The following is a 67,971-nucleotide window of genomic DNA, read 5'->3' as shown; positions in this document are numbered from 1 at the left end:
GCTCTATCCATATCCAAATTAGATCCCGGAGGTCTATAGCACACCCCAAGCACTATCGTAGGAGAGGCTTTACTAGTTTTCTTCCCCAATGTAATTTTTGCCCAGACGGACTCTGTCTTATCCATTGCATCGCTTCTTATTTCTTTACATTCTAACTCATCGTTGATATACAATGCTACTCCACCCCCTTTACCTTTGTTTCTGTCTTTCCTAAACAGCACATACCCTTCAATACCTGTAGTCCAGTCATGACTACTATTCCACCATGTTTCTGTTATCCCTATAATATCTGGTTTCACTTCCTTCACCAGTAGCTCTAGTTCCTCCATTTTGTTACCTAGACTCCTCGCATTGGTGTACAAACATCTTAATTTTTGCTGTTTGGCCTCGCTCACATTTTGTACCCTATTAGGCACAGTCATTCTACAGCCAGTATAACCTATTAGACTAGTATCCACACCGCCCTCGCTCCTTATATACATTCTCCTACCCATGGCTGTATCCTTTCTTACTTCATCTTCTTCCCTCTCAATGCTAAAATCTGGCGTGGAGATTTTCTGGACATCTCCCATCCATCTCCCCCCAATTCCTAGTTTAAAGCTCTCTTTATCAGTTGTGTCAGCCTCGATCCTAGAAGTCTATTTCCTTCCCTACTCAGATGAAGTCCATCCCGAGAGAACTGACCTCTGTCCGTGAATGCCTCCCAGTGGCCATACATCCCAAAGCCCTCCTTATAGCACCACTGCCTAAGCCATCTGTTGACAGTCATAATCTTGTCAGACCTCTGTTGCCCTTCTCTAGGAACAGGAAGGATCCCGCTAAAGATCACCTGAGCCTCAATTTCCTTAAGTGTCTTCCCCAGCCTAGCATAGTCTCCCTTGATACTTTCCAGCGAGAATCTGGCTGTATCATTTGTTCCCACATGAAGGATAATTAGGGGATTCTTTCCCGCTCCCTTGAGGATCCTTTTCAACCTCAGGTCTACATCCCGTATCTTAGCACCCGGAAGACAGCACACCCTTCTATTCTCAGGATCAGCTCTAGTTACAGGCCTGTCTATTCTTCTCAATAAAGAGTCCCCGATCACATAGACCTGCCTTTTCCTGGTGACAGTGCTATTCTCCAGTCTCTCCCCTGTTCCCTCTGGCTGCAAGTTCTTTCCATTCCTATTTTCCCTTACAATCCTCTTCAACCCATCCTGTATCCTCCTGGGGCTCATATTTGGTGTAGTCTCCCTTGACTCTTCCCCTTTTTCTATAGGGCTAGCCTCTCTTCTCTTCTTCCTTACCCTTCCACCTTCAGCGACTACCTGCTGAGCCCCTTCTTCATTTTCCAACTCTGCAAACCTGTTCCTAAGCTCTATTTCTCCTTCACTAGCCCGTCTTTTTCTCTGCCTGGTTCTTTGAGTCACATGTTTCCACTGACCACTTTCCTCATCCAGTCTCCCCTCAAAATTCCCCAGCCCTGCTTCCATCTGCGAGTCTGAGCTTTTCCCTTCAGATACCTCATATCTTTGCTCCATCATCTGCTCAAACCCCTTCCTAAACTCAACCAGACTTTCCACCTGCATCTCCAAACCTCGGATCTTTTCCTCCATCAGCTCTATCAGACGGCATTTCATGCAGACAAAACTCTTACCGGTTCCCCCCTCCAGGATCATGTACATACCACAGCTTCCACATCTAGTCATCCTCAATGTGTCTTTCACTGCAGGAGTCACTCCCACAGCTGCCTCTGTATCTGTCATCTCCTTCCCACCTAAGTCCTGTTAATCTGGGAAACACAAGCCACACCAAAAAGACCACCCCCCCAGCAAAAGCAAACCCCAAACAAGCACAATACAAACTCCCTTTGCAAACTCCCCTGTTTAGAGCTCTGTTTGCTAGCTCCTGTGCCGCTGCAGCTGTCTGAACATATAGCTCATGGGTTCTCACACTTGGGGTCAGGACCCCTCAGGGGATCACAAGGTTATTACATGGAGGGTCACGAGCTGTCAACCTTCACCCCAAACCACGCTTTGACTCCAGCATTTATAATGGTGTTAAATATATTAAAAAGTGTTTTTAATTGATAAGGGGGGTTGCACTCAGAGGCTTGCTATGTGAAAGGAGTCACCAGTACAAAAGTTTGAGAGCCACTGCTGATGTGGTGGCCTTTCTGTGGCGTAGGCTAAGTGTATGAGTGCAGGGTAGGGGTAGGTAGCTCCTGCTCTATACGAGGCAAAGCGAGTGAGCGTATGAGTTGGGGCATCGCTCACAAAGAGAAGAGTTAAGTTTGTGTGGGCATTTGCCTTAACTTTGTTTTTCTTGGTTTTCACAAGGGTAAGTGTTGCCGAACTCGACATTCTGGAGGGGCACAAGCTAACTCTGGGTTAATGATGGGCTTTGAGAAATGTCGCTGGTAGAGTTAGCAATCATTTAGGCCAGGGGTGCCAGCCTAATGCCTGTTGGCAATACACAACCCATGCATTTCATAAAGCCCATGGCCTGCTTCAACACAATATATTAACGGCTGATTCACTAGCGTTTTGTTGACAATGTTTACATCATTTTAGTTTAACAAGTGTGTATATAGACAATACCGTACATAGAAACAACTAGGGATGTCAATTAATCGAAGTTAACTCATGTGATTAACTCAAAAAAATTAATCGCAGTTTTAATCGCACTATTAAACAATAGAATGCCAATTGAAATTTATTAAATATTTTGGATGTTTTTCTACATTTTCAAATATATTGATTTCAATTATAACACAGAATACAAAGTATACAATACTCACTTTATATTATTTTTATTACAAATATTTGCACTGTAAAAATGAAAAGCAAAAGAAATAGTATTTTTCTATTCTCCTCATACAAGTACCCTAGTGCAATATCTTTATCGCGAAAGCACAACTTACAAATGTAGATTTTTTTTGGTTATATAACTGCACTCAAAACCAAAACAATGTAAAACTTTGAGCCTACAAGTCCACTCAGTCCTACTTCTTGTTCAGCCAATTGTTAAGAGAAACAAGTTTTTTTACATTTACGGGAGATAATGCTGCCCACTTTTTATTTATAATGTCACCTGAAAGTGAGAACAGATGTTCACATGGCACTGTTGGAGCTGGCATTGCAAGATATTTATGTGCCAGATATTCTAAACATTCATATGCCCCTTCATGCTTTGGCCAACGTTCCAGAGGACATGCTTCCGTGCTGATGATGCTTGTTAAAAAAATAATGCATTAATTAAATTTGTGACTGAACTCCTTGGGGGAGAATTGTATGTCTCCTGCTCTGTGTTTTACCCACATTCTGCCATATATTTCATGTTATAGCAGTCTCAGATGATGGCCCAGCAGGTTGTTCATTTTAAGAACACTTTCACTGCAGATTTGACAAAATGCAAAGAAGGAACCAATGTGAGATTTCTAAAAATAGCTATAGCACTCAACCCAAGATTTAAGAATCTGAAGTGCCTTCCAAAATCTGAGAGGGACGGGGTGTGGAGCATGCTTTCAGAAGTCTTAAAAGAGCAACATTCCAATGCAGAAACTACAGAACCCAAACCACCAAAAAAGAAAGTCAGCCTTTTGCTGGTGGCATCTGATTCAGATGATGAAAATGAACATGCATTGGTCTGCACTGCTTTGGATCATTATCACGCAGAATCCATCATCAGCATGGACACATGTCTTCTGTAATGGTGATTGAAGTATGAAGGGACATATGAATCGTTAGCGCATCTGGCACGTAAATATCTTGCAACACCAGCTACAACAGCGCCATGCAAACACCTGTTGTCACTTTCAGGTGACATTGTAAACAAGAAGCGGGTAGCATTATCTCCTGCAAATGTAAACAAACTTGTTTGTCTGAGTGGTTGGCTGAACAAGAAGTTGGACTGACTGGACTTGTAGGCTCTAAAGTTTTACATTGTTTTATTTTTTGTACGTGATTCTACATTTGTAAGTTCAACTTTCACGATAAAGAGATTGCACTATAGTACTTGTATTAAGTGAATTGAAAAATACTATCTTTATATTTTTATTATAAATATTTGCACTGTAAAAATAAAAGTAAGCACTGTACACTTTGTATTCTGTGTTGTAATTGAAATCAATATATTTGAAAATGTAGAAAACATCCAAAATATTTATATAAATAGTATTCTATTATTGTTTAACAGCGTGATTAATCGCGTGATTAATTGTGATTAATTTTTTTAATCACTTGACAGCCCTAGAAACAACAGATCTAAATGCATACAAAACAAGCTGAACTTAAAATATAAATCAATACAGGTGATTTTAAATCTTATTAAAATATGTAGGGTCTGTTTGGCCTACACTAGGTTATGCTTAGGTTCATGTGGCCCTCCTGTGTAATAAGGGTGGGCACCAAGGATTTAAGCAGTTGCTGTTATGATGTAGATGTTTGGTTCAGACACTGCTGTGAACAGATTATGACAATAATACCTAGCTCCTTCATAGCGCTTTTCATCAGTAGAGCTCAGGAGGGAAACATCATTATTCCCCTTGTATAGATGGGGAAACTGATGCACAAAGAGGTGATGTGAATTGGCCAAAGTCACCCAACATACCAGTGGCAGATCCAGGGATACAGCCCAGGTTTACTGAATCTCAGTTTTCTCCACTAGGCCGCACAGTTGCTATGGGATTCCTAAGTCCCTCCCGCCCCCATACAGTTTGTTATAGTGGAATGAAGATAATGCTTATGCTTGGAAATATTTGGCATGAGTAGTTGCTAACAGGGCCAGTGAAAGAAATCTCAGGTATGGCCTATGTCACAGAACTTGACCATTTTATTACATGACTCTTACAGAAACTTTAAGTGTGTGAGAAAAGTGGTGTGTGTCTCTCTCGCCCCACCTTCTCCACAATCTTCCACAACATGTCGCCTCCCCCCACCACCATTTCCAGCTCACCGTCCCCTACTGAGCATGCTCCCCAAGCCTCTCCCAGCTCTTAGAGTTGACCAGACTGCATGTGTCATTCCCATAGGGCAACTGGGCATGCTGCACCCCACGGCTACAGGACAAAGCTGGGCCTTCCTTCCAACTCCAAACTAGGTTACTCCAAACTAGGACTGGGGTGGGGCAGCAGCACTGAGAGCAGGGAACCCGTCGCTCCTGTGTTCTCACCACTTTCTGCCCCAGGGCACCCAGGCAGTATGAAGGAGGAAGCATAAGAACATAAGAATGGCCATACTGGGTCAGACCAAAGATCCATCTAGCCCAGTATCCTGTTTTCTGACAGTGGTCAATGCCAGGTGCCCCAGAGGGAATGAACTGAACAGGTGATCATCAAGTGATCCATCCCCTGTTGCCCATTCCCAGCTTCTGGAAAACACAGGCTAGGGACACCATCCCTGCCTATCTTGGCTAATGGCCATTGATGGACCTATCCTCCATGAACTTACCTAGTTCTTTTTTTAATCCTGTTATAGTCTTGGCCTTCACAACATCCTCTGGCTAGGAGTTCCACAGGTTGACTATGCGTTGTGTGAAAAAATACTTCCTTTTGTTTGTTTTAAACTTGCTCCATATTAATTTAATTTGGTGACCTCAAGTTCTTGTGTGAAAAGGAGCATTGGCCCTGACTCCGTGGGTGCTGCGGGGCTGGACTACCCATGGGGAAAAATTAGCGGGTGTTCTGCACTCACCAGCAGCCAAGCTCCCACGCCCCCACCTCCACCCCCTCTTCACCTCCTCTTCTCCTGAGTGTGCCGCATCCCCACTCCTCCCCCTCCCTCCCAGCCCTTCCCGACCCCACCCCCGGCCGCCTAACAGCTGTTTGACAGTGTTTAGGACTTTCTGGGAGGAAGGGGAAGAAGTGGGGACGCAATGCGCTCTGGGGAGAAGGCAGAGAAGAGGCAAGGCAGGGGTGGGGACTTGGGGGAGGAATGGGTGTGGGGCGAGGGCGGTGAAGGGGGGAGTTCGAGCACCCACCAGACAGAGGGAAAGTTGGCGCCTATGAGAAGGAGTAAATAACACTTCCTTGTTTACTTTCTCCACGCCAGTTATGATTTTATAGACCTCTATCATATCCCCCCTTGGTCGTCTCTTTTCCAAACTGAAAAGTCCCAATCTTATTAATCTCTCCTCATATGGAAGCCATTCCATACTCCTAATAATTTTTGTTGCCCTTTTCTGTACCTTTTCCAATTCCAGTATATCTTTTTTGAGATGGGGCAACCATATCTGCTTGCAGTATTCAAGATGTGGGCATACCATGGATTTATATAGAGGCGATGTGATATTTTCTGTCTTATTATCTATCCCTTTCTTAATGATTCCCAACATTCTGTTCGCTTTTTTGACTGTTGCTGCACATTGAGCAGATATTTTCAGAGAACTATCCACACTGACTCCAAGATCTCTTTCTTGAGTGATAACAGCTAATTTGGACCCCATCATTCTATATGTAGAGTTGGGATTATGTTTTCCCAAGTGCATTACTTTGCATTTATCAACATTAAATGTCATCTGCCATTTTGTTGCCCTGTCACTCAGTTTTGTGAGATCCTTTTGTAGCTCTTCACAGCCTGCTTGGGACTTAACTATCTTCAGATAAGCAGTGATCTGCATGCAGAACAAAAGCAGGGGGACAGTGTTATACCAATAAAATAAAAACCAGCAGGATCTTATTAAAGGGAAAAAGGCAAAATGCCACATTTATTGTGAATACAGAAAGAATCATAGTAAGCAGTTAGTTATAGCTATAACATTCCATTCAATTTTATATTTATTCACACATTCATTCATACACACACACACACACAGAGGTTCTGCAAGGTTGTTATCATAGTTACCAGCCTTAGAGTTGCTCATGCCAAGCCACTGGCCAGGTGGCCTGGACAAGAGGAGGGAGCAGGGCCTTGTCAGATGCTCATCTGATGCTCCTGGAAGTTGGTTTCCAGAATCAGACCCCAAAGTTCTCACTTTCTAGAGTCCATTTTTACAGGAATTTCTTCCTATGCCAGTCTATGGGAATTGCTTCATCATGCTGTTGCTGAATCAATCAGCAGATGGCACGTTCCTGACAGCTCCGTGCTGCCAGATGTTATCTTGTTCTTTGGTTCTCCCATTCTAGAGGCTGTTGGGTGGATTCCAGTCTGCCCTCTGGTTATTTCCACTTGACGCCTTCTTCAGCCGATGGACACTGGATTCTTAGGCTGGCACCTCCCTGATCATTCAGTTATTATCCACACCAAGCATCCATCCACATACATCTTCTATCTCTATTTTAATCACAATTGTTAACAAAGCGAGATGAATACAACAAAATGGTGGGGAGTCTCTGGGTGCTGTTTCTGTTGTTACAGAGTATTGCTTTGAGTCTCTCTCTGTGTGAGTAGTTGTTGTTACAAAGAATTGCTTTGAGAACAGACTCTGTCTTAGAATGTACTAACACAATTAGCAGCTTGCAAGTTTCACACACAGAGGGAGAGAAACAGTACCAAAAACCAAGAGACCTCTTCATCAGTAATACCCTGGAATTTAAACTATGGGGAATCAAGCTCATTTGTGATTTTAATACAGAACTTCTTTAATATGATCCAACAACAGAAACTGATGAGGGAAAGTGGTGGGGACTGTGAGCCAGTTGGCTGGAGAGAAACACGGAGGTTGGAGGAGGAGCTGGGGAAGGTGGGGAGGCTGGGACTGGCTGGATAAGAAGATAAGCCTGGGTGTGGGGAAAATTTGGACTCCGTTTGTTTTTTATTTTTTAAATCTAGGAAATCACAAACATGAACTGTGTTAAAAGAACATTAAGGTTACAACATCAAGCACCCAGAAGTTAAGAAAATCCAAAAAATAAGTGTGCCTGTGCAATCTTATTTCAGCCCCCTTGTGTTTATGAGTTGTGATCATTTTTAATTATAGCCTATCACATACTATTTTTCCATAGGACCCTTGCCTCATTCAGTGTACAAGATGGACCTAATCTGGAAATGAATCAGGACTGTGTAATGAAGGAGACTTGCTTTGCAGAACTGGAACTTGTGTAATGAATAAGGGATGGGACTGTAGGAAAAGAAAGGATAATCTCATGATTAAGACCGATAACGGCTACCTTATAGAAAAGTACTCTGAACAATCAACTCCTAGTTGTCTCAGATTGGGCACCCCAAATTAGTGTATGGACAAGAGGGCCAAATTAAAGTTGCACAGACAACCTTAATTCTGGCAATGCCTAAATTTGGGTGCTTAACTTTGCAACCTTAATGTTCTTTTGACATAGTTTTTGGTGGGGTAAGCTTACAGTTAGTTCATTCAGCAGTTAAGTCTGGAATGCTTCAAAATCGTTTAATTAACCTCCGCACCAAAAGAATCCTCTGCAGAGCAGCCCACTGAACTTTTTCTACTGCTTTCGATCCAAGAATCTCTTGGACACACATAGCTGGTGGGATGTTGCCAAATATCCCCGAGCTGTATAGGTCGCAGGACGCCAATGGCAGAACTGGGACCAGAACTCAGGTCCCCTGATCTTAGTCTTGTCGAGACCCGGATGAACCCCAACAATTCAGACACGTGGCCAAAACTTCAGGCATGTTGTCGGTGACAATGGAGGCTTCCAAAAGGCCCCAGTGCAGCCACCCCGCTGCTCCAAACCCTTGGCTCCCCCTTCCCAGCTGGCATGTTCCTGGGGTGGGCCGGGTGAGCTGCAGCGTGCTCAGATGTGAGGTAGCCCAAAGCCAGGCCCTAGCAGAGGCTGGAGGAGGAAGGGACATTGCTCTTCACCTCCCTGCTCTTCCATCACTCTCAGCCCCCACCCATGGTCACTTCCTGCTCTCGCATAGGAGACCGCCTCTGCGTGCCTTGCGCGGCTGGCTGCACTGCAGCCGCTGGCCCGCCAGATGGCGCTTAGGAGCTCTCGGCGAGGGAGGGGGCCGTGCTCCTGCCTATAACAAGATGGCGGATACATACATCCCCATCCCCCCCTCCGAGGCCCCGTTTGACCTATGACCCCACGACGCAGTACGTCCCCCCCCCGGCCGGCACACGTGGTACGGGCGACCGGCTGACGGCGTGGAAGCATGGCTGAGCCGCGCGTGGTGCCGAGCGACCTGTTCCCGCTCGTCTTCGCCTTCCTGCGCGACAACCACTTCGAGGGGGCGGCGCGGGCCTTCGGCAGGGCGGCCGGAGTGGTGAGGGGGGCCCTGAAGTGTGGGGACCCGGGGGCTGGCTCTGGGGAGAGCCTGGGGGAGGAGACGGGGGGCTGTACTGGGGGGGCTGAAGTGGGGTGACCCTGGTGGGGAGCTGTGCCGGGGGGAGCTTGGTGGGGTTGTGAGGGAGGGGGGGGGCTGTACTGAGGAGGGGACCCTGCGGGGGAGCTCTCCTGGGGGGACCTTGGGGAGCAGTATGGGAGGGAGGCCTTGAGGGTGGGGGCTGTACTGGGAGGTGACCCTAAAGGCCTGGGGTCCTGGTGGGGAGGGGAGGTTGCATTGGGGGTACCTGTACAAGGAAGGACTGGGAAAGAGGGGTTCTGTGATTGGGGGGGCTGTTCCCTGGGGGGAGGAGGGGGTTGTGTATTCAACTGGAGCGTTTGAGGAGTCAAACAACTGATGTCATGTCGTCATGAATTGGGAGTCCTGGAGCAAGTTGCCTCCATCCATATGCTGTACTTTCACATTTACCTTTCTCTCCAATGCAATATGCAGCTGCCAGGAGAGGGACAGAGTCTCTGTATAATGCATAGAACCTCACTGAAATTCCAACAAAAGTGGTGGAAAGTCATTGCAAAATTGGGAGGACTCCCCCCCCCAAGCTTTCTGCAGATCTCCCTGCTCTCTCCCCACTTTTTTCCTGTCTCTTCATATTTTGATACCAATAGTGATAACTCTTCTGGAATATTTTTTATTATTTAATCTATATGTTAAGTAGATATTTCCCCCTCCCATTAGACTACATTATTGCAAAGGTTTAGCATATGTTTAACTGTACATACTGAGTTGTCACATTAACATTAATGAAACTACTCAGTGTGCAAAGTTAAGAATAAGGCTACGTCTACACTACAAACTTCTGCCAGCACAGCTTTGTTGGTTTGGTCAGGGTCTGAAGAGGAGTAGTCCCTGATTGACAGCTGTGTCTGCAGAAGTTGCTGCTGTAGACGCAGCTATTCTAGCAAAGCTGCACTCTTACAGATGTAGCTTGTTTTGCTTCTGGGGGGTGGATTTACTATGTTTGTACAAAGCACAAGCTTTGTCAGTATAAGCTGTGTCCACTCTAGGAGCACTTTGCTGGGATGGTATATCGGTTAAAGAGCTCCTAGTGCAGATGTAGCTGAAATATCTGCAGAATCTTGACCTTAGATTTTAATAAATCTATAGGCGGTGGAATCTTTTGTCCTAAATTACTCAAGTTGTCTCATTTTTAAGATAGTACAGAGGCTTCTTAACTTTAGCCTCTAACGTTTATGAAGGTGTTTTATGAGCAACATGCTCCACTTTTGAAGTCTGCCAGACCTCTCCACCTGTTATACATCAATGCAGAAGCAGTTGCCTATGGGGCAGAGTTTTCCATTCCACTGACAGTATAGGAGGCACTCCTTAGAGAAGTCTATGTGGTTTGTCAGTGCTAATATTTCTGTATGTTTCTGGTTTACAGACAGACCAGGATCCTAATGCTGCTTCTCTCTTGGATGTCTTCAACTACTGGCTGAAGTAAGTTCCTGGAAAATCTGTTGAGATGGACTTAGCCTGTCCATATCTGGGATGTTTCTTTTGATTACTTTCTATTGCAAACTGACAGAGCTCCCAGTAGAATCTCTGAGACTTCCCAAAGGTGCTCCAGCAAAACCCAGGGGAACCAAGCTTCTGGTATTTCTGCGGTGAAGATGTAAACAATAAGTTCCATCATAATATTTTTAAAATATTTGCAGCGCACTTCTAATCTGCTTTCTGCCTACAAAGTTCCAGGCTGCCATTTCAGCAGCAGCTTATGGCCCTTTCATCCATTTTTAACTCTATTTCAAATGAAAAGCTAAAATGTGAGGTGTTTAGTATTTCATACTTAGGGTATGACTTCACTGGGCAGTTACCCCCAGCTGGATAAGCAACCTTGGGCTTAAAGAACTCCAAATCTGGGTCACAGGTTTTTCTGTGTAGGTAGAGGTGGTAAGGTTCGCACCCAGGTAAGAATCCATGTTAACTGTGCAATGAAGACATATCCTCATTTTTCGTAAAGTAATGTGCATTAAAGTTGGCTGCTGGGCAACCAAACAGCTATTGAAAGGGCAGCTGATCTCAGGATAAGAGGCTAGGGAGTGCGGAAAATAAGCCAAATAGTCCAGGAAGCCTTAAAAGGATTAGAGAAACAGTAAAAATAAGGTATTATAATGTTTTCCCCTCTTTCTTTATTAGGTTTTACTATCTAGTAGATATGCATGAACCCCACAAAACTGTTTTTGTTTTTGGGAATTGTAAAATGAGCCATGCTGCAAACTAATCCAGCTGTGGCCATTAAGAAGCTATTGGTGAACTTCTTAGGTAGTTAGACCCTATATCTTCAGTCTCACGGCATAGCTGAGGCACGTGCCTGCAACCTGCTGATCCACACCCAGCTATGATTGCTGTAAAAGTACTACATAAGTCGGGTTGGTTGGTCTAGAGTCCAAGTCTGGTAATTACGCTATGACCCCAAATCCTCACACCATAGTGCTGCACTGCTCTCTGCCCCTGAGTCTGTTTATTCTACACCAGAGCTCACTGCTGTCTCAGACAAGAATTTATTCAGTAAGCGTACGTTGAGGTTATTAGGGGCTGAACAACTGATGAAAGAGCTAGAAAGAAGCATGGGGGAACCAAGGGCAATCTGAAGCAGAAACGTGTTGCTGCGAGCTGGAAAGGTCTGCAAGGCCATGATCCCAAGGGTGTGTTCAGGAAGGAATTCACAGGGTGGTGGTTATGCTCAAGGCAACTGCCAGTGCTTCAGAGGGCTATGTTTTGTGAGCTTAGGAACCCCTGTCTGGTCTCTCACATGAACCCCAGAATGAGTCTCTTGTTTAAAACAAACTATTCATACCTCAAAGATGCTTGGAGAAACGAGGTCAGGCAGCACTTGAATCTCCTACCTCTCAGTGCATGGAGAGGAAATACTGAGATGAAACTCCTGAGGAGATAAGCATTCTGCTTTTCTCATTTTCTCAGAGGTCCTGTTGTTTTTCTCTACCCGGCTCCCTCATGTGTTTTTAAAACCCAAGACACGTATTTCCAGATTCAGGGAACAAAGAGATCCCTTATTTTGTGTTGAATAAATCTATTTAGTTGGCTGGTTCACCCTCATGTAGAGGAGACTGGTATGCAAATGGCTTGAACCTGGCAGTTCTAGCATTATGTACTTCTCCGTTGTAAGAATCCCCTATTTTTATTATCTAGTCTAGCTAGTGCCTTCAAAAGAGGAACTGAAAAGCAAAGTTGAAAATTAATTGCACAAATAAAACTTAAAATTAAGGTAATTATCAGAAAATAAGGAAATGAAGACTCAGTAAAAGTATGCATAATTCAGTGATTGCATTTATACACTCAAAAATGTGAAGTATAACCTATGCCTTCAATTTCTTAGCTTTTGGTGTAATCATCATCAGCGTCTTCAATTGCATCTTTAATGAGCATTAAAGGTACTACTGTAAAATAATAGACTTGACGACAACAATCTGTAATAAGCCATATAAGTTAATAAAATCCTTTAACATACTGATGTAAAATCTTTGTCTGGTTACTTTAACTGGAGGACCTCTTAATTAGCATCTTATCATAATTTAGTTCTTTTAGAGCTATCTGTTGTATAAAGAGAACTCTTATTACTGCAGACAGACCAGGTCTTGAATCCTCACTGAGTGGCTCAAGCCACTTTGTAGATTGTTGCATGCAGTGGGAATGAAAACAGTCCTTTCCTGTACCTGCAAACACCTGAGTACCACTGAACACACTGCCCACCAAGATATAAAAAAATAAAAACCACGGAACTAACATGACATTGACAAATTGTCAAGTTGTTTGTTTTATTTGTAGTATCCCTTCCTCCTCCCTTGTCTGTCTTTTCTATTCAGACAGTAAGCTCATCAGGACTGTCTCTTCTGCTGTACAGTGCCCAGCACAGGGAGGCCCCAGTTCTGATTGGGGCCTTCAGGTGCTATTGTAATACAAGTAATGGACAGGAATGTGGGAGGGTCCAGTGTTCTCTAGGGATAAGCTGCTTTGCTTGTAGTAGAACAGGTGAAATGCTAGGAAGCTCTGGAGCTGGGAGAACTGTGTAGAACTAAGTCTTTCTCCTTTCCAGGTCCCCTGATGCTAAGAAACGGAAGGCTGTTCCCAATGGACCCCCTGCAAAGAAGTCCAAGAAAGAATCTTCCTCGAGCAGTGATGAGAGCTCCAGTGAAGAAGATGAAAAAACCACAACCAAGAAGCCAGGTGGGGTTTTCAAAAGGCCTTTGGGCTGAGCAAGTGGGCATGATTAACTTGGGAAAAGTTCTGAGGCTGGATTCAGAGCTTTGCAGCTTGTGTTGAGGGTTTTGAACAGCAGTCACGAACTGCATTATCTCGGTTCTGGTAAGATCTGTACCTATCCACAATCACTTGCACTTTTCACTTTACTCATCCTTCATAATGTTTTTTTTTCCAGTTTGATTATAAGTAAAGTACTAAGCTTGCTATGAGTATAAATCTGGCTTTGTAGCAGCTGGAGCCATATTGTATCTGCACATTGGCTGAGGCTGGATGAGTGCTTTGACTGTTGTTGTCCTGTGAGCTGCTGGATACCAGAACTGATTACCTATTTTGGAGCTTTCTCTAGCACTCATCACTGTAGTATTTAGGTTCTTCCTGGTGCTTGGTCATGGTAGAGCGATCTAAATCATGATTTAAATCACTTGATTTTTGAAAATTTGTATAAATCAGGTTGAGACTTTGTAAAACTAATGGGGAAATTTGTGCTATTGCAATTTTAGTCAAAAATGTATAATGAACTAAATCAGGACTTCTCAACCTTTTTCTTTGAGGCCCCTCCAACATGCTATAAATACTCCACGGCCCACAATAACTAGTTTTCTGCATAGAAAAGCCAGGGCCGGCATTAGGGGGTAGCAAACAAGGCAGTTGCCTGGGATCCCATGCCACAGGGGCCCCCCACGAAGCTACATTGCTCAGGCTTCAGCCCCGGGTGGCAGTCTCAGGGTCCCAGGCTTCCTCCCCATGCACTGGGGTTTTGGCTTTCTACCCTAGGCCTCAGCAAGTCTAATGTTGGCCCTGCTTGGCGGCCCCCCGAAACCTGCTCGCAGTCCCCTAGGGGGACCCGGACCCCTGGTTGAGAACCACTGAACTAAATTATAAATGCTTTTAAATGCCTTTTTAAAAAGGTATTTTATATGAACTGCTGTAGGCAAAACACAAAATGCTGAAAATAAAAACTTTGATCTTGCAAACACTTAGGCCGGTACTACCTTTCCCCACATGAAGTGTCCCATTCACTTAACCAGGACTATTTATGCTCTTAAGCCAGAGGTTCTCAAACTTCATTGCACCACGACCCCCTTCTGACAAAAAAAATTACTAAATGACGCGGAGGGGAGGGGGGGGGACCGAAGCCTGTTGAGTGCCCACCTGATCCCTGCCACCCTGAATGAGGGGCCAAAGCCCAAGGGCTTCAGCCCCAGGCACGGGGGCCTGTAATATCAGCCCCACTGCCCAGGACAGAAGACCTCAGGTTTCGGCCCCAGACAGTGGGGCTTTGGCCCCTAACCTTGGCAAGTCTGAGCCAGCCCTGGGGACCCCATTAAAACGGGGTCATGATCCACTTTGGGGTCAGGACAAACAGTTTGAGAACTGCTGCTCAAAGTTAAACATGCATGAATATTTGCAGCATTACAGATTAAAACTGTAACCCTTAGTGTTCTGAAGTCTGTCACTTTAAAACAGAATTGCTTTATTGTTGATGAAAAGTTTAGATTTCCAGTATACTAACAAGTTACTTTGAACTTATCCACAGTCCAGAATTTTCAAAAATAGCTTATTTAGACTCCTGTGCTCATATTTAGGCACCTAAAGGACACGGGAACACAAGTCCTGTTGATTTCAAACCCTGATAGCGGTGAATAGCACAGGATTTCACTTGGGGAAGTTTAATGTGTGGGATGGTGGTGTGGTTTGCACATTTGCTTATTAAAGTTGCATATCAGTTTTGAGTTGGTGTTCTCACAGATATTAATGAGGCCCTGGGCTTGTCTTTTTCAGCATAGATGAACATCCACTGTGAAACTTCTTAGCAGAAAACCTTTGGGTTGGGCAAGTGACACACAAATTAACTTGGGAAAAGTTCTTAGGCTGGATTCTGAGCTGGTGCTTTGCAGTTGGAGTTTGGGTCTCGGTTCTGGTAGGATCTGTGCCATCCACCAACATTTGCACTTTTCACTTTACAGGCTTATGCTCCTAGTGTAAAATCTGAAATATTAACAACAATTAGGAAACTAACTAAAGGAATAAATACAAAATGTCAGCTTCAGAAATAGGATCATAAAATGGGAAGAAAGTGAAGAACTCGTGTTCTATAAGTAAACTCTGATTTAAATTAAAATCATAATTAAGAACTTTTTTTATTTTAAGTTTTGTTATCCAGCTTGCTGGTGCTGAAGTACCAGTTCTTCGCTATCCTGAACCTCATTGTGTTTTGACAAGCTATTTCCTATCAGTCTTCTCCGTCCCTTGCCAGTGCTCCTAGGTGTGCTTCCCTCATAGGGAACTCCCCTAGTGCTTAAAGTATGCTGTCTTGTTCTGCTGCTATATAGCGGGTCCAATTCAGCTCTGGCTTAAGTTGTTGCAGGTTAATTGAAGTGAAGAGAAATCTGCCTGCTTATGCTAGGGCTGAGCTGGATTTAGGCCATGTCTACACTAGCACTTATGTCGGCAAACCTTATGTTGCTCAGGGGTGTGAAAAAACATACCTCTGAGCAACATATGGTTCGCAAGCATGAACGCTTATGTGCACAGCATTATGTTGGCAGGAGATGCTCTCCCACCAACATAGGTACCACTGCTCGTTGAACCAGTTTAATTATGTCAATGGGAGAGCTCTCTCTCATCAGCATAATGTGGCTACACAAGCAATCTTAGTTGTCTCGGTACAGCTGTGTCTCTGTAAGCTTGTAAATGTAGACATGGCCTTAGTGACTGCAGTGAGGGCCCTCGGGAGGGTTTAAATGGTCAGAAAATAGGAAAAAACTCTCAAAAGAGGAGGATTGGGCCACAGAGCTGCCGGTCAGGAAGTGCTTAGTGAAAGTTCCTGCTTTAGCCTCCATTAATCAGACTTCTCTTTGTATTGATCTGCTTCATGATCTCCTGGTGGATGAAGGACAGCTGGGGGTCAATAGGAAAATTGAAAACACTGGTGTCTGATGCGTATTCTGCCAAGGATGTGAGACTTCCCCCTCTCTCGAGGTCCTGTGTCCCCTCCAGTGCCCCCCTGGATTAGGCCCCTCACTTGTAACGTGTAGAGTGCTTCTCTTTTCAGCTTTGGCTAGTGTTGCGCCCATATATTGTCCAGCTCACAGGATGCTCACATTGGTTGCTGCCATGAACAGATTCACAGGAGATGAGGAGCAGACAGCAAACTCATAGGAGTCGGGGAGGAAGGAATGAGGCAACAGGAAACTGAGTTGAAACTTAATTTGGCCCTTCCCAATCCTGAATTTGAACAAGGCTTTGCTCTTGATCTTCTAAAGAATGTTAGGAACATGATCTCTAGCTAGACCATTTACACGCAGGATCCAGCAAAGGAAGAAAGAACTGGTCAGGAAGGAGTGGATTTGGCTACAGCAGGTTAAGTCAATGGGCCAGGCAGCTCCATAGGGTCCAGCAATGCAGTGACACAGTTTTCTTTGGAAACCCATCATCAAAAAGCAGCTCTTTTGGTTTTAAATGATATGATAAAATACCTGGATCTTTTAACAAGCACTCAGTGCAGGGAGTATGTCCTTTTCAGTGGCACAGCTTGTGCATGGCAAGAAAGGAGCGGTTTCTGTGCCTTGGCTAGTCATTATGAAGGCTTCTGCTGCACTCTGTGGGAAGCTGAGGTATACGCCTGAGCCTCTGAACAGGACATGACAGCTACAGGTTGATACATTTCTCTTTTCTTGCACTATACATGGGAGGCTGGGAATAAATTTGTCATCGGTGTCTGCTCTTCCCAACACAACAGCTAAGTCAGCGCCTGTGCCGAAGGTGATAGCAAAGGCAGCGGCTCCTGCCAAAAAAGCAGAGAGCAGCAGCGAGGACTCCAGTGATGATTCGGACTCTGAGGAGGAAGAAAAGAAACCGGCACAGGTCAGCTTTTCCTTTCTGTCCTTTCCAAAGCACGTTCCACAGTAATGGAGAGTATTAAATGTGACCAACACTGTGTGGGGGACTCGAACTACTCTTGGGCAGAGCATGGGTCCTGGATCACTTGTTCTATTTATCAGGCATTAATCCAGACTCAGGACAATTTTACTTACACACTAAACTCTTTGAGGTAGAGGACATGTGTTCTCAGCTCTCTCTCTAAAGCACTCGGCATGCAACTAGAGCTTTACGAATAAGTTAGTCCTGTAACGTGCAGTCTGCCTTTTGGACTAGTTCTAATGACGGCAGAGGCAGATCTCTGGGATGCATTTTCCATCTAGTATTGGAATCTGCTTCTCTCCCATGAGACTGAGACAGGCTGCTGTGGCCTGCTCCTTCTAACCTGAGGGGAAGTCTGCATTTGTTTACACTGCCACCAGAGTAACCAATGTATAAAATGCTCGGGACAAAGGGGTGTTATCCCTGATCACCATCTGTAAATGAAATAGTAGCATGTAACTAGTGTGGGGGAAGAGTAGTAGTATTTCCTCCCTTTTCCCTGTGTGCTGGTGCCACCAAGCTGAGAATTAATATCTGGAGCTGTGTTCATGAACAAGACATGGAGCTGAGGTACCAGTACCCTATTAAGGTTGAGGACAAGGGCCAAGGTGCCCAGCCAGCACTGTTGAGCCCTCAGACTAGTGCTTTCTCATAGGAAAGGGGACCACCAGGCAGCTACCAACCCCAAATCTGTCCCTGTTTCATGGCTGTGGGTTGGGTTCTGAAAATTCATGTGCATGGAAGAGACCCTGGGTGAAATCCAATGGGCCATCTAGGATAATCATCCATGTGTTGGGATTTTCAGACCCCAACTTGGAGCCATCCCTTTCTGGTGTTCTTCTTCCTTCTGGGATAGTCACTAGTCTGAGGGCTTAGTGCCCTGTTTGGGCACCCCGACTTTTTGCTCTCCTCACCCTCAGGTCTCTGTTGGGTACTTCTGCTCCCTTTCCTGTTAAGTGGGAGAGATATCATTCCAGCTTGGAAGTGTCAGGGTGCAGGGAGAAGTGTCTCCTGCTGTCAAAGCTTAGGGAATTTCCTGTACATTTGGGGTTATGTGCCTAAAATAGAGCATCAGCTCTCCAGAATAAGAACCCCCAACTCAAAGTTGTCTAACATTTGACTGGCAGTCTGTACAGATAATCTGTATAGAATGGGTGTGCCAGCTGGACTGTTGTCCTGTCTCTCTCTCCTCAGTCCCTTTAGGCCTTGTTGACTAGAATAGTCTCTAATTATTTTTTTCGCTCTCATTAGAAGGTAACCAAAGCCCAGGCCAAGCCAGCTGCCACCAAAACCCAGCCCCAGAAGAAGGCTAAGAGCTCCTCCAGCTCGGACTCCAGCAGCTCAGAGGATGAAAGACCAAAGAAACAGCCGCTGAAGCCAGTGGTAGCTAAAACAGCAGCTAAATCAGGTACCTGGCTGCACTGCACTGTGAGCAGATGTGTGTGAACAGGAAACCCCGGGGAAGAACCTGGGGTCTAGGTGACCAAATGCCCCGGTAGAGAAGATACCATCCTAGCAAGGCCACTTGGGTGATCCAGTCCAACTTGCTGTTTGGCTAGGATCACTGGTGATGGGGACCTGGGGCTGCACTGGTAGCATATATTAGGCTTTAATTTCTGGAAATCCTGATATAAATCTGATCACAAGTTAATTGAATTTGATCCTAAATGGATAGTTAAATCTCAGGGCCTAACTAGATCCAATGGTTGTCACCAATCCCTGAGTAATTGCATGGGCCATGTGCTTCTTGCTAATGCTTTCCACTATTTGAGCCAGCACTAATTTAAGTTAAACTTAACCCTCAGCCTATAGTTACGGGACTTGAAATCAGTGGTGTCACAATAACTTCCCCCAACTGGTAATAGACTAGTCAGGTTGTCAGAAAAGTTAATAAGAGGCATTTTTTGTTAAAAGTTGGCAGGGAGTCTTTTTAAGATAATTAGGTTGAGCAGAATCCAAATATGGTTGTTCCCAAGCTGTATGTTGTGTATAAAGGCCTCTATAAAGAGAACAAAGTAACATGTGGAAATCACTTAAGTGATCTTTATTTACTTTTAGTTTAGGATCTTACTGAGTTGTAGGATGTAATAAGTGATTAAATATGCACAACCTTTTTATAAAACTATTGAATTTCAGTTTATTTACAAGAGGTACTGGATGTATTTTAATACAGTATACAACCATGAAAAAGCTTGCTTACATGGTTCTTATAACTTGAGCATTCGCACCTTAAAAGAAAAGTGTACAAATACAACACACAATCTCAAAACACCTGTTTTTAAAACAAGTGAAAATATTTTCATGTAAAAACCTTAGAAATAAACACTTTAATTCACACAAACTAAGCACAGATGTTAATGTTGTACAGGCTATCTAGAATGCAAGCAGCTGCATCATCCTTGCTGACACTGAAGTCTTTGTGGCCAGCGTGTGACAAAGCATCTCCCTGAATATTCAGTGCAACATGTACCTGTGACAGAAATATGTCATCTTGGGGGTTGCCATCTCATCATCTTGGCAAGAATCCATCATTTGTGAGATGGGTACATGTTTATACTTGATTGGAACTAAGAGTTTCTCAGCAGCCGATTGATCAGGCAATAAAATGAAATAAATCCGCAATAGGAGCTTGGAGTTTTCCAGTGTATGATGATCTACACAAGATGTAGGAGTGTGGAATTTCCGTGCCAGTTTTCACTGCAATCTTGCAGTAATATTGCCAACCCATGGTCTTGATTGGCTGCATGCTGAAGCTCATTTTGAAGCCAAAGCATTGCTGTGTCAGTAATTTTGATGCCCTCACTCTTTTTCATCAGACTTTTTATAAATGGGATTTAACAAGTCAGGTAGTACTTGCCTTCAGGAGCTATGAGGTCACTTACTTCAGCTAAACAAACACTCATCTGTGGTCAAATACAGCTGTCTTCATTATCTGTTCACTCATCTTGAGTGTAGTAACAGAAATGAGTCTCTGTTTAGACTGCGCTTCTTGACAAAGCATACAGCATCTCCAGTCCGTGAGTTTCACAGCACGGGACTGTCTTGTATTTATTGGGATCACTGCAGTTTGCCACATGTGATCATATCAGTTGCAGATGTTCTTGTTTTCTATAACCTCTCGATTTTGCCTTTGTCAGTGTAATGGCATAGCAATTTCTCTGTCACATGACTGATACTCTGTTCTGAATGAAAGATGCACTCAATTCTGTTAGTGGCCTCTCTGTTTTCTATCTTTTTTTTCTTTGTAATGGCTGTTGCCTCCCTTATTCTGTGCAATTCTTGTTCACCTGCTTCATGCACGTCTTCTTTACTTGATTCTTGGCAAATAATGCAGAGATTGTAGGAAACTGGCATGGAGCATTCCTTCAACTGTAACCAACACAAGTGCCATAAACCACCATCTCCTCTAACTAGTGTTGCTCTCTTTATTTGTTTATAAAAAAAAAAAAAAAATTTATACACACCATCATCTCTGTTAACTCTATTCTAACTTCAGAGCAACAAGTACTAAGCATGCAAGAAAATGAGCGTTATTTCATGTTGCAGGAAGAATAACTTCTGTTGCGATTAACTTATTTCTAATATTAGACAAGATGGGTGAGGTAATATCTTTTATTAGACCAAGATTACCTCGTCCTCCTTGTCTCTCATACCCTGGAACCAACGCATCTACAACTAGACTGCACACAACTTATTTTTAATATGATACAGTGATGACTAAATACTCTACAAAATTGAATATTAGGGAGCAATAGGTGTTAAAAGTATAATGCATGTCTACTCATTTCTGTACTTGGTCAACTGAAAAGGAATTATGCCAAACTGATTTTTTTTTGCTCACAAGTTCATACATATGGTGTTGGTATAGCAAACATTTCTGATGAATTTTGGTGGCGATCAAGTGTGCCGGTCTAAATGTCAAAATTCAGTTGAGTAACCCATTTCTGAAACCAGCAGGTTCAAATTATGTTAGAAAAAGGTGTTGCTAATTTATAACAATGCCTCTAAACCTCTTTAAAGGAGTGAGTCTGAGATTTCCATTTCATCTATAATGAGAAAAGCAGTCTGCAGAGAGACTGTTTAGAGCTGCCCTGATAAACAGGAGGAGAACGAGTGGGTTCCCAGGAGAGGGCTGGAGATTCTTGCCTTGTGCAGTTAGGGGAGCTGATGCTGTCCAGGACATTTTTTTGCATTGAATAGGATTACAATTCCCTACCCCTCATGTTTTCTCATCCCTTTCTTTGCCCTATCTCCAGCAGGAAGTAAAGCTGCCTGCAAAGCGGCCAATGGCAAGGCAGAAAGCAGCAGCAGCAGCAGCAGTAGCAGTAGTGAGGATTCTGACACGGAAAAGGCTGTATCAGCAAAGGTAAACAGTGACACGATCATGGATGACTCCATTGGTGTGAGAGAAATCTAAGAGTGTCTCTGTCCTTGATCTAAGGGTTGTGTAAAGTAACCCAAAACTGCACAGCAGCTGAGTGCGTGCCCATGCAATCATTGTAGCTTTCTGTGACATCTTAGTGAGGCTTTGTGTCTTAGGAACCCCACCAACAGTCTTCTCTGCTGCTGAGTGATCCATTCCTCTTTCCTGAGCCAGGAATCCCTTTATAGCTTCTGCATGTTGCGCCCTCTGTATGGCTTGCTTTCCTGTTGCCAGATGTGCTACTCTACCAGCCTTACATGTTCCTGCACTGCTTCTGCAGGGGAGTGTTAGAGCAACTTCCCTGAAAGAGAGCTGGACCCCAGCGGTGGGAGTGCTTAGAAACCTTTCCCAGAGAGCTCTTACTTCTCCAAGCTAATGTCTCAGCTCCCTTGACAGTAAGTGGTGGTGCTCCATCTCTCCCGCTCTTGAGCTACTAATGTTCTTTCTCACCTCTTCTCAGCCAGAGAGTATCCCATGTAGGAATTTAATGAGAGGTAAGAAATTCTCATGCTCTGATGATAAACCCTGTAATGTGCTTCCTGGCATTTGAGAAATTTCCCTAGTTCCTGGCTCTATCCTGGAAATCTGATATCCAGTGAATAGAGCAGAGAGGGGAAGAGGGGACTCTCCAACACGGAGTAGGGGTGGTTTCTGGGCCGCACCTGTCTCTCAAAGCTCAGCTTCCTTGATGAGGAAAGGTATTTATCTGTCTTCTTTGCAATAAGGCTGTTCCCAAGAAAACACCAATGCCCAAACCTGCAACCACCCAGGTGTCCTCAGGTAAAGCCAGAGCCCCTGCCAAAGAGAGCTCCAGCAGCGAGGAATCTTCTGACAGCTCAGAGGATGAAAAGCCAGCCTCAAAACCAAAGCTGAAGCCCGGTGAGTACCAAAAACCATTGCTGGTACTGAGGAGAGGAGGCTTTCCGCTACTACTGGCCCTAGAGAAGTTTAGCTGCCCATCTCTGCTTGGTGTGGCCCAGAAGGCTGAGTGGTGGTGATGGCAGCAAGCATGGAACTGCAAGGTCTTTGTTCTAGCTATGTCCCATGGCTTAAACCTCAAACCCAGGCCTTTTCTTGAGGTGAAAACTATGCTGGTTGCATCCCTTATGTGGTCATTGTCTCTGAGCATCCTGCTCTTCAGAGAGCTATTAGAGGCTATTCTCATGCATGATTCCCAGCCTGACTGGAGTTGGGAAGAAAATTCCCTGTGGGTAGATCAGTCCATAATTGTGCTTTTACAGGCCTTCGTGCATCTTACTCTGAAGCATATGGTGCTGGCCAGTATTAGGCTGGGTAATGAATTAGGTGGACCCCGTGCCCTGATCTAGTATAACAGTTCCTATGACTCCAATAAACTGAGAGAAGCAAGTGTGAAACATAGATGGGTTTCTTTACCTGGGGGCATAGTTGAGGCGCAGAGTAGTAAATGAACAAGAGCAGCAGTGGAAGTCCCGCAACAAACTTTTTGGAGGTTTCGGAGTGTGGCACCCAACAAGTAATATGCACATATATACATCCAAATCATTGTAATTGATTTATGTAAGGTTTTGGGGTGGCTGGTTTGTTTTTGTTTTGTTTTTTTGCAGGCTCAGTAATAAAAATAATGCATGGTTAACTCTACCCTTTACTGGACCTAACAGAATAGAAACGCAAATAAGGTGTTCTGCACATTCTTGTCTTTTTCATTATGTTTCTGTTGCTTTTTTGGTAAAAGTGGTTATCTGTACAGTAATTCTATTATGTCGGAGCCTTTTAAAATTTACTTCAGAAGTCCAAATAATGAAAAGTGTATCTGGGCAGCTTGGGTCTGGGGAGGGGAGGCATGGCTGTGGCTGCTCAGAGCACTGATCAGCCTGGGGCTCCTCCGGCCAGGGTGGGAGGCTTGTAGCTGCAGCCACAAGAGAGGCGGGGGTATCAGGACTCCGGCTGCTAGGGGCGGACAGGGGCTAGCCTCCCCAAAAGGAGGCTCCACCTGCTACCCATGTACCTGCTGCTCACCTCCTGCATCCCTCCTCAGTCCCCCACCCACTGCTCTCCTCCTCATATTCCTTCCTTCCGTCCTCTTCCTGGCCCCCCCCAGCCGCACGCCTCCACTCCCCTGCCACAGACATCCCCCTGCCCACCATGAGAACCCCCGCTCGCTGAGTGGCTCACCGCTCAGTCCCCACTCTCAGCCAGAGCCCCCTACCCACCTCCTCACCCTGCTGCTGGCTTGCCGCTAGCCTCCTTACTCCCCCACCAGGCCTCCCCTCGCCACTTGCTTCCTTTCACACACCCCCTTCGCCCCCGCTGCTTGCCTCCTCACACATACCCCGCTGGCTTCCTTGCCTCGCCTTGCTCCTTAAGTGGTGTGTGTTCCACCTGTATCTCCAGAGAGCTGGCACATGAAGGAGCAACAGGGAGGAAGGGGAGGGGCTGATGCTTTTCCCTCCCTTCCACTGCCCAGGAAACTGCTGTGGCTGCAGGGAAACGCCCTGGTGGCCACATGTGGCCATGGTGCCTGCATTTGAGAAACTGTGAATTAGGCCATCCAAATCTAAGGGCACGGCTACACTGGAAACTTCAAAGCGCTGTTGCGGGACCGCTCCCACGGCAGTGCTTTGAAGTGCGAGTGTGGTCGCGTCCGAGTACTGGGAGAGAGCTCTCCCAGCGCTCCTGGTACTCCACCTCCACTAGAGGATTAGCTCCGAGCACTGGGAGCATGGCTCCCAGCACTCAGAGCCTGTTTACACTAGCGCTTTAAAGCACTCAGACTTGCTGCGCTCAGGGGGGTCATTTTTCACACCCTTGAACCAGCAAGTTAGAGCGCTATGAAATGTAAGTATAGCCAAGCCCTATAAGGGAGGAGTGCTATGGTGAGACCCCAGCAAAGGGGAGTTGTGCTGCTGGAGGAGTCAGGAGTAGCAATACTGTGGGGATGTCCCCTCCCACCATACTGAGTATAAAGCCCTTGTTGATCACAACTGTGCAAGTGATTAGGAGCAAGTAGCTTAACTGGCTTGTTTTAGATCGTCGCTTAGCTAAAACAGGGAAGTCCAGCATGACGTGTGCCGTATTTGCCAGAGTGCAGGGCTGGTGGGTCTGCGTTGGTGTCCCTGCTGATCCTGTCTCTTTGTAGGTCCATACAGTGCGGTGCCACCCCCCCAGGTCACAGAGCCAGGAAAGGGGAAAGCAAAGCCCATTGTTGCAAAGGCTCCTGGGAAAAAAGCCGAGAGCAGTGACTCCTCAGACAGCAGCTCGGACAGCAGTGATGAAATGGAGCAGGCGCCCAAGAAGGGAACAGGTGGATTGTGGGGAGAGGGAGGCTAGGAAGGGGTCATGTTAGACTGTTCAGGAAGTGCCTGTGTGGGGTGCAGTCAGTTCCTGGCCACATAGTGGCTTCTGAAATTACCTGACAATTGTGGATTATGCTGCTATTTTTGCTTTTTTAAAGGTCTCAAAGCAGCTAGTATCTGTCCCAAAACAGGCCCCAGGAGCTGAGCCTGAGTTCCAGACTGTGCTTGGTCCCATCTCTAAATTGGTCACAAGAGGTCAAATAAACCCTACTGGATTTCCATATACTTCAGTGGAGTTATGCCAGGGATGAATCTGGCCCATTCTTGAAGAGGCCTTGCGTTGGGTTAATGTATTATGTGAATGAAAATCCCTTCTTTATCTGACCCTCTGCGTATTTTGAGTAGGCGAGCATGCGCTCATGCGCAATGCTGCATTCACAGCCCATGACTTGTGCCGTGTGAAGGGACAAGGAGCCCTGACATCTGCCTACTCCAGGTGGTTAGAAATCCCAGGGGCTGAGAATCTGGAGTCCTGAGTTCTTTGCAATGCTGCCTGCCTCTTCTGTCCAAGAGGCTAATAACCTGCCCTCCTTTGTAAAGCTCTTGGAGATCCCTGGTTGAAAAGTGCTGTGTGAGTGTGAGATTCATTGTAATTGTTTCTCTTGCAGCCAAAACAAATCTGGCTAAAAAAAAACCTACCCCAACAGCCACCGTTGTGACTATCAAGAAAGGTGGATCCAGTTCAGACAGTGATTCCGGTGAGTGAGGGAGCAGGGATTTGACCTTTTGATGCAGTGACTCTGCACATGTCCACTTTCAGCCCCCGGTGTCACTCAGCAGGGACCCAACCTCCTCTTTAGCAGGGCCCTTAGAGTGAGCTTGAGCTCCCTGCAGTATCCATGGCAAGGTAAAGGGATGCCTCTTGAAACTGAAGCCTCCTGTATCGATGTGGTGGGAAGCATGAGTGAGTGGCAGAGATAAGAATAGTGACTAGTCTGCAGATAGCAGGGTTGTGAAGGGTATTCCCTAACAAGTACCTATGGTAGGATTAGGAGTTTTTTTTTTTTTTTTTTTTTTTTTGGATGCATTTCTGAGCTCTTCAGATCCTCCATAAGAGTCATGGCTGGCATCGGGTGTAAATTCCCTATGTGAAAAATATCCCCCTTGTGCCAGGTCCAAGGTGGGGAGAAAGGGGAACTTTTTTAAACAAATCTTCAATTCCATTTGGACCACTGCTAAAACAGTCTGGAGTATAGAATAAAAAAGTCAAATGGTGTTCTTTCCTTCTTTCCCAAATCACTCCAGTCTGTTCCTCTTTTCTTTTTTGTCATTGATTTCCTTCTCTGTTTCATTCTGTTCTTTCATCTCCACTACACACTTTCCTTTTCTCTCCATTTCTTTCCTGGCTCTCTTCTCCCTCTTTGCTTTTTCTTTAGTGAGGCTAACACTCCCTCTTCAATCCCCTAGTTTCTACACCGCGCCCTCTCACTACACACACTGTTATGAAGGGTTAGGCCTAGCTCCTACTGCTGTTCCTCATTCTCCCAGCAAAGAAACAACATGGAGATCTTGAGGGCACATTCCCAGCCCTAGGTCCTCCAGCTCCTGTTGCCTCCATTCCCTGGGACAGGGGCAGGAACATAGGCAGGGCTACATGCTGTAGGGCTCTCCACTGGCCATTCAGAGAGTGTTTATCAGACTTCTCTGCCCACCCTGCCCCTTCTCTGACTCTGCTCCTGGCCTCGCCTTGCCTCACCTCACTTGATGATCATAGTCTGGTGAGTTCCAAAAATCCAGTGGCAATGGTGCCTCCCTAAAGTGTGAGGCTCAAGCCACAGCTTTGCCTAAAATGACCACTGACTGGGGTCCCTGGTGGACTCACTTGGGTTGTATGCCCCTGAAAAACTCTGACATTTGCGGATGTGCTTCTCTTGTCTAGATTCCAGCTCTGAGGAAGAGAAGGCAGTGACCAAGCTTACTGCCAAATCGCTTGCAGCAAAGGGTCCTGCCAAACCGGCGAAGGGTCCTGCCAAGTCAGGACAAGCAAAGAAAGGCTCCAGCTCCTCCTCAGACAGCTCAGGTATCAGGACAGGAAGGGGTGGTGATCTCGCCACCACCACTACTGAGCAGGTGTGAGTGCCGTGCCTACCCCCACCCAGTCTGCGTTCCCAGTTGTGGTACCAAGAATACAGGGACACTGTCTAATCAAATTGACCTGATATTTGCTGACCAATTCCTAAGCATGCAGAACCAACCCCATGCAAAGTGCCAGTTCTTTTGGGCATGAAGTGTGGGGAAACAGGTACCCATTAATGTTTCATCACTCAAACTCCTACATCTCTGCCGCATAGCTGAAATACAGGGTACTGGGGACCTGTTTGGCACATTTGTTTATTGGAGGAAAAGCCACTTGGGGGATGAACTTTATTCTCCAATGAGAAGAATACAGGGGAAGGAGGCGGACAGTCCCATCCCAAACCCATTTCCCCAATAGCCACTGTCCATGATAGCGCTTGTAAACCACACTAAAGAGCTGCAGCACCGTTTAAGAGCAGCTAGTGCAGTGTGCTGCCTTGAAACTGTAAACCACCCTTCTGAGCAGGGGAACAGGAATGGCCCCAACTTTTCAGCTCTGATTGTTAGTGCTGTTTGATTCTGTGCTAGCGGCAAGTTCCCAGGGCTCTTCACCCCTGTTGCTAGGGCCCAAAAGTTGTTCTTTGGCAGTATCTGTGGTTCAGTCCAGTTCCTATTGGGCAGTTGTCTGACACAACTGCTGGTCCCCCGTGTAGCAGTCTCAGCAGAGGTAAAGCATCACTTGGAACATGGAGACTGAGCTCCTTGTTGACTTAGAAGAGCCAATTCTGAGGGTCAGAGTTGAGATGTGCTTGTGGGGGGAGGAGATGGCAGCTGCCCATGCTACACCTGCTTTAAGCAGAGCCCATAAATCTCTAAGGCTGTTATTCTGCACCTTTCACCGAGTCCCAAACCAAGCAGGTTTTGCTTAGGTCCTAGTGTGGAAGGGACTCCAGTTACTGCTCCTGCTTGTCTAGTTTGGTCTAGCTGAACAAGTCTGTTCAGTACTTGACTATTCTCACTGGAATCTTCTTGTATTGGAAACTTCCCTCCCAGATTCTGACAGCTCTGAGGATGAGACCCCTGCAAAGCCTGCAGTCAAACCAGCTCCATCTGCAGCCAAGAAGCCTCCTGCTGTGGCAAAGAAAGCCCAGAGCAGCTCTGACTCAGATAGCAGCTCTGAGGAAGAGAAGAAAGTTCCTCCAGCTAAGCCAGCCAGCAAGACAGCTAAGCCAGAGTCCAAACCCTGCACCCTGGGCCCCAAAGCCAGCAGCTCAGATTCTGACAGCTCAAGCAGTGAGGAGGAGCAGAGCAAACCAGCAGTGAAACCAGCTAGCAAATCATCAGGGGGCAGTAAAGTTTGTGCAGTGAAGAAAGCAGCTGCCACTACCAGTAGCAGCAGCTCCTCTGACAGTTCCAGTGATGATGACAAGAAGCCCAGAATGGCAGGGACTCCAGTCGCCGGGTTAAAGCCAGGGAAAGGGGGACAGAAGAACTCCAGCTTGGTGAAAGAGAAACCAAAGACTTCATCCACACCAGCAGCTAAATCACCAGCCACGAAGAAGCCAGAGCCCAAGCCAGTTGGTGGCAGTGAGAGTAGCTCTGAGAGCTCTTGCGATGAGAAGGGAAAAGCAAATGGAGGTAATCTGTGCCAGCCAGGAAGGGCATCTGTCAGGCAATGGGTGTTGCAGGGCAGAGTATATGTGGAGTCGTCTTCCAGAAGCGGTTTCCTTAACAAAACTCTGCATGTAACTAGCAGCCACCTCCACACACTAGAGCAGGGGTGGGCAAACTACGGCCTGGGGGCCGCATTTGGCCCTCCAGACATTTTAATCTGGTGCTCAAGATCCTGCCAGGGAGCAGGGTTGGAGGCTTGCCCTGCTCCACGCAGCTCCTGGAAGCAGCAACATGTCCCCCCTCCAGTTCCTACATGTAGGGGCAGCCAGGAGGCTCTGCACACTGCCCGCACCCCAGATTGTGCCCCCGCAGCTCCCATTGGCTGGGAACCGTGGCCAATGGGAGCTGCAGGGAGGTGCCTGCCGACAGGGCTGTATGCAGGGCCCCCTGGCCGTGACTCCATGTAGGAGCCAGGGGGAGGGACATAAGCTGCTACATCTGGGAGCTGCTTGAGGTAAGCGCTGCCCGGATCCTGCACCCCAATCCCCCTGCCCCAGCCCTGATTCTCCTCCCACCCTCCGGAGCAATATCTTGCATCCCAACCCCTCATTCCCAGCCCCACCCCAGAGCTCTCACCCCCTTGCGCAACCCAACACCCAATTTTGTGAGCCTTCATGGCCCACATACAATTTCCATCCCCAGATGTGACCCTTGGACCAAAAAGTTTCCTCACCTTTGAACTAGAGGATGGCTGCCCAGGAGTTCCTTATCTAGTGCTGCTGCTCTAGACTGGTCATTAATGGAGTGTCTGTTATTGTTCCTGTACCACCCTACTCCAGAGTGCACATGCTCGCGTTCCCAGCATACCTCAGTCTGACTTGTCTCCCAGTGGAGAGAGATGCTTCTCCCCTTCCCCAGGTGGAGGGTGGTCCCATTGAAGTCTAACTACTATTGTTTTAGCAGGCTCGAATAAGAAGAAGCGGAAGAGCGAAGATGACCAGGAATTGGGGACGCCGGACAGCAAGAAGATTAAGACCAAGACCAGAACGCCACACTCATTTCCCAAGGTGAAGCAGGTGAGTGACGGGAAAATGTGCTGAATCGGAGTGGGGCTTTTTCTTGTCTCTCAGTCCCAGCAATCTGCACTGCTTTCCCTGGTGGTCGAGGCTGCAGGAGATAGTCTCCCCCTCCTCAGCCAGCCTAAGTGCCCCTTATGTGGAGCCCAGAGAAGATGCACATTGTGGCCCCAGCATTTTTCTGGCTGAAGATTACTGTATAGACTACCTCTGGAGCTCCTCTGTACTGCCCTTACTGTTGAAGGGGAGGATCACAAGTTCATGTGGCCTGGAAAACTGGACCAGGGAGCAAATAGGATTTACCCCAGTTTAGTGTCCTGCATTGCTGTGTGGGCCAGCCAAGAGAAGGCCATGTGCAGGTATTGACTTAGGGTGACCTATGTTTTTCTCTAACAGCCAGCTGTTCCTTTCCGAAGAGTAAGAGAGGAAGAGATCGAGGTGGATTCCCGTGTAGCTAACAACTCATTTGATGCAAAGGTAGGGACAAGTCCAGCCAGAGTGACAAACTGGCACGTTTTGCCCCTAGAACACAGGTCATCTGGGAAACGGTTTTCATGGTGCATGTGGGGAGCTCTCCAATCTGAGCCTCTCCCACCAGGAGGCTCAGCTGGGAGGTACATGGGCACTTGCTGAGGGGAGCTCCCAGCCCCTCCAACAGAGGAGCTGGGTGAAAACTCCTTTAGCCCTTGGAAGTCATTACTGGGCAGTATACAAAGCAAGGCCTAGTGTTTGCCATGTTGGCTGTTGAGTGCTGACCTGGCCCTCCTCTTCCTTATCTCACAGAAAGGAGCTGCAGGCGACTGGGGAGAAAAGGCCCACAACGTACTGAAATTCACCAAAGGCAAATCCTTCCGCCATGAGAAGACAAAGAAGAAAAGAGGCAGTTACTGCGGAGGTGCTATTTCTACCCAGGTCAATTCCATCAAGTTTGAAAGTGACTGAACTGCAGTTGGCTTGGGAGTCCATACCCCACCCGTCCCCTAAAGCCAGCTGGATGGGCATGTGAACAGAATAGACGTGGTAGACCCCAGTTCTGCCTGGAACTTAATCCTCCCTGCTCTCTTGCCATAGGATATGGGAGAGTGCCTGGATGCTCCCACATTATTTCTGACTAATTCTGGCATCGCACCTGGTAAGAGTCGTCTTAGAGCTGGCGACACCAGAGCCAATGCAGGTGTCCTAATTTTGTACAGTTTTATTTTAAAAGGTTGGTGGTGCCCTGGAGTTCAGGTTCCCGTCCACCTTGTAAAGCAAAGAAAATTTATATTTTCCATGAATCTGTTTCTTTCTTTTCCAGCCAGTTTAACTGTTGAGACCTGTGAAATTTAAAGTACTGTAGCTTGTTTGTGGCTAGGCCTGAGTGACCTGCGGTTACAGCTCCCTCGCTGTGCACCTCCAACTGTACAAAGCACAGCTCCAGAGGGGCAGTTTCTTCTACTTCCCTCTCTCTTTAAGGACTCCTCCTGCAGCAACCTTCTCTTCACCCAGGGCAGGCCCTGCTGCTGCCATTAGGCAGGGAAGCTAGAGAAGCAACCATTAGGCAGGGAAGCTAGAGAAGCAAAGTGCCTTTCAGCCCAGGGCATGTTGCCACCAGCATGGGAAGCTCAGGGTTCAGGTTGGTAGGCTTTCCCTCTCCGTCCTGCAGCTTTGGCACTGATGTCAGAAGCTCAAAGCCCTGCAACTCTGGGGGAATTTCAGATGTGCTGTTCTTTCATAGGGAAGGCACAGGCTATGGGAGAAGTGGAGACACTCCTGGCTGCTTGGACGCTTTGGGGTTTGGAGAATCCTTTAGCCCAATGGAAAGGTTTAAAGAGAGAGAACAGACAAAGCCTTGGCCCCCAACCCCTTCCTCACCTAGCTCTCCGCTCCCTTAACTCTGTTTTATTTGGGATGTTCTGACAGCAATGATTGCCCCAGGTCCTCTATAGGAATCCAACTCACCAACACATGCTTTGTCCTAGCCATGTGCAATGCAGCTGGTGGGAGGTTGAGATGAATGTAACATGATTTGCCTTAAACTTCTCCCCTTAGCTGGATCAGTTGCCCTTTTCCTGTCTGTGGAGTCCCTTTGCAGAGGTAAAATGCCTGTTGCACTCCGTGCTTTGGTGTCTGAAAGATCCAGTGCCAAAATAGAGACAGCAAGCAGAAGCTAGTCTTGGCTTCAAGTACAAGACAGGCAAGTTGCTGCCTGGAGCCCTGCTCTCTATTGCAACGTAGCCTGATCTCCAGCACGGTTGAGAGCCAGAGGGGCAGGTAACCCAGGGCTTTATTTCCATCCTCCCTTTCCCTCCCAGCAGGATGGAGCCCCACAGATCTTAAGGATAGCTCTGCCCCCAGTGAAGGGCCCTGCTGTTACAGGAGTCCAGGTCGGTGTGAGAAGCAGTGCCAGATAATTGAGGGTTGGAGGTGACTAACAAGCTACCCCCGTGCACATTAACCGACTGCAACTTGTTGGAAGGAGCATTTCAGTACCATGCCTTCATGCTTGCAAAATAAGCCTCATCACTGGCTTCTTTCCATGCAGTGATGCACATGCTCAGGAAACCAGGGCTATTATGTAGAGTTGGAGGTTGGGAAGAGAATACCCTCTGCCTTCCTGGACAGGCTTTTGGAGCAGAGTCCCAGCTGTGACCTGTCAAATAACCTCATCTGTCCTCCTCACCTGCCACATGAATGACTGAACTGTCAACATTTTAAAGAGTTTTAAGTTTGGGGGGGTTGATGATGTGTGAGCACACAAGTGTCTCCTACAATAAAGAAGCCTGTGTTTGTAGGTTGTGTGCATTTCACTGATGGGTTTTGACACTTGGAATGGAGGTGGGAAAAGGAGGGGGAAGCTATTTAGCTGGGACAAGGTGCACCACGATGTCTAAGGTGTGGTCAATAGGTCTAACTGCATTTATCTGGATTAGATAGTAGTTAGTCAGCCTCTAATAGCAGTGTTCTTACCTGAAGGTGGCATTGGGCAATGTGAGAAGGGATGGTCCATGCAGCTGGGAGCTAAGAAAAATAGGTGAACAGAGGATAAACACTTGCCTTTATCAAGAACACAAGGATGTGTAGGAGTGTGCTTTGTGAGGAAATATGAACAGGTGTAATGAGAGCGGACAAGAAGCTAGTGAGTGGAGTGTGGAGCCCCTGTACTATTTATCTTCCTGTAGTACAGGGAACCCTATTCGTGTTCCTGGAGCCTATGGTGCTAGGTACTGTACAAAGAACAAAAAGGCAGCCTCTGCCCCCCCAGGGGTTTACAGTCTAACTAATGTAGGTTATGTCAACAGATCTGGTCAGATGCTGGTTCTAGCTAACCTTTTATGCAGCAGTGATGTCTCTCTGCTAGCTAAATCTGGCTTCCTGTGTGCCACAGTGGAGCAAAATCTGTGTGCAAAGAACATAATGGGGGGAAAAAATCCTGAGGTAAATACCCATGTAAAGAAGTTGTCTGTGTGCTTCACCTGCTATCTGAACACACATGCAGGGGAATGAAGTTCTTATGCCTGCATTAACTCAAGGGACTGACCAAAGTCTTGCGTACTGTGGGTTTGTTGCGTTGCTTTTTTGCTGCAGTACAGGAAGTGCTGCCAGGGTGTTGGTGATGGCAACATTCCCCGTAAAGCAGCAATTTTCGATATACTGGGCATGTCACAAACATGCTGTTCGCAACTTAATCTGTTCCCAGGGCGGGGGCGGCAAAGGCTGGGTGGTGACTTAGGCAGAGTGGGGCTCTGTGGCTGCTGGGGGCAGAGGCAAGAGCAGGGGCTGAAGCAGCTCCTGGGGAGCACGTAGGAACTGGGGTGGTCAGGCTGGGGCCAGGAGTAGTGATCCATGGTGAGTCATGAGCCACCAGGACCTACCTTCCCAGCCACCCCCACTGCCAAGTCTCAGTACCTCTCCTTGCTCCCCCTTCTATCCCTGACACCCCAACTGCCCCCTGCTCCCCATTGCAGTGCAGCCACCCCCCTATATCCTCTCTGCTCCAGCCTCCCTGTACTCCCCATTCAGAGCAGCCAGCCTGACTTCACTCCTGCTGCCCTCAACTCTCCCCTTGAGCACAGGCTCAGTCCTGGCGGCATGGTGGCTGCATCACTTAGCAGCTCCCTGTGGTGGAAGTGTTGGGGGGGGGGGCACCTGTCTATGCCTTCCCTCTGGGGCTAAGCTGGCCATACTCAGTCCCATCTGGGGCAGGGGACCTGCCCAGGTGGTGAGAGCAGGGCAGCCAGTGAGCCCCTTCAGTGACCCCCTCCCTCTGTCCACAGTCCAGAAATGGATGTATGGGGACCTGGACAACAGTCTTCCTATGGTACGTGGCCTGGGTCCAAAGTTCCCTGTAAACTGCATACACAACATCGTGTCCACTTTTTGTCTGGTCACCTTTGCACTTGTAGTGCGCTATAGTAGAACTACAGATGTTTTCTTCTCACTTGTAGCCACATCACAGTGGGTGAGTCCCATGTAAGAACACATTGGGTGGTGAGGTTAAGGGAATTGGTAAGCTATTTTGGGGTAACACACTTCTAGAGCCCTTTACCTCTGCAGTTCTACAAGGTTCAGTCCTCACATCTCATATAATTTTGGTGTAAAATTATTAGGGAACTGGTCCAATAATACCAGCTGAAGTGCCAGCAGTACGTGTCATGTACTGCAATGCCTGGAGATCAGTACCAGGCCAAGCTGAACACATGCAAGACAGCCTTGATGCAGAGGGGAAGAGCGTACTGCTTGGAAGGACTTCCCTCTAATGCATCTGTGACAGGTATGGCAATTTCTTGTGATATCTTGAACAAACCTTATTGAACTAAGTTTCAGTATCCTAGGAGTTCATTGCATTAAAATTGCAAATGTATGTTTTGTTTTGTTTTGTTTTTTGTTTTTGAGGTTGTGTGTAACTTGCCTAGGAGCCATGATTAATGTAAACCTTGGGCAGTGCTATGGGTCGCAAAGGATTCTCTTAAACAATGGGCTAAAAAATGAACCATTAGTTGTTAGGAAATACTTGGGAAGAGGGGAACATAAAGGTCCGGAGGAGGGCATGATCTTCTAATGCTTGGCCCTGGGGATGGGACCTTGGTCGAGGAATTATCTACTTCCAGGATCAAGAGGCCCAAACTCTAGAGAGGAGTAACTCTCAGCTTCATGAGGTTTTGTTCTGAGCAAAAAGTTACAAATTTGTAGTGACAGGAAGACGCTGGGTGGGGTTTGCAAGACATTCACTGGCCACAGCACTTGGGGTGATCTCTGGTGAACTTCTTAGCATATGGGTAGGCTTTGATTGTTTTCTCTTATGCTTTTACCTTAAGAAAAAACTCAAATAACTAGAAAGCTGTGTAGTAATTTAACTGTGGCAATGACACCATTTGCTGTCGCTGGGAAGTAAAGCAGGTCTGCTTAGGTAGTGTGACTTTGTTGGGGAGCTCACTATAGAGGCAGGGAGCTGTGCAACCTGAAAATACCCTGATCAGGAGTGGAAGAAACATAGGTCTTCACCCAAGAGCCGTGATGGTTGGAGAGCCAGAAGCCTGAGTGGGTGCCTTGACTGGAGTCGAGAGGCAATGCAGGTGTCGTTGCCGTGAAGTGGTGACAACATCCCTGGCTGGAGATTTTTGCCCATGCCTTTGAGGCACGTTTGGACTCATGGCTTTTTAATCATCAAAAAGCCATCATTGGGGGAAAAACTCCCCCCACTTGGATGTGTGGCTGGCTCGAACACTGCCCTGTTGTAAAGGCTGCAGAATTTAGCCACCCATCTATGCAGGTGGTGATCAGTCTTGTTCAATACACCTAGGAAGGGAGCCGTCCTCCTTTCAGGTTTCAGAGTAGCCGCCGTGTTAGTCTGTATTCGCAAAAAGAAAAGGAGTACGGGTGGCACCAGTCTCTCAGGTGCCACAAGTACTCCTTTTCTTTATACTCCTTTCAGGAATACAAGGGTTTACAGAAGGCAGGAGCCTGTCTCCTAACTTGTGTACAGTGTAGTGCATTGAGGCCCTAGCTTTGCCCTGGCTTCGCGGGGAGCAAACAGTTCCCTTTGAAAATCTTTAGGGGCTGTCTGTAATTCTGGAGCTATGCGGGTGGCTGGCTGGAGGACTGGCCTAAGGGGGGGAGCAGGCATCAACTCGACCGGCGGGGGGCTCCTACTGGTGCCCTACCCCGAAGAGCCGCCCCCTGGCCAGAGCTAGCGCCAAACTCCATCTCCCAGCCCACGATTACCCCCTAAACTCCAGCGCGGCCGTTTCCTCCCCCATGGCGGGCAAAGGGCCGAGCTACACCTGCCGCCTTCTCTTCCAAAGGGTGCAGGCGCTGGGAGACCGTAACGTACCCCCCCGGCCTGCCGAGCCAGTGCCCGCGGCGCTGGGGCAGGGGAAGGCAGGCGCCGCCTCCCAGCCCTGTCCCGGCTCCCCCAGCCGGCGCCGCGTCCCCGGGGGCGTGACCGCCCCCTAGCGAGGCCCGCGGGCGGGAGGCTCCCAGCTGGGGGCCCGCGGCCGGGCGGTGTGCGGGCGAGGGCGAGCCGGGCCGCTCCGCTTGCCAATGGGAGCCGGGCTTGTGGGCTAAGAGGCGGGCTCCGCCTGGGCCGGCCGGCCGGGCGGGAAGGGGCCGGCGTGGGAGGCCAATACCCATAGTAGCCGCCGCATCGCTGCGCGCCTCCCCGCCCCTGCCCCTGCGCCGGCCGGCCGGGCGGAGGGAGGGAGGGAGGCAGGCGGCCGCCTTTGGAGACGCACAGGTGGGTGAGAGGCGCTGCGGGCTGGCGTGGGGCCGGGGGGCTGTTCTCCCTCTGGGCCGGTGGCGGGGGGAAAATCCTCTGTCTCTAGCTCCCTCCCCCCCCCCCCCGACGGGCCCCGATCGCCCTCTGTCTGGCTCTGCGCTAGTCTCCCGGGGGCCCAAACCGGCTAGTGGGCTCCCGCCCGGCCGCAGCAAGGGAGTGCTCGCAGCCCATCGAAGTGGGGGCCCTGATCCGGCCAGTCGCGGCCCCAGGGCTCTGGAGGGGACCTCAAAGCGCTCCAGGTGCTGGAGGAGAGGCCCAGCTCCTGGAGCGGGCTGGAGGGCAGTAGCCAGCTCGGAGCACGTGGGCGAGGTGTGAGCCGGATGAGCTACAGCTTGGTGCTGCCGTCTGCTCTAGCTGAGTCTGCAAACGGCTCGCGCTCCTTAGCGCCTATGTAGAGTAATCCAGTCAGTGGCGTTCCCGGGGTGGCAGGGGTGCCTTTGGCAGCGTTGCCCAGGGAATGACGGGACCTCCACATACGTGCTGCTACCATTAGCTGGCAAGCTGTGCTCTTTTGCTGCTGCAGTGAACCAACCAACCAGGACAGTAGCTGGTTAAGTGAGCTGTAGCTCACGAAAGCTTATGCTCTAATAAATTTGTTAGTCTCTAAGGTGCCACAAGTCCTCCTTTTCTTTTTGCGAATACAGACTAACACGGCTGCTACTCTGAAACAAGCCTTAGCCTGGAACCTTACCTGCTGCTGCAGAGGGGCGGAGGCAGCTCCCTGTCCGCATCTTCCCCACCCCGTCCCCTTCCTGCTCGTGCACAGAAAGGGTATTTGGCCTTTCCTTTCATCTGCAAATGTCTCCTCTCCTGGTGTTGACTGCCTCCTCTGTCTTACTCAAGATGCTAAAATAAATCTGGGCAAATTCCTGCTGAATAATTTGGTAAACTTGATCCCGTTTCCAGTTTGCAAGTTTTTCTGCAGAGGTGTTGGGAAATTCTCTAATGGGCTAATCAAGATTATCACCAATTTCTTCAATGAATACTTCTGGGTGTGAAGTGCCAGGTTTATAATACAATATATGATTAGAAATGTTCTCACCCTTGGCTGGTTACATAAATAGGCACTCAGATACTGTGGAGCAGGGTGTGGTTTAAGATCCTAGATGGATAAACTAGGCAGGGTTGTTTCTCTTTGTAGGGACTCCTTGCCTAACTAGCTGTGTGTAAACTTTAGCTATGAATTTGATTCTAAAATTCACGACTTTTCTTGTGGTGTTTGGCATCACTTATGAATGTCCCAGTGAGACTTTCTTGTGACAAATACCCATGCACTAAATTTAACATCCTGAAAATTAGTAGTAGTAAAAAGTAACCAGAAAAATTAACATTCAGACTGAAACTTGGCTAGACCCTGAGCCTGCAAAGATTTATGCCTGGGAGTAGTCTTGTTAACTTCAGTGGAACTAAACATGTGCATGAGTCTTTGCAGGACCTGGACCATAGAATTTGAACCGATTATTCACCAACATTCTTCTTCTGTAATTGACTCCACTCTACTACATAAAATTAGGTCTTATCATCCGTAGGGTATCCCCTGGACAGTGGCTCCCTATTCAGTCCATTTCTCATTAAGCTTTGTTTATGGTAGTTCAGCCAGTTTTCAAGACTGGTGAGCTAATTTGAATAAGCCATTCTGAGACGCAGTATTAACTGCTTTACTAAAATTCAGCTATATGTACTGCTGCCCGAATGTTGTAATGTTCTGTCAAGAGCAAGCTTGTCTGGCAAGTGGTGTTCTTTATAAATCTTCAGTGCTTCCTACTCATGGTTTCATAACCTTGTAGGATGTTTAATTACTGTTTTAAAAATACACTCTGTTACTACAGAGAGAAGCTGTAATTACAGGGCAGTAATTGATAGGATTGCTTCTTTCCGTTGCTGAAACTGGACACTCCAGTATCTCCTTAGTTCTTTATGGATTCTAAAAAAAATATTGTTAGTGATCCAGTAACTTAAATTCTTGAACCCCTTTACTATTCTAGCATACACTTCATCTGAGCCTGTTGCTTGGATGTGTGAACTTTCCAAGTATTCTATCAAGTGGTGTGTTTTCAAGGCTTTTGTCCTTTCTTGTATTTCTAGACCTTTTTGTCTCCGAGTCCAATGTCTCAGCTGATTGGTCATTTAGTTCCTTTCTTGTTTGTTTGGGACCTACTAGTATCCCAAAGCCAGGTGTAATTTGTAAAGTCGTGTGTTTTTAAAAAAGAAAAAGCCAAAAATATCTGAGCACTTATAACTGGACAGTATCAGACTGCAAATCCCTGTGATGATTAAACCTGGTGATACTCAAAATAAAAAGAAAAGGAGTACTTGTGGCACCTTGGAGACCAACAAATTTATTTGAGCATAAGCTTTCGTGTAGCTTATGCTCAAATAAATTTGTTGGTCTCTAAGGTGCCACAAGTACTCCTTTTCTTTTTGTGAATACAGACTAACACGACTGCTACTCTGAAACCTGTCAAAATAAAAAGTACTCTCAACCATGCTTGTAGCAGTTTCTATTGCCAAACATCGACTCTACAGACGCTCTAGGCTTCGGAGTGATGTGTGGGTGTGTTGTGTTGTGCTGGGAGAGTTGTGGGGATTTGTGCGGGTGGCAAATAAGGGTGTGTGCTACAGTGAAGGGCCTTATGTGTTTGGAGTTGTGTATGCTGGTTGTGTATGCTGACTGGCTGTTGATTTGTATCTAGGGGGTTGTGCTGTGAGACTTGTGTTGATTTGTGCGGATTGCAGTGGGGTGCATGGGTGTGGCACTATCCCTCATACAACCAATGAAACTGTTGCATGCAAATTAGCTGTAGAGAGTAAGAGTGGTGAATGGTTAAGTTACCTCTGATATCTCAATGGTCTAGGTACCTGCATGCTTTACTGTAGCTGTACACTACATGCATGTAATTTGTCAAGTAAAAGCGGCTGAGAACTTAAAAATTGGATGGTAGCAGACTGTGAAACCCAGTGATGATTGAAACTGGTCATATTCTGAATAAAAAGAACTCTTGACCATGCTTGTAGTTGCTTCTATCCCCCTTCATGTTGGTTCTACAGACATTTTAGGCTTTAGAATGACACACAGAGTGACCCTCTGGGATATTACTATATAGATTCTCTCTAGTGCTTCATTTTTTTGATATTTTTTTTTCTGTTCTGCATAAGGAAATGACTATATCCTTGCCAGTTTTGTGTTTAAAACCTCCCCCTGCTGCTAGGGTAAATCTAGCCTGGCTTTGCTATAGACCTTTGCTGGAGTGGTTTGTGCAGAATGCTACAGGACCATGGGTTCGAGTCTCACCTAAGAATCTCATAAAGGTAGTGTCACTGACTGGGTGTCTAAACCAGCGTGGTAAAACGATGGCCTGGACCCAGCGGTGATGAAATCCACCAAATATAAAAATATTTGTTCAGAAAGTGAACATGGGTTAGACTTTCCTGCCTGAGAATGTGCTCTGTACGGCTTTTTGTCCTGGAGGCTTTTTACTAGAGTTTCCTCTTAGTTCTAGAAGTGCCTGTCTGAAGTGAAATATTAGCCTATTACCTGTTTATACAGCAGAATTACCCATATTGCTTCAGTTTCTGCAAACTCGTGATAACCGCACTTGTGACTTTCTTAAGTCACACCACAACCAGCCCAGTAACTGAAGCCTGTTATTAGCAAGCTGCTGAAAGCAGCTGCAGTCACTCTTTCTGGATCAAACTAGGGAGAAGAAGCGAACGCCAATTTCCCACCCAGGTAAGAGCCTCTGGCATCCTTGAGACAAGTCCTCTCTTTCCTTCTGGCTTCAGATGAGCTACAGCTGTGCTGCACCACTGGTCCCATCATTTAAATAAGGAAACCAAAAGGGGAGATATTCCTTCCTGCTCTGGGGAAGAGTTGGAAAGACAGCAGGCTGCAGCAGAGAGAAATGCTTCAATGTCTTTCATCCACACAGAGCACAGAAGGGATTCTTGGTGCTGAGGAGCTAGACATTAAAGTGCATGGGCGGGTGAAATATTTACATCCCAGGCACCCTGGAGAAAGAAAGGAATGAACTCCCACCTTCTGCATTTAGGAATTCTGCTCTTCTGAAGCCTTTATAGGTAAATGCATTGGGGGGGAAAGTTTTTGAAGGAGCAGGAAAGCCTACATCTGGTATGTGAAATATTCTTTTGGGTGTATTTGTTAAACCTCAGACAGATCCGATATATAAAGTCTCTTTTTGCTATAGAGCCCTCTGGAGAACTAGAGTTGGGAGAGGCTCTTTCCCCAGTGGTACTTTTAGAGGGGATGGGCATAGGGAATCTTCTTCTAAGAGCTCTCCTCCCAACCAAGTGTCAGAAACGTGAACTCAGCCAACAGGCTTCAATGCCAACGAAGCAATCTGACTGCCCATGCGCTCCCCCTCACTTAGTGAGAACTGGCATGGCCAAATTCTTCCTCGGAATCTGTGCACTGAAACAGAGAAGCCAAAACCTGATTTGAAACCAGCCGGAAAAACACTTGTTCTGTATCAAAAATCTAAAGGGGCCTTATTTTGTTTTGTAGTTCACTTTTCTGCTTATTCTTGGATAAGCTGTTCCTTTCCTCCATTCTGCAGGTTCAGAGCTGCACTTTAAAAGGTGTAGTAATATCTAGGCTGACCAAAACAGGTTCTCAATTTGATCATCATTCTGGCATATGTCAGCGGGAGTGCTGTGAGAAAGAAAGACATGAGTAGTAATTCTACTAAGCACCGATAAGGCTTCAGCTGCAGTACTGTGTTCAGTTGTGGGCACCACGTTTTGGGAAAGATGGGGACAAATTGGAGACAGTTCAGAGGAGAGCAATAAAAATTATTATAGATCTAGAAAACATGACCTATGAGGGAAGGCTGAAAAAATTGGGTTTGTTTAGTCTGGAGAAGAGAAGACTGAGGGGGGGCAAATACAGAAAAGGTTGTTATAAAGGGGCGGGAGAAAAATTGTTCTTCTCTTCCACTGAGGACCGGACAAGAAGTAATGGACTTAAATTGCAGCAAGGGAGGTTTAGGTTGGACATTAAGAAAAGCTTCCTGTCGGGATAGTTAAACACCGGAACAAATTACTTAGGAAAGTGGTTGAATCTCCATCATTGGAGGTTTTTAAGAACAGTTTAGACAAACACCTGTTACAGATGGTCTAGAATAGATAACACTTAGTCCTGCCTCAGTGCAGGGGACTCGACCAGATGACCTATGGGGTCCCTTCCAGCCTTTAATCCCTGTGATGATTAAACCTGGTGATACTCAAAATAAAAAGAAAAGGAGTACTTGTGGCACCTTGGAGACCAACAAATTTATTTGAGCATAAGCTTTCGTGTAGCTTATGCTCAAATAAATTTGTTGGTCTCTAAGGTGCCACAAGTACTCCTTTTCTTTTTGTGAATACAGACTAACACGACTGCTACTCTGAAACCTGTCAAAATAAAAAGTACTCTCAACCATGCTTGTAGCAGTTTCTATTGCCAAACATCGACTCTACAGACGCTCTAGGCTTCGGAGTGATGTGTGGGTGTGTTGTGTTGTGCTGGGAGAGTTGTGGGGATTTGTGCGGGTGGCAAATAAGGGTGTGTGCTACAGTGAAGGGCCTTATGTGTTTGGAGTTGTGTATGCTGGTTGTGTATGCTGACTGGCTGTTGATTTGTATCTAGGGGGTTGTGCTGTGAGACTTGTGTTGATTTGTGCGGATTGCAGTGGGGTGCATGGGTGTGGCACTATCCCTCATACAACCAATGAAACTGTTGCATGCAAATTAGCTGTAGAGAGTAAGAGTGGTGAATGGTTAAGTTACCTCTGATATCTCAATGGTCTAGGTACCTGCATGCTTTACTGTAGCTGTACACTACATGCATGTAATTTGTCAAGTAAAAGCGGCTGAGAACTTAAAAATTGGATGGTAGCAGACTGTGAAACCCAGTGATGATTGAAACTGGTCATATTCTGAATAAAAAGAACTCTTGACCATGCTTGTAGTTGCTTCTATCCCCCTTCATGTTGGTTCTACAGACATTTTAGGCTTTAGAATGACACACAGAGTGACCCTCTGGGATATTACTATATAGATTCTCTCTAGTGCTTCATTTTTTTGATATTTTTTTTTTCTGTTCTGCATAAGGAAATGACTATATCCTTGCCAGTTTTGTGTTTAAAACCTCCCCCTGCTGCTAGGGTAAATCTAGCCTGGCTTTGCTATAGACCTTTGCTGGAGTGGTTTGTGCAGAATGCTACAGGACCATGGGTTCGAGTCTCACCTAAGAATCTCATAAAGGTAGTGTCACTGACTGGGTGTCTAAACCAGCGTGGTAAAACGATGGCCTGGACCCAGCGGTGATGAAATCCACCAAATATAAAAATATTTGTTCAGAAAGTGAACATGGGTTAGACTTTCCTGCCTGAGAATGTGCTCTGTACGGCTTTTTGTCCTGGAGGCTTTTTACTAGAGTTTCCTCTTAGTTCTAGAAGTGCCTGTCTGAAGTGAAATATTAGCCTATTACCTGTTTATACAGCAGAATTACCCATATTGCTTCAGTTTCTGCAAACTCGTGATAACCGCACTTGTGACTTTCTTAAGTCACACCACAACCAGCCCAGTAACTGAAGCCTGTTATTAGCAAGCTGCTGAAAGCAGCTGCAGTCACTCTTTCTGGATCAAACTAGGGAGAAGAAGCGAACGCCAATTTCCCACCCAGGTAAGAGCCTCTGGCATCCTTGAGACAAGTCCTCTCTTTCCTTCTGGCTTCAGATGAGCTACAGCTGTGCTGCACCACTGGTCCCATCATTTAAATAAGGAAACCAAAAGGGGAGATATTCCTTCCTGCTCTGGGGAAGAGTTGGAAAGACAGCAGGCTGCAGCAGAGAGAAATGCTTCAATGTCTTTCATCCACACAGAGCACAGAAGGGATTCTTGGTGCTGAGGAGCTAGACATTAAAGTGCATGGGCGGGTGAAATATTTACATCCCAGGCACCCTGGAGAAAGAAAGGAATGAACTCCCACCTTCTGCATTTAGGAATTCTGCTCTTCTGAAGCCTTTATAGGTAAATGCATTGGGGGGGAAAGTTTTTGAAGGAGCAGGAAAGCCTACATCTGGTATGTGAAATATTCTTTTGGGTGTATTTGTTAAACCTCAGACAGATCCGATATATAAAGTCTCTTTTTGCTATAGAGCCCTCTGGAGAACTAGAGTTGGGAGAGGCTCTTTCCCCAGTGGTACTTTTAGAGGGGATGGGCATAGGGAATCTTCTTCTAAGAGCTCTCCTCCCAACCAAGTGTCAGAAACGTGAACTCAGCCAACAGGCTTCAATGCCAACGAAGCAATCTGACTGCCCATGCGCTCCCCCTCACTTAGTGAGAACTGGCATGGCCAAATTCTTCCTCGGAATCTGTGCACTGAAACAGAGAAGCCAAAACCTGATTTGAAACCAGCCGGAAAAACACTTGTTCTGTATCAAAAATCTAAAGGGGCCTTATTTTGTTTTGTAGTTCACTTTTCTGCTTATTCTTGGATAAGCTGTTCCTTTCCTCCATTCTGCAGGTTCAGAGCTGCACTTTAAAAGGTGTAGTAATATCTAGGCTGACCAAAACAGGTTCTCAATTTGATCATCATTCTGGCATATGTCAGCGGGAGTGCTGTGAGAAAGAAAGACATGAGTAGTAATTCTACTAAGCACCGATAAGGCTTCAGCTGCAGTACTGTGTTCAGTTGTGGGCACCACGTTTTGGGAAAGATGGGGACAAATTGGAGACAGTTCAGAGGAGAGCAATAAAAATTATTATAGATCTAGAAAACATGACCTATGAGGGAAGGCTGAAAAAATTGGGTTTGTTTAGTCTGGAGAAGAGAAGACTGAGGGGGGGCAAATACAGAAAAGGTTGTTATAAAGGGGCGGGAGAAAAATTGTTCTTCTCTTCCACTGAGGACCGGACAAGAAGTAATGGACTTAAATTGCAGCAAGGGAGGTTTAGGTTGGACATTAAGAAAAGCTTCCTGTCGGGATAGTTAAACACCGGAACAAATTACTTAGGAAAGTGGTTGAATCTCCATCATTGGAGGTTTTTAAGAACAGTTTAGACAAACACCTGTTACAGATGGTCTAGAATAGATAACACTTAGTCCTGCCTCAGTGCAGGGGACTCGACCAGATGACCTATGGGGTCCCTTCCAGCCTTTAATCCCTGTGATGATTAAACCTGGTGATACTCAAAATAAAAAGAAAAGGAGTACTTGTGGCACCTTGGAGACCAACAAATTTATTTGAGCATAAGCTTTCGTGTAGCTTATGCTCAAATAAATTTGTTGGTCTCTAAGGTGCCACAAGTACTCCTTTTCTTTTTGTGAATACAGACTAACACGACTGCTACTCTGAAACCTGTCAAAATAAAAAGTACTCTCAACCATGCTTGTAGCAGTTTCTATTGCCAAACATCGACTCTACAGACGCTCTAGGCTTCGGAGTGATGTGTGGGTGTGTTGTGTTGTGCTGGGAGAGTTGTGGGGATTTGTGCGGGTGGCAAATAAGGGTGTGTGCTACAGTGAAGGGCCTTATGTGTTTGGAGTTGTGTATGCTGGTTGTGTATGCTGACTGGCTGTTGATTTGTATCTAGGGGGTTGTGCTGTGAGACTTGTGTTGATTTGTGCGGATTGCAGTGGGGTGCATGGGTGTGGCACTATCCCTCATACAACCAATGAAACTGTTGCATGCAAATTAGCTGTAGAGAGTAAGAGTGGTGAATGGTTAAGTTACCTCTGATATCTCAATGGTCTAGGTACCTGCATGCTTTACTGTAGCTGTACACTACATGCATGTAATTTGTCAAGTAAAAGCGGCTGAGAACTTAAAAATTGGATGGTAGCAGACTGTGAAACCCAGTGATGATTGAAACTGGTCATATTCTGAATAAAAAGAACTCTTGACCATGCTTGTAGTTGCTTCTATCCCCCTTCATGTTGGTTCTACAGACATTTTAGGCTTTAGAATGACACACAGAGTGACCCTCTGGGATATTACTATATAGATTCTCTCTAGTGCTTCATTTTTTTGATATTTTTTTTTTCTGTTCTGCATAAGGAAATGACTATATCCTTGCCAGTTTTGTGTTTAAAACCTCCCCCTGCTGCTAGGGTAAATCTAGCCTGGCTTTGCTATAGACCTTTGCTGGAGTGGTTTGTGCAGAATGCTACAGGACCATGGGTTCGAGTCTCACCTAAGAATCTCATAAAGGTAGTGTCACTGACTGGGTGTCTAAACCAGCGTGGTAAAACGATGGCCTGGACCCAGCGGTGATGAAATCCACCAAATATAAAAATATTTGTTCAGAAAGTGAACATGGGTTAGACTTTCCTGCCTGAGAATGTGCTCTGTACGGCTTTTTGTCCTGGAGGCTTTTTACTAGAGTTTCCTCTTAGTTCTAGAAGTGCCTGTCTGAAGTGAAATATTAGCCTATTACCTGTTTATACAGCAGAATTACCCATATTGCTTCAGTTTCTGCAAACTCGTGATAACCGCACTTGTGACTTTCTTAAGTCACACCACAACCAGCCCAGTAACTGAAGCCTGTTATTAGCAAGCTGCTGAAAGCAGCTGCAGTCACTCTTTCTGGATCAAACTAGGGAGAAGAAGCGAACGCCAATTTCCCACCCAGGTAAGAGCCTCTGGCATCCTTGAGACAAGTCCTCTCTTTCCTTCTGGCTTCAGATGAGCTACAGCTGTGCTGCACCACTGGTCCCATCATTTAAATAAGGAAACCAAAAGGGGAGATATTCCTTCCTGCTCTGGGGAAGAGTTGGAAAGACAGCAGGCTGCAGCAGAGAGAAATGCTTCAATGTCTTTCATCCACACAGAGCACAGAAGGGATTCTTGGTGCTGAGGAGCTAGACATTAAAGTGCATGGGCGGGTGAAATATTTACATCCCAGGCACCCTGGAGAAAGAAAGGAATGAACTCCCACCTTCTGCATTTAGGAATTCTGCTCTTCTGAAGCCTTTATAGGTAAATGCATTGGGGGGGAAAGTTTTTGAAGGAGCAGGAAAGCCTACATCTGGTATGTGAAATATTCTTTTGGGTGTATTTGTTAAACCTCAGACAGATCCGATATATAAAGTCTCTTTTTGCTATAGAGCCCTCTGGAGAACTAGAGTTGGGAGAGGCTCTTTCCCCAGTGGTACTTTTAGAGGGGATGGGCATAGGGAATCTTCTTCTAAGAGCTCTCCTCCCAACCAAGTGTCAGAAACGTGAACTCAGCCAACAGGCTTCAATGCCAACGAAGCAATCTGACTGCCCATGCGCTCCCCCTCACTTAGTGAGAACTGGCATGGCCAAATTCTTCCTCGGAATCTGTGCACTGAAACAGAGAAGCCAAAACCTGATTTGAAACCAGCCGGAAAAACACTTGTTCTGTATCAAAAATCTAAAGGGGCCTTATTTTGTTTTGTAGTTCACTTTTCTGCTTATTCTTGGATAAGCTGTTCCTTTCCTCCATTCTGCAGGTTCAGAGCTGCACTTTAAAAGGTGTAGTAATATCTAGGCTGACCAAAACAGGTTCTCAATTTGATCATCATTCTGGCATATGTCAGCGGGAGTGCTGTGAGAAAGAAAGACATGAGTAGTAATTCTACTAAGCACCGATAAGGCTTCAGCTGCAGTACTGTGTTCAGTTGTGGGCACCACGTTTTGGGAAAGATGGGGACAAATTGGAGACAGTTCAGAGGAGAGCAATAAAAATTATTATAGATCTAGAAAACATGACCTATGAGGGAAGGCTGAAAAAATTGGGTTTGTTTAGTCTGGAGAAGAGAAGACTGAGGGGGGGCAAATACAGAAAAGGTTGTTATAAAGGGGCGGGAGAAAAATTGTTCTTCTCTTCCACTGAGGACCGGACAAGAAGTAATGGACTTAAATTGCAGCAAGGGAGGTTTAGGTTGGACATTAAGAAAAGCTTCCTGTCGGGATAGTTAAACACCGGAACAAATTACTTAGGAAAGTGGTTGAATCTCCATCATTGGAGGTTTTTAAGAACAGTTTAGACAAACACCTGTTACAGATGGTCTAGAATAGATAACACTTAGTCCTGCCTCAGTGCAGGGGACTCGACCAGATGACCTATGGGGTCCCTTCCAGCCCTATGATTTTTTGGACTTTTTGGCATTGGGAGAGGTGGGGGGAGGAAGTATCTCAAATGTAATAATATCCCCTGGTCTAGATTACCTTGTCCCTTTAATTTTTTTAATTGATTCAAGCTAAACCAATAGTAGGATGAAATAAGAGGATGCAGCCCCCTTTCACGGACACACTGACTGACATCAGTTTCTAAACAAATTAAGATAAATTGCTACAATTTTCCTGTGTCAACAAAGGTTAACGGTCAGAGAAGTAGTGACTATAGGAAATGGAGAGGTAAACAAAACCTCCAGGTAATAGTTTGCTACTCTCGATATAAATCTGACCTCTGGGCAACCTCTCCTGCTGCATTTATCTTTGACACAGCTGAGTTTAATTTTCTACTCTCTGCTGTGGACCCCCGATACCCTGTCTGAGCTGTCTAATATAAACTTGATGGTCAAAACACTTTCAGTGCTTCATACAAGACCGATGCTGTATGCTCCAAGTGACACTTCCAATCAGGACTGTAAAATAACAATGATGAGAGAGATTTTTCTACATGTACCTTGAGCAACCAATTGATCTGGTGTTGGAATGTTGCTGGCATCTCAGGTACGCCACAAGGCTTAGTCCTGAAGTGGTAAAATTCCATGAACAAACAAAGGCAGTTTTACATTGTGACCTGTCACGTATGGGCTCTGTGTCATTTTGGGTGTGGGGGGGGTTGTCAATCTGTGGGGCTCAGATTTCACAGCTTGTCATCTTAAGGTATGGGGTTTTGGTTATTATCCTATACATCGAGAAGGGACTTCCTCTTTCATCTTTAACCTCATATAGAGAGACAGGACAGGCATTGACAGTATTATAGATTCAAAGATTTTACAGCCAGAAGGGACCAAGATGGTTGTCTAGACTGACCTCCTGTGTAACATAGGCCAAAGAATTCATCCCAGTTACCATAAATGGTGAGCCCTTCGTATTACCCATTTTGGCTCCCTCTAACTCTGCTTTTTGTTGCTCTTTTTTTTTCCCGCAAGCCTTAGCAGGGTGTTTTAGGTGGGTTTTTTTCCTGTTTCCTGTATAGATTTGTTTTAATTATCTTATTGAAAGCAATCTCTCATGAAGTCACAGTGATCCCCTCCTTTTTCCTTGCATTCCCTGTTGGAATCTGTTCCTACTGGCCTATGTGCAGTACAGACCTGGACTGATGCATTGGGCCCCCGGCGCTAGCCTCACTATAGACTGAAAGACAAGGAGGGTGAGGTACTATTTTTTTTATTAGAGCAGCTTCCGTTGGTGATAGAGACAAGCTTTCGAGTCACACAGCTCTCCTCCAGGTCTACTGTAATTATCTATGGAGAGAGGAGAATGCAGAACAACAAGCTCTTGCTGCAAAACGAGAGGATTTGGAGAAGAAACAGCAACTTCTTAGAGCAGCAACAGGAAAGGCCATTGTAAATGGTATAGACAGCATAAACAAAGTCTTGGAGCACTTTTGCTGTAATGCTTCTAGTGTGCAGGATGCAGTACCATCTGCTGCCAGTAGGGGACTCCTTGCAGCTCCAATGGCTGCGATACACCTGGCTGCCCCAAGGGGTGGGCAGCTGCTCCATCAGAAGTCCCTCCAGGCAGCAGGCTCGGAATCCAGGCCGGAGTGGGGTTAATCTGGATTAGCAGAACAAGCTCTGGTCTCTCTACTCTTGTATCTCCAGGGCCAGTGGGGTGCTGGAAGGGGGCAGGATGGGACTGAGCTGGTGGGCTGTCTTAGTCTTGTAGAGGGGAGGGGATTGCCTGAGCCGGGTGCGCATGGGATCCAGGGCTGGAGAGGGCTGGGCAGGGAGAGAGGAGTGGAGGGAAAATAATGGGGTGTGTGGGGCGAACACGACTGGACAGGGAGAAGAGACCTGAACTGGGGAGAAAGTGGCACGTGACCCTTTCCTATATCCTCCCCCTGGCCCTTTGCTGGAGAGCATCCCAACTCGTCAGTCAGAAAAGTGGCTGGGCTCCCTTTCCCACCCTCCCCTCTGACACCCCCGTCCCAGGCTCCCAGCACTGAACTTGTCAAATCTTACCATCCAGCCTGCAGAGTGAGGATTGGGGAGTGGGTACCTGAAGCCATGACCCCAGCTGAGGGGACTGGTTGTCAGACACACCGATGCTGCAGTGACGTGCATGGTACAGATAGAAGGGGTTCCATAGATGCAGTTAGTGCGAAGCCTGGCCTAAGACGTGTCTCTTGTTTTGTGCTCTAAGCGTAGTCCCACTCGCACTGTGGGCTGCAGCCAGTTCCAAAGCCAAGGCCCATCCTGAGCACATAGGGAGTGCAGAGTTGAGGCAGTTGTGAGGGGGGCGGAAGAGTATCTGTCAGGTGGGAACATATGGGGCTGACTCAGGGAGGAGGAGAGGATTCTGGTAGATCCCATCATGCCTCGCTGAAGGGCTTGTGGAGAGATGGGAGATTTCTGGGTCTGGATGCTGCTCCCCCCATTGCTAGGGATTGATTCCCCCAAAGAGGGGACACCAACGCCACCAGCAAGGCCCTGGGTCAGCAACAGTCCCCTGCTCTGACATTCGCACCAAAAGCTTATTTATTTGGGTCGCTCCAGAGATCAGGGCTCCCTTGTACTCGGGGCTGTACAAGGCTGTTTGTCCCTGCCTTACAGAGCAATCTCAGGAGACAAGGCAGACAAAGGAATATCAGTGTGCTAAAAAAACATTGCCATTTCCTTGATTTAAATGGCAACTCACGTCGCTCTAGTCCCCTCCTCACGGTATACTCCCCCTCTGACCTGTTATCCCCATACACGCCCTCAGAAAACTCACCTTCTCTCCCAGCCCTCCCTGCATGTTCTCCAAGACACTTGTCCAGCCGAGGCTCTGCAAGCTCACGTTCACACACCCTCTCCTCTAACCAAACCTCCCTCCCCAATCCCAGTCTCTGCAGAGTCTTCTCGGAAAGTATCCCCAGTGCTTTCGCGTGGCAGGCTGGAAGGAGCCTTGCTCTGACTTGGCAAAATTGACATGTCTCCTTCGCTGACCAATCCTCCTTCCCCTGGTGTTCCATAGGGAAATCGGGGCTCTGGATGGGATGCTGTAGCTCAGTGAGCTGAGGATCAGGCTGGCTTCATTTCCTGGGTGAGGGGATGCTACCCTGTCATTTTGCTGACTGTCATTTGTTCTCTCTTCTGCAGCTCTACCACGGAGTCTGCAGTGGGCTCTGCCAGGAGAGAAGAGCCCCTTTCGTTCAGTAAGGCACCGGTAAGCGAGGGAGTAGGACGTGGTGTGGGGATCTGTAACTTCTCTACACGTCTCCTTTCAGTCTCTTGCACAGCTCCGTGGTGCAGCTCCCATCCTCTGGCTTTACTGTGTGCCTGTCCAAGCTCCCCTTTAGTATCTGCACCTTCCTGGCTCTGTGGACCTCATGGGAGCTCCACTCCTGCAATTCCTCCATTCCCAACCTAATCCTCTTCCTTCCCCTTCCTCCAAGCAAACATTTAATTTTCCACCGTGCAGTCACCACAGCTGTCTCCCCTCCCCTCTCAAAGCGCTTTCCAGAGTGGAGTCGTGATAATTCCCCACTACTTGCATCTGTGTGGCATTGTGCCAGGGAAGGGTCCTGGCAAGTAGCTGCTGAGGCTCTCTGAAATGGGCTGTTGTAGTCCTGTGTTGCTTACGGAAGTTGGCCAGGGAACATTGGCGTGAGAATTTCCATCCCCTTCACCTTTCTGGGCTGCATTCCCCTTTCAGCACGCAGCCTTGTTAGGTGGCACCAGAGTTGGATGAAGGTTGCATTTAGCAGGGGCTTGTTTGTTTGCCTCTTTTTTGGGGTGGGGAGGAGAGAGAGGGGGTTGATCAAGTTAGTGTGTGAGACCTGGATAAGATCTTAGGCAAAATTCTGCTCTGTCACGACCCTGCAACTCCACTGATTTCCATGGGGGTTGGTGGGTGTGAATGAGGGCAGGAATCTAAACAATCAAAAATCCCATCTTTTCTATTCTGTTTGCAACATGTCTGAGGGCACATTCCTCACAAGCCTCTGCGCTGGATCTACCTCAGGACAGTCACTTGCTTGTGAACGTTCCCAGGTAGGATCCCCTTTCCCAGAACGTAAGCTTTGGCCAAGGCCCCATGTCTTGAGGCATGTTGGTTTCCAGTGATGTGGTGATGCCCCTGGATTTGTGCAGTGGCGCTGTGCAGAACTTTGCTTCCAGTTGGGAATTGTGTAGCAATATGAAGGCACTCCCTGCGGGAGGGGGTGTCTTAGGAATTCTGTATTGCAGCCACGGCTTTGTGTGTCCTCCCACCCCAGCAAGTTCTGTGGGCCCCTTCTGCTGCTCGTACCACAGCTGGCTTTCCCCTTCAGCCAGCCAGCTGTACAATCTCCCCCTCTTTTGGTGTTCCGAGGGCCACAGGAGAAGCTGCTACGCGTCTCCTCAGACATTCAAACTATGCCAAGGCTCAGTCGCCCTGTGAGCAGGCCTGGTCGGGCCACAATCTTGCACCCTCTCTGCTCTCTGCAGTCAGGGCTCTCACTGCTTAGTGTTCTCTCCTTCGAGTGCAGCTCCTCTCTGGGAAACGGGCTGAATGCATGTTCGGTCTCAGCCTTGTTCAGTTGAGTCGTAGCCACCTGGGATCTGAGGGGCGAGCCGAGCGCTTCCCCCATGCGCATCATCACCGATAATAAAGGAACTGCAGACCAGACTGTGTCGTCGGCACAGCCTCTGTGAGCCCGCTGTCCTTTCAGCAGGACGTTGCGGACTGGAGCTTTGTAAACAAGCCGGTTGGTACATAAGCCGGGGTAGAATCCAGCTTCCTCGCCGAGCTGCGTTGGCTCTGCCCATGTGTAAACTGCGGTAAAGACTTATCAGACACACCCAGGGAGCTGGTCTGCTGTGAGGGGAAGTGCTGCTTTTCCAGAGCAGCCCCAGGCTTTAAAAAGTAGCTGTGAGGGAAGAGGCAGGAGAAATCCACTTACGGCCTCTTTGTGGGGAAACTACAGAACGCAGAAACAGATGAGGAGGAAGAGAGGGAAATAGTGCATGGAGAAGCCTGAGTCATATTCAACATGTGACCCTATCTGTGGAAAGTCTCCATCAGTAGGTGGTGACCACACAGGGCACCTTCCCTTCTCCACAGCCCACAGAAACAGTGTCAGGACCTACAGCACGAGTCGGTCAGTAACTGCCCATTTCTGTCTCTGCAGCGATGGAGATGAGGCTGCCACCGCACCCTGTTGCTGTCCTCCTCATGGTGGCCATTTTCAGTCTGGACTGTTGCCATGGTGCCAAGGTGCTGGTGATGCCCACCATCGTCTTCGACAGCCACCTCCGGGTCTTCATGCGGGTGGCGGAGGCACTGAACGACCGGGGTCACAATGCCACGCTTCTCCTCCATGAGGGTCGGGAATCTGAGCCCTTCCTGCCAGGCCTCCAAGTGCAAACATACAGGGGGATCTTCAGCACGGAGAGCGCGGATTCCTGGGTGCAGGAGAAGATAAAGCGTGTCTTCCAGGGGAAGAAAACCTCCCTGGAGATCTTCTCCTTCCTGGAAAAGTATTTAGAAAACTGTGATCTAGTGCTGGGGGATGCAGCCCTCCTGCAGCAGCTCCGGGGTGAGGGCTTTGACTTGTTCTTGGTAGACCCCAATGAGATGTGTGGCTTCATTCTAGCCCACCTCCTTGGCATCAAATACGCGGTGATCTCCACCGGCTTCTGGTACCCAGCTGAGATCGGCGCCACTTCCCCTGTCGCCTATGTCCCCGAGTTCAACTCCCTGATGACGGACAGGATGGGGCTGGTGGGCCGGACTTGGAATCTCCTGGTCTACATGATCACTCGCATCGCCACCAAGCTGGTCATCCTGCCCAAGTTTGACCGCCTCATGCAGAAACATGGGGTGGAGCCGCAGAAGTCCATGCTGGAGCTTGTATATGGGACCAGCCTCTTCTTCCTGTGCAACGATGTGGTGCTAGACTTTCCCAGGCCCACGCTCCCCCATGTCATTTTCACTGGGGGAATCCTCGCTGAGCCTGAAAAGCCCCTTCCCATGGTAAGTACAGGAGGAGGGGCTGCTGGCTTTAGAGTTCTGAGGTTAACTTTTCTGGTGCTGGCCAGGGTGTCTACGGGCTGTGATCAGAGATCAGTCCAAGGTCTCTTCCCTTGAGGAACCTGATCAGCACCGGTGAGCTTCACAAATTGTGCAACAGGCCATGAAACCTGTACGGCAATCTATGCAGTTCACAAGTGTGTGTATTGAGGTTGAGGGGGAGGCGGGATGCAGTTTTGGGTCCCCCATCCCATGTCGGGAACCTGTAATGCTGCCTCCATCCAACGATGCTGGGGAGTTCTGCATTGGCAATGATAGTACCTATACCAACCTGGGAAAAGCCCAATATTGACTACTTCTGTGCTCTGAACTGAGCAGTCTCCTCTCTGTTGTCCTATTGGCTTCACCAGTCTTTGAAGCCTCCCCGGGTTTTCCTTTTAATCCTTTTCCCTCAATCCTTCCAGCCTCCATAAGTGACCTTTTTAAAAAAAGAAAAAAAAAACATTGCCCAGGCTCCCTGCTCGTTCTCGCTCTGATCTCACATTGAATCTGTTCCATTTACAAGTTAAAAGAAGTTTCTCCCCTCCCACATTTGCCAGCCCCACAAATAGCGGGGACTCAGTGACAGATAATGGATCACTCAAAATTTCCCTGTTCTGTTCATTCCCTCTGAAGCATCTGTCACCAGCCACTATCGGAAGACAGGATGCTGGGCTAGGTGGGCCATGGGTCTGACACAGTATGGCTGTTTCTGTATAGCATCACCAGTACTAGATTCTGAAGGCCGGACTTTGCTCCTCGGTTTCCCCTGTGCTAATCCTGTTCTCTTCTGTGGGGTTGTACAGATGTGACATTTCCCTGCAATTGGAATTGAGCGTCAGGAGCCCTGTCTACACTAGAGTTCCCATAGCTGCTACCACTGGTGGAGCTCTGCTACTTGGAGGAGTGCTGGAAATGTTCAAGAGAACAGGCTAAGGTGGCCTGGTTTGCTAGGAGGGTCCCCACACCCAGTCAATGGATTGAAACTGAGACAAAATGCCAGTCTCAGATGACGGGCTTGGTTAAGATTGTGGATAAATATCAATGAAATTATGAGTGGTAGAATGTTAGGTGCAACACTCTCTCTTTTTAAATTGACAACTTTGGAATAAAGGTTCCACTTGACTCTACCCCTGTGGGTAACCACCCTTCCTCATAGTGCCTGAGTAACGTAGGGAGGCTACAGATACCGTTCAGAACATCCCACATATATATCAGAGGGTGGATGAGACTTGGGGCCAATCCTGCCAGGTGCTGAGTCCAATTCAGCAAAGCACTAAAACACAGGCTTGCCTTTAAATGTGAGTTTTGCATGGGATTACTAGTGTACTTAAGCATTCTATTCTGGATCAGCCATATGCCCAGCATCTTTCAGGACTTGACCTGTAGTGGAATACTGGCTGTGAGATGCTGTGCTCAAAGGGTTGAGGCGAGATGGTTGGTTCAGCTGTTTGCATCTGGGTTGTAGGATGCTAGGGCTGGGGAGAGAAAGTCATTTGGTGGGAGGGATAGCTCAGTGGTTTGAACGTTGGCCTGCTTAAACCCAGGGTTGTGAGTTCGATCCTTGAGGGAGCCATTGAGGGATCTGGGGCAAAAATTGGGGATTGGTCATGCTTTGAGCAGGGGGTTGGACTAGATGATCTCCTGAGGTCCCTTCCAATCCTGATATTCTATGATATGTAGATTAAGCTATTTCCATTTTGAACTGGGGCCCAAACCCTGATGACCAAGTATGGAAGCAATCCCAGTAGCTCTGGTCCTTTATATCCTTATTGTATTTAAGGTAGCTGAGAATTTGTGGTCTGTGCTGGAAATGTGGATTAGTATTTATGTTTAAAGGATATTCTTGGTGAGTGGGTGGGCATTGATACAAGGTTGGCTGCGTTTCCAGAGAGAGCTTTAACGATGAAATTCCTGAACTTCTGATGGGTTTTTATTATAATAATGTGGGTAATTTATCTATTTACAGGACTTATAGCTACTTAAATACCCAGAATTTCCTGTTTCTTTAAAAATGTAGGTTTTACAGACAGTTACATCTCCAGAAGAAAACCTTTTCTGACATTCAGGAGAATCTCCAATCACTTAATTTAATCTCTGACCTTCTTGCTGACAGAATGACCCACACTGTCAAGAAAAGGTTAAAACCCAACCAGCACTTGCCAGGGGTCTTAAAGGGTCAGATAATGTATGAGAATAACTCTGGAATAGACCTTTTCACCTGCTGACACATCATACTCTGACAGTAGGCCTCCTTGAGGGCAAATGATGAAACTGTTTCCCCCCCCCCGAATCTTCCCTCACCCCCCTCCTTTTTTTTTTTAAACTGGAATGGGGCAGGGAATTTCCCCACACATCTTAGGCAAGGCCTTGTCAATATTTGTTTTTAAGGACGTTGGAGGTTAGAGTGAGATTTTTTTCAAAGGTGTTTGATGGGAATTGGACGTCCCCTACCTTGAAATAGTTTTGAAAACCTTCCCCTGAAATCCTCCTAATTTAGGAGAAGAGCCATGGGGAAACCTGAGGAGGCAAGGATGTGGAGATAAGAATTGGGATCAGCCCAAATCGGTCTGATAAGGGAAAAATAATTCCCTATGTTTGCTTCTGCAGCTTCATGAGCCAGCTGCCTAAATTCCCATTGTTAAAGAGAGTCAGGAGTGTGTGCATGTGTGTGTACACACAGAGCCTTTTGGCAGCCTGGAAAACCTACCTACACCCAGGAGTACTGGGACAATTTTTATAGTGGGGGTGCCAATAATGAAAATAATGTATTTGGTATTTGTTATTACTACATCAAGCCAGAGGTGCGGCAGCACCTGTAGTTCCAGCATCGCTGCCTACACTTAGTAATTGGGGGCCCAGATCCTCAAAACCAGTGGAGGTTAGATGACTAAATACCTTTTAAGCAGGGGTTCTCAAACTGGAGGTTGGGACCCCTCAGTAGGTCACGAGGTTATTACATGGGGAGTTGTGAGCTGTCAGCCTCCATCCCAAACCCTGCTTTTCATCCAGCATTTATAACGGTGTTAAATATATTTAAGTGTTCTTAATTTATAAGGGGGTCACACTCAGAGGCTTGCTATTTGAAAGGGGTCACCAATACAAAAGTTTGATTTAGTCCTTCAGGCCCAGATCCTCAAAAGCAGTGGTTCTCAATTAGCCAGCGGTAGGTACTAAAGACAAGGATGGATGCTTCCCATCAGCAAAATCCTAATGAGACCCTGAGATCCGCAGCTGCTGGGAGAGGGGCATTGCTGGGATTTCTGTCAGGTGCTGTCCCTAGACCTTGCTTCAGGGGCTCCTTTCATATCTACATCTGGCTAGTGAGTCCTTTCTGATGCTGGGATGGAGAAGATGCCCAGTTCGCCTCACATCCCTTCCAGACCGGCCTGGTTTCTAGAAGAGGACACGTCTCCACTCCTATCCAGGCCTGGGCCTGTATTTTTGGGTCCTCCTCACCAGTTAGTGACCCCAGTCCCCACTCCTGCTGCTCAGAGCTTTCCAAACCAGTATAATGAAACTGGCTCTCTTGATAGTTTCCAACACCGGCAGAGAGGCTGACCAGAGCCCAGGTAACTTTGCTCTTGCCTGGCAAAGCTATGATCTGAAAATACAGCTGTTTTCTAGAACCATTTGCCGGCTCAGTGAGACCACCTTGTGCATAGTTCAGTGGGGAAGGCATTCTTTATAGCCAGATTGTGTCCATGAAAACTGAAGTTCTACAGGTACTGATGGGTGAAGCTTCCCCCTCTGAAGGGAGGGCTTTCCCATGGTGGTGGTGAGGTGTCTGAGCCTTCTGGAGGATACGCTGTGAGGCACAGCTGTATGTGTTCACCTGCAGGGCCTGCGCCTCTGGGTGGAAGCCGCGGATGCCGGTGTTGTTGTCGTCTCCTTTGGCATTGGGATCCGAGCACTCCCGAGCGACTTGGTGGAGAAGATGGCTGGGGCATTTGCACGCCTTCCACAGAAGGTTGTGTGGAGGTGAGGGAGCACCTTTCTCTCAGGATGTAATTTGGTGGGGAATTTGGTTTCCAGGGGTCTGTCTGTTTTCTCTTAGTTTCCCTTCTCTGTTTTTTCTGGCAGGTACTTTGGTCAGAAGCCAAATAACCTGGGTGAGAATACGCTGATGATGGAGTGGCTGCCCCAGAATGACCTGCTGGGTAAGACGGAGAGAAATACCATAATTCAGGGTTTTGCTCACAACAAGAGCAAAGAAAATGCCACTGTAGCGTGTGTCATCCAGAGCACCTCTGATCAGAAAGCAATCGCTTCCTTGTCTAGTGGAACCAACCTCCACCCCTTCTGCTCCTTCAGGTTCTAACCAGCTCACTGTCGTGGCAGGAGGTGGTGGGGTCCTTCAAGGTTCCACACCCTCCTTCTATCCCCTAAATATGCCCTGTTTCTCCCAAAGCTGTACGGGTACAGCAAGTGTTTGTATGGAGAGGCCTGGGCAAACTGGGGCATCTGCGGGGGGGTCACCGTCTCTTGCTTCTCTGTAGGTCACCCCAATGTGAAAGCCTTTGTCAGCCACTGCGGGATGAATGGCATATTTGAGGCAATTTATCACGGAGTGCCGGTTGTGGGGTTCCCTTTCTATGGGGACCAGTTCGACATCATGACAAGAGTTCAGGCAAAAGGGATGGGGATTCTCATGGACTGGAGCCGAGTAAGCGAAGAGGACCTTTACCAGGCCATAGTCAACGTTCTCTCTAAGCCCAGGTGAGGCTTTCTGAGTGATGGAGCTGTTGGGTTAAAGGGGAGCAGATGAATAGTTGGATGCATCCTCCTTTTGGGATCCCATAACAATAGGCTCAAGCAGTGGTTCCGCCAGGTGCGTCGCTCACTTGCCTGGACACTCCAGTGTCTTCTGAGTTTTAAGACTGATGCTGGCAGCAGCCAAAACCATGGGTCTGCCTGTCTTTACAGTGAAGGGGAAACTGATCTGGTTTTGTTTGGGTTTCCCTTGGAATGGTCCCTGAGATGCTGCTGCTCAAAACTCTTCCCCTTTCAATAGCAGCATGTTATCGGGTCCACCGAAGTCCTCACCTTGCAATCTGCTTGGTCATGCCCAAACTACCTTTATGCAGAGACCAGTAAACACAGACAGTGCTAAGGCTTGTATGTATAAGATACAATTCTTCACCTGCTTTTTAAGACCCTTGGGCCAGCGAGCGACTTCTGGGTGATACTGGCTACAATGCTCCTGAGAGGACCTGGCAGGATCCTGTGTTTGAAGTGCTGTCACACGGCCTGCTCCTTTAAATTACTAAGTACTCTCAACTGCTGTTGACGTCAGGGTGCTTGGCACTATGCGGGATCAGGCCCAGAGTCAGAAAAGGGCCTCTGCCACCTGCTTGCTCCCCCTAGGATGTGAGAATCCAGCCGGGTCCTTCGAGCCCCTGATGGTGATGCCTGTTACCAAGATCCCATAACTAGAATTTAGCTGACCGCCCCGCTCATGATGCGTGAGGCAGACCAAACTCTGGCTGGCATGGCCTTAGCTGCATTGGCTCTGCAGGGCTAACAGGAGTAAAACTAGCAGTGACGGTGATTGTAAGGACCTGGGGAACAGATCTAGAGCCTGCTCATGAGAGGTGGGAATTGAGGCTGCTTGGTTCCTTGTAGGCTTCGGGCCCGTCATGAGTCAGAAGGGGCTGTTCTACCCAGAGAAGTGACTGTGAAATAACAGTGGGTGACTTTTTTTTTTTTTTTTTTTTTTTTACTTTTTCGCTTCCTCTCTTGCAGCTATAATAAAGCAGCCAAGCAAATCTCGGCCCTGCACCGAGACACGCCTATGCATGCTCTGAACCGCACGGTGTACTGGCTGGAGTACATCCTCCGCCACGATGGGGCACCGTACCTTCGCCCAGCCGTCTATGACCTCTCCTTCTATGAGTACTTCTGCCTGGATATCCTTGCTCTCTTCCTTCTCTGTCTGGCCGGCGCTGCCTATGCCCTGTCCAAAGCCATTGTGTGGTACCGGGGAAAGAGTGCCAGCCCCGTGCATCTGAATGGCAACTGTCTGAACGGCCACCTCACAGAGGGGAAGAAGGCGCAGTAGTGTGCAGTGTGCTCAGGGCGCAAAACAGACTCCAGTGCGAGTACGCACGCCGCCCAGGCGCATGCAGAGACTCAAGCTTGTCCGTCAGACTGATTGCTGCTCGCGTGGCTGGGAAGAGGGGGAAAGAGTGGTGCAAAGGCCCGTGTGTGCCTCTGTGTACAGCACACGTGGGTGGGGACATGGATCAAGGCATGGGTGGATGCATTTGGCCAGGACTGTGGGAGCATTGAGGCGGGGCATGAGTGGGTAGGTTTCCAGGGAGGAACATGGAGTTGCTCCCTTTTTTATTCACAATGGTTTAGATGCTGGTGTTACCCTTCTGGCTTCCTAGGGTCTATGGTGAGGCGTCTGGGGCAGTCACTGTTTCTCCCTTGCTCCATTAGCGAGGCCCTGGGAACTCAGGACTCCTTTGGGCACTGCGGGGTAGCTGACTTGGGGTAGGGGAGGGCACCCTAAAGGTTGTTTAAAAATCAGTCTTTGTTTTAAACTTCTTGGGCAGACGTTCTGGCTGCTTCCCTCGGTGCTCTGTGCTCTAGGCTGTGTTTGTGCTAACTTATTTTTTAATAAACTGTCTTCTTTCCTCTGAGCAGTGGTGTTTGGTCTGTGTGAGGAGCGCCTCCTTTGAGGCAGAGGCAGCTGTAGCTTTAGTGGGGTCTTAGTCAAAGCCAGCTCAATTGGGGCTCTCGCCCAATGCTGTACAAGCCCCTGCCGCCTCCCCACACGTCTCTGTACGTGCTGCCGCGTTCCTCAGCCAGGTCTTCCCTCCCTGCCATGCTACATGCTCCTCTGCTGGGTTTTCAGGCAACACCCCCATCCTTCCCTATTTGTGAGGCCTCATGGTCTGTGGGGACAGTCAAGCACCCTCCACATGGGAATGACTGAGGAAGAATGCAGAGCAGAGAGATGGAGGCAGGAGCTCCAGTCTGCAGCGGAGAGGAGAATCGTGAGAGAGAGCAGCTAGCTCAGTATGGCTCGAGGTACAGGTCAGTGGCCTTAAAACCAGCGCTCTTTAAAGGCAACAATATGCTTCATAAAGGAAACCAAGCCTCAGATGTGACTGGGCCTGCCCGCTCCCCACCCTGAGGGTGTGGTATGGAGACGACGCCAAGGACCATATGCCTGTGAAATTGGGAGCCAAGCCCAGGCTGTGCTCTAGTTTTATAATCGACCTGCAGCTGTATGGAAAATGCACTCGGCGATGCCTTGGAACAAGCATGAATGTTTCTGCGCTGGCAGCTTGGCCAAGGCTGTCATGGCTCTTGCAATAACTGGCTCATTATCCCCTAGCCATGGCAACCATCTGCCCGTTGTTCCACTGTGTTTCCTGGGCCCATCTCCCAGTCTGCCCATATCTGTGGGACAGCACCTAGATTGCTCTTCTGAGTGTCCTGTATTGGAACAGGGCCCTGCTGCTGAATGGCTAGGGGCACTTGGCGCTAGCTTGGATTTTAGCTGGCTCAGACTCCAATGTCAAGCTTCACATTCTTCCGATGCCGCTCGTTCCTATGAGGAACAAGTAATCACCCCGTGTTCAACAGGCCAAATTCTAGCCCCTCCCTTACACCTTCTTGACATCACTGGGGTCGTAGAGAAGAGATGGTCAGCTGGTGTCCTCTGCTCTCTAGGACAAATCTAGAGGGAAAACTGGAGGACATCTGTGCTCCCTGTGTTACATAGTGAGAGATGCTAACGTAGACCCTTGTCTGCTTACTGAAGTGTGATTTATGCTTCATGGGGATTCTTGCACTTTCCTGGTGCACCTGCTCCTGGCTGCTGTCTGAGACAGGTGACTGGGCTACCTTGTACCCCACTGGTTTCATTCTCTGACAGTCCTATGTAACTTGCATCCCTTCTGACTTGAGACTGCTGAGTCTGAGTGGGTGTAACTTGCATGCTGATGGGGCAGACAAGAGGAGCGTGGCAAGACAAGCAACTACCAGGAGGTGTATGGAGGAAGAATAACCTGCTCCTAGCTGGTAGTAGAGGAAGGAAGACTGAGATCCGAGAGCGCTGGCTACCCCTGGCCTTCATGCCTTGTCCTAGAGATGGTTGAGATAAAAGGACTATACGGCTTTTCAAAAACACAGTGTAACAAGTTTCACAACACGCCTGTCCTAGTGCAGCTGTTTCCAATACATCAACCATGAGTCACTGGTCACCCCAGAGCAACTTGGAAAGCGTAGGGGTGTCGTGGTTGGAGGGGAGCTCGTGTACTTTGTTCAGCTCTTCGGCCCCCAAGGGGTGGGCCGTCGGTAGTTCCTCTGCAGCCCACGTCATACCTCAGCAACTTAGTTCAGTGCAGCAAGGCTGGGGTCCGTGGCTTAGCTGAGTTCCATATGCTGTTTCTAGCCTGAGCCAGCGAGGAGGCCAGTGCTCAGTACTGGTTCCCAGTAAGCCTCGCTACTTGGGCGGATTCTCTTTCTGTGCGCTGGGTCTGTTTTTCACTGTCCATTCGCATTCCAGGGGCAGAGCTAGTGCTGTGGAGCAGAGAGGCAGGGCGGGCCTCGCTTTCCTCCACAGAGCCCTCTTTGGCCAACAAAGGAACGGCAGGAGTGAGCGCCAAAGTCAGTTCTAGCTCGTATTCATCCTGGAAAGATGTTGGTCACAGTCTTCCCTGGGGCAGGAACGACATGTGCAGGGAGTGGGCTCGGCCAGGAAGGAGCTAGTGCCCATTTCCCTCTGCGAGTAAAAGGGCAGCATGTTTGACCTCGATGTTCCCTTTGTGACCTGCAGGGGGCTAAGCCAGGACTCAGGACTCTCATGACTTGCTGTGTCACTGTCAGCAAGTCACTTTAAGTTCTTCTCTAAAACAATTAATTGTCTGTGAAACAATGCCCTCCTCCGTCGAGAGCTGCAGAGGACAATGTGCTGTTGTATATCAAGCCAAAGCTATGATTTGTGGGGTAGAGAGGTGCCCCCTGGGAGACGTGCTTTCCCATTCCTATCCTGGGGCTGAAGAGGAGCATGGTGGTTAAGCTCAGGAGCTGGGAATCCGCTCTGGGCCCCATGCAGCTATCTGTATACAAAGCTGGCCTTCTGTCTGGCCCTCTGGGTTTTTGGAATAGTGTGTGCTTCAGGGAAATGCTGAAATGGTAGCATTTTTGCTGGTGTACGCAAAATCCCTCAGCAGGGACTGTGGGCCTCTCCAGGGGTGGGGATGTGTGTGGGGAGTGAATTAACTTGCTTTTCAGGTTTAGCTTGCATGGTCAGGTTCTTCAGAATCTCTCCTAGCAATGAGGAAAGACAGGCTTGTGAACAGAGATCGCATCTCAAGCCATGGTGGGAAAGTTAATTTGGAAAGGACCAGTACAACCCTACACAGGCACTGTGGAAACTCTGGTTGGGGGAGTGTGTAGCTACTCAATTTTCAGACATCTCCCTGCAGCGTTGGCAATGCAGCCATGCTCTAACTACTGGGCCTCTCTGCGGCTTTCAATACTGTAGACTCCAAGGTACTGCTAACCTGGCTAGTGCAGCTGGAGAAGTCAGTGTAGTGTTACAGTGGCTCCAGCTGATCCTTTCCAGCAGGGCACAGAGAGTGGTGAATAGCTGCTGCTTCTCTCACAGGCCTTATCTTAGGCTGGGTCTCTGCAGCACAGCACATTTCCCCCTTCTGCATCTACACAGATGCCATGGGCTCTGCTGCCAACAATGTGATGCTGTCACTTAATTGAGTGCCTCGTTTTTCCCAGCTGCAGCTAGGGTCACTAAGCTGTCCATGTTTAGAGAAAGCAGCTCTTGCCTGAAGAGCAGCAGCTCTAACTCTGCACAAACAAGGATGAAGCTGCACAAGCTGGCTGGAAGGAGGAAACGTGTAGACAACCTAGCAGTGGCAACCCTTCCCTGAGTGATACAAAGAATCAGGCCCTTTTGCTTCCTCCATTTAGCCTCCATAAGCTGCTAGAGCAGTGGCTCTCAAACTTTTTTACTGGTGACCCCTTTCACGGAGCAAGCCTCTGAGTGCAACCCCCCCCTTATAAATTAAGAAAACTTTTTAATATATTTAACATCATTATAAATGCTGGAGGCAAAGCAGGATTTGGGGTGGAGGTTGACTGCTCACGACCCCCCATGTAATAACCTTGTGACCCCTGAGGGATCCTGACCCCTAGTTTGAGAATCCCTGTGCTAAAGTATAACTAAAGTCTCCCCACTCCAGCTTGCTTGGAAACTTTCCTTCCTTCTAGCTGACCATGCACATGCGGGAGTCTCTGCAGGTTCACCAGCCCCACCCACACCATGCCTTATGCTGCTGTGAGATCATCATTGCTGTGTTGTAGTGTGGTGCTTTTCTGGGAACCCAGGGGGCTGAGAGTCACCTTGTCACCAGCTGCCTTCAGCATGAGGGAGTCGGGCCGGTGCCAGCTAGGTGTTAGCTTCTAGCACAAACCAGCCTCAGTCACTCAAGCACTCTCCTCTGGGTTCTGCCAGCTGACAGTAGATGCACCCCTGCATCTACATATGGTATCCAGCCCCTGATCAGCAGCTATCCCAGAAATCCCAGCTCCTCTATTCCCAAAGGAACGGCATACCCCAATTGATGGGTTTCATCTTAGCCCACCTCTCCTGTGTCACATACAGCACATGAGCTTGATTGTAGTAAAACAAAAGGAAATTTATTTACGAAAGACCAGAGATTCAAATAGAAACAAGGGCGAGTGATGGAAACAAGTGGTCACGTACAAACCCAAATCCTAAAACACGAATTAGGGCAGGGGCCGGCGAACTTTTGGCCTGAGGGCCACATCGGGTTTCTGAAATGGTATGGAGAGCTGGTTCTGGGAGGCTGTGCTTCCCCAAACAGCCAGGTGTGGCCCAGCCCCTGCCCCGCCCCGGGACTCCTGCCTCATCTACCTGCTTCCTGTCCCCTGACCACCTCCGGACCCTCCTCCCCATCCAACCCTTCCTCTTATTCCTGACTGCCCCCCCCGGACCCCTGTCCCACCAAACCACCCCTTCTCCCTGACTGCCCCCTGCCGCCCTATCTAACCCCCCCTCCTTCCTGACTGCCCCCCCGGGACCCCTGGCCCCATTCAACTCCCCTGCCCTCTATCCAACCCCCCCGGCCCCTTACCATGCTGCCTGGAGCGCTGGTGGCACTACAGTCGTGCTGCCCAGAGCATCAGGACAGGCAGCCGATTGAGCCAGCCACGCCACCCACAGCACCGGGTCAGGCCGCAGCTCTGCAGCTGCGCTACCGTCCAGAGCATGGCATTGGTGGCGCAGTGAGCAGAGGCTGCAGGGGAGGGAAAGCAGCAAGGGAGGGGCCTGGGGGAAGCCTCCCAGGCCAGGAGCTCAGGACCTGGGCAGGATGGTCCCGTGGTCTGGATGTGGCCCACGGGCTGTAGTTTGCCTACCTCTGAACTAGGTCCTACTCTTATGAATTATTATTAGGCTGTCAAGCAATTAAAATAATTGCAATTAATCGCACTGTTAATAATAGAATATCATTTATTCAAATATTTTTGGATGTTTTCTACATTTTCAAATATTCACAAAATACCAAGTGTACAGTGCTCACTTTATTTTTGATTACAAATATTTGCACTGTAAAAAAAAAAAAAAAAGTATATATCAATTACCTAATAAGAATTACTGTAGTGCAATCTCTTTGTCATGAAAGTTGAACTTACAAATGTAGAATCAGGTACAAAAAATAACTGCATTCAAAAATAAAACAATGTGAAACTTTACAGCCTACAAGTCCACTCAGTCCTACTTCAGCCATTCCTCAGACAAACAAGTTTGGTTACAATTTGCAGGAGATAATGCTGCTCACGTCTTGTGTACAATGTCACCTGAAAGTGAGAACAGGCATTGGCATGGCACTGTTGTAGCCGGCATCTCAAGATATTTACATGCCAGATGCACTGAAAATTATATGTCCCTTCATGCTTCAACCATCATTCCAGAGGACATGCGTCCATGCTGATGACAGGTTCTGCTCAATAATGATCCAAAGCAGAGTGGACTGATGCATGTTCATTTTCATCATCTGAATCAGACGCCACCTGCAGAAGGTTGATTTTCTATTTTGGTGGTTTGGGTTCTGTAGTTTCCGCATCAGAGTGTTGCTCTTTTAAGACATCTGAAAGAATTCTCCACACCTCGTCCCTCTCAGATTTTGGAAGGCACTTCAGATTCTTAAACCTTGGGTCGAGTGCTGTATCAATCCTTAGAAATCTCTCATTGGTACCTTCTTTGCATTTTGTCAAATCTGCAGTGAAAGTATTCTTAAAATGAACATGTGCTGAGTCATCATCCGAGACTGCTATAACATGAAATATGGTAGAATGTGGGTAAAACAGAACAGGAGACATACAATTCTTCCCCAAGGAGTTCAGTCACAAATTTAATTAACGCATTTATTTTTTTAACGGGCATCATCAGCGTGGAAGCATGTCCTCTGGAATGGTGGCCAAAGCATGAAGAGGCATATGAATGTTTAGCATATCTGGTAAATACCTTGCAATGCTGGCTACAAAAGTGCCATGCGAACACCTGTTCTCGCTTTCAGGTGATCTTGTAAATAAGACGCAGGCAGCATTATCTCCCATAAATGTAAACAGACTTGTTTGTCTTAGCGACTGGCTGAACAAGAAGTAGGACTGAATGGACTTTGTAAAACTTTAGCGCCTACTTGTTTTGTTTTTGAGTGCAGTTATGTTTTTAAAAAATCTACATTTGTAAGTTACTTTCACAATAAAGAGATTGCACTATAGTACTTGTATGAGGTAAATAGAAAAATAGTATTTTATCATTTTTACAGTGCAAATATTTATAATCAAAAATAATAAAGTGAGCACTGTGCACTTTGTAATAGAAATCAATATATTTGAAAATGTAGAAAAACATCCAAAAATCTTTAATAAATTTCACTTGGTATTCTATTGTTTAAGTGTGATTAATTGCAATTAATTTTTTTATCACAGTTAATTTTTTGAGTAAATCGTGTTGGTTAACTGCGATTAATCGACAGCCCTAATTATTATCTTTTGTAGCTAATATATTCTAACCCAAAAGTGCAGTCTTTTGCAGCATTTGCTGGTCCCAAGGAGTTAGGCCCCAGTCTTTTACATAGCACCTCTGCCCATCCCTTGACAGCTGGCACTACTGGGCCTCCATGTTACAAGGAGCCCCGCACTGGCTCCCAGGCGAAAGTTTTGACTCTCTCTATATAAAGCATAATGCAAGACCCTCCTCTTCAATGCTTTTTCCACTGTAACTGGAATATTTATTAACCCCCGCACCCCCCGTCTCCCCATCTCCGTCTCCTGCAAGAAACCCTACCCCAGCCAAGAATTTTCTGTTCCCAGTACCCCACTCTTACGCCACTAGGTGGCACTGCCTCCTAGAAAATCTGCTTGAGTGCGAGCTAGGATGAACTCAGAACTGTCTGTGCCTCTCCCACCAGGAGACACCGGGGACAATGGAGGAATGGAGCGTTTCTCTAAGCCATCCTTTGACAATAGGGATAATGTTCTGTTTCTCTAGCCTGGTGTCTCCTATTCAGGGAAGTGGGGAAATGCTAAGCTTCTTCAGGGGTAGTCCCACCAGTAGGGGGCACAGCAGGACAGTGACTCAATTTTGTTTTGTCCCTGAGCTACAAAATGGCCAAAAACTGGTCCTGTCAGTCCCACCAGATCTTCCAATCCTTCTCACGCTGTGAGTGTGGTTGGTTTGTCAGTCATTTTGTGGTGGGAGGAATTGGTAGGGGGTGGCACTGCTGCAGTGTCTAGCTTCTGCTCTCCATGCTCAGGCCTTGGAGCTCAAAGTCAGCTTGTGTTTTCTCCTGTTCCAGTCTCTCCCACCACGGGCTACTGTACATGGCAGAGAGGTGGTGGTAGTGGAAACTAGAGCTAATCTATTTCTATTTCTTCTAGCAGGAGTCGCTGTAGGGCGTCCTGAACAGAGATGTCCTCAGTCTGACCTCCTGCAGCTGTGTCTTGGGGATCAATGAGAGGAGGGATGGCAGAACTTTTCCCCATAGCAGCCAGTGTGGGAGCTGGAGTGGGCCATGTGGAACTCCTTCCATCTCTGTTGCCCCTTGCAGGCAGGCCTGGGCAGAATGACTTGAGGGCATGCCACTGCCTGGCCAGTCCCTGGAGGAGGAGTGGGGCTGTCA

General features: G+C 47.5%; 2 protein-coding genes across 22 annotated transcripts; both read left to right on the top strand.

The window, feature by feature from the left end:
- The first annotated feature begins 8,848 nt into the window (after positions 1-8,848).
- Positions 8,849-32,626, top strand: NOLC1 (nucleolar and coiled-body phosphoprotein 1). Of its 19 annotated transcripts, XM_043518698.1 has the most exons (15): positions 8,941-9,163; positions 10,626-10,681; positions 13,299-13,429; positions 13,460-13,462; positions 17,208-17,332; positions 18,641-18,797; positions 21,646-21,755; positions 22,538-22,691; positions 24,931-25,094; positions 25,752-25,845; positions 27,027-27,167; positions 28,217-28,801; positions 29,738-29,853; positions 30,250-30,330; positions 30,637-32,626. In XM_043518698.1, the coding sequence occupies exons 1-15, from the start codon at positions 9,053-9,055 to the stop codon at positions 30,793-30,795; spliced, it is 2,187 nt and encodes a 728-aa protein (XP_043374633.1). In that variant the 5' UTR covers positions 8,941-9,052; the 3' UTR covers positions 30,796-32,626. The 19 variants fall into 19 exon arrangements, with proteins under 19 accessions (XP_038266804.1, XP_038266805.1, XP_043374633.1 ...); XM_038410876.2 differs by lacking the exon at positions 13,460-13,462 and having other exon boundaries at positions 8,849-9,163; positions 24,931-25,095; positions 25,756-25,845; positions 29,741-29,853; XM_038410877.2 differs by lacking the exon at positions 13,460-13,462 and having other exon boundaries at positions 8,940-9,163; positions 21,649-21,755; positions 24,931-25,095; positions 25,756-25,845.
- Positions 32,627-36,305: 3,679 nt separating this feature from the next.
- On the top strand, positions 36,306-60,432 carry LOC119859521 (2-hydroxyacylsphingosine 1-beta-galactosyltransferase-like). Of its 3 annotated transcripts, none has more exons than XM_038411738.2 (7): positions 36,306-36,568; positions 50,893-50,959; positions 52,905-53,749; positions 57,627-57,766; positions 57,869-57,945; positions 58,285-58,504; positions 59,531-60,432. In XM_038411738.2, the coding sequence occupies exons 3-7, from the start codon at positions 52,907-52,909 to the stop codon at positions 59,844-59,846; spliced, it is 1,596 nt and encodes a 531-aa protein (XP_038267666.1). In that variant the 5' UTR covers positions 36,306-36,568; positions 50,893-50,959; positions 52,905-52,906; the 3' UTR covers positions 59,847-60,432. The 3 variants fall into 3 exon arrangements, with proteins under 3 accessions (XP_038267666.1, XP_038267665.1, XP_043375014.1); XM_038411737.2 differs by lacking the exon at positions 36,306-36,568 and adding an exon at positions 46,147-46,244; XM_043519079.1 differs by lacking the exon at positions 36,306-36,568 and adding an exon at positions 50,635-50,802.
- Positions 60,433-67,971: the final 7,539 nt, after the last annotated feature.

Source organism: Dermochelys coriacea, chromosome 7, assembly GCF_009764565.3.
Source record: "Dermochelys coriacea isolate rDerCor1 chromosome 7, rDerCor1.pri.v4, whole genome shotgun sequence".
Classification (NCBI taxonomy): domain Eukaryota; kingdom Metazoa; phylum Chordata; order Testudines; family Dermochelyidae; genus Dermochelys; species Dermochelys coriacea.
The sequence above is the reverse complement of the archived record's forward strand: the minus strand, read 5'-3'. Positions and strand labels throughout refer to the sequence as shown.

What these genes read in the sequence shown, in the direction of transcription:
- NOLC1 (XM_043518698.1), top strand. Translation starts at nt 9,053, where the DNA reads ATGGCTGAGCCGCGCGTGGTGCCGAGCGACCTGTTCCCGCTCGTCTTC. An exon ending in TCGGCAGGGCGGCCGGAGTG is followed by an intron (nt 9,164 to 10,625) that starts GTGAGGGGGGCC and finishes TCTGGTTTACAG; the next exon opens with ACAGACCAGGATCCTAATGC. An exon ending in CTCCTCCTCAGACAGCTCAG is followed by an intron (nt 27,168 to 28,216) that starts GTATCAGGACAG and finishes CTTCCCTCCCAG; the next exon opens with ATTCTGACAGCTCTGAGGAT.
- LOC119859521 (XM_038411738.2), top strand. Translation starts at nt 52,907, where the DNA reads ATGGAGATGAGGCTGCCACCGCACCCTGTTGCTGTCCTCCTCATGGTG. An exon ending in CCACAGAAGGTTGTGTGGAG is followed by an intron (nt 57,767 to 57,868) that starts GTGAGGGAGCAC and finishes TTTTTCTGGCAG; the next exon opens with GTACTTTGGTCAGAAGCCAA. An exon ending in GCCCCAGAATGACCTGCTGG is followed by an intron (nt 57,946 to 58,284) that starts GTAAGACGGAGA and finishes GCTTCTCTGTAG; the next exon opens with GTCACCCCAATGTGAAAGCC.